The sequence below is a fragment of the Dermacentor andersoni genome, chromosome 7 (genome assembly GCF_023375885.2).
Source record: "Dermacentor andersoni chromosome 7, qqDerAnde1_hic_scaffold, whole genome shotgun sequence".
NCBI classification, from domain to species: Eukaryota; Metazoa; Arthropoda; class Arachnida; order Ixodida; family Ixodidae; genus Dermacentor; species Dermacentor andersoni.
In genome coordinates, this window is record NC_092820.1 from 151639949 (window position 1) to 151712037 (window position 72089).

General features: G+C 46.9%; 2 protein-coding genes across 3 annotated transcripts; one reads left to right on the forward strand and one right to left on the reverse strand.

Moving 5' to 3' along the window:
- Window positions 1-22841: 22841 nt before the first annotated feature.
- LOC126533576 (sulfotransferase 1E1-like) lies at window positions 22842-31435 on the reverse strand. Of its 2 annotated transcripts, none has more exons than XM_050180739.3 (4): window positions 31009-31435; window positions 27233-27539; window positions 25921-26268; window positions 22842-23719 (listed from the first exon to the last, which is right to left on the reverse strand). In XM_050180739.3, the coding sequence occupies exons 2-4, from the start codon at window positions 27530-27532 to the stop codon at window positions 23402-23404; spliced, it is 966 nt and encodes a 321-aa protein (XP_050036696.1). In that variant the 5' UTR covers window positions 27533-27539; window positions 31009-31435; the 3' UTR covers window positions 22842-23401. The 2 variants fall into 2 exon arrangements, with proteins under 2 accessions (XP_050036696.1, XP_054927931.1); XM_055071956.2 differs by having other exon boundaries at window positions 31005-31435.
- Window positions 31436-36998: 5563 nt separating this feature from the next.
- On the forward strand, window positions 36999-40409 carry LOC126533575 (sulfotransferase 1B1-like). The gene is made up of 3 exons (XM_050180738.3): window positions 36999-37098; window positions 38308-38601; window positions 39559-40409. The coding sequence occupies exons 2-3, from the start codon at window positions 38317-38319 to the stop codon at window positions 40360-40362; spliced, it is 1089 nt and encodes a 362-aa protein (XP_050036695.1). The 5' UTR covers window positions 36999-37098; window positions 38308-38316; the 3' UTR covers window positions 40363-40409.
- The last annotated feature ends 31680 nt before the right edge of the window (window positions 40410-72089 follow it).

Here is a 72089-nt window from a genome sequence, read left to right on the forward strand (position 1 = left end):
AGCGACTGGAGCTCCGGCAAGCGAGCCTCCATGATCTCGAAAAACAGCTCCGCCGCACTGTCCGGGGTCGGAGCCTCAGATAGCACGCATAGATGGCGCAGGCTACGGGCCATGCCGAGAGTCGTTGTGAGGCTTGGATCCAGTGTCGCTTTGCTGGCTAGAAGGGTCAAGGAAGTTAGCCGAGAATTGTAGTGCAGAACCCGAGCCAGTGTCTTGAAGCAATGTTTCAGCCTCTTGGCGTTCGTGCTGTCCAGGCTCAGGCGCAGTTCCTCGACCTGGCACACGGCAAGGAACTTCAGGCTCGCAACCTTGGCGGTCTCGTCGATGCCCAGTCGGCGCAGCCTGGTTCTCTTGTGGAGTAGTGCGAAGCAGTGACCGGTAAACTGCAGAGGGAGCTGGCAGGTTGCGCACGACGAGGCAGCGTCGGACCCAACGTCGAGCTCCTCGAGAAAGGGGCAGCCGCGAGCGAGCGACTTGAGCGAGCTGTGACGGTTGGCTCCGCAGGGCGAGAGCGCCAGCGAGCGTAGACTGGACAGCGTCGATGCCACCACGGAGCAGCAGTCCGATTCTGCCGCGAAGTGGTACCCGGACAAGTTTAGTTCCAGGATACGGGAGGCGCAGGCGCTGAAGAATTGCTTCATCGGGGCCACGTAGCCGCTGTGCGCGGTCGGGGACCTCGGGATGTCCACTCCCCTTGGGGCCATCAGGACGAGCGAGAGGCGTGTGGGGTCCTTCCACGACTCGGGTTTCGTGGCGGCTGCTTCGAAGAGACGGGTGGCTTTCGAGTCGGCCTCCACGATCACGACGGCTTGCTTTACACCATGAAGGAACATCTTCTTTTCCACGACGCCGGCGAAGATGACAAGGCTGGATGAGTATTGGGGTTTGTACCGGCAGTCGTTGTTGCCCCAGATTGCGCTTCCTGGGTGGAAAGTGCGGTGTTGCTCGCCCCGTTTTTCCATCCTCGCTTGCTGGTCACATGGCAGCAGAAGATGTTCGCAGCTATGCTTGAAAGTTTCCAGATGGTTATCCTGTGCGGACAGTTCTCTCACGCTGGGTTCGGCGCTCGGCACACCAAGAGGCAACTTCCGGACTTCGTGCATCTGCAGGTGGCGCAGCGTGCTGCAACGGGCCAAGAAGTGGTCCAAGAGAAGGAGGGTCGCCGTCCCGACGACCAGCTCAACATACATGGTCGATATCTTGGGCCCCTGCGACTTGGGGAAGGCGCGAATGTGCCTACCGGCTTGGCTGTACAGCGAAGTCTTGTAGTAGCAGTCCTCGTGCAGCGACCACTCGAGCTTTTCAACGCCGGGCAGCTTCAGGGTCAAGAGGTCGAAGAGTTCCGCGGGTTCCACGACGCAGTTCACGCAGTGCAGCTCTCGGAGGTTGTAGCAGTGGCTGGCACAGTCGAGAATCCGCTCGGACGACAATGCGAGGCAGTTCGTGAAGCGCAGCTGTCGAACGTGGCGCCCGCGGATTGCCCCGAAAAACTTCTCGATTGCTCGCTCGCCTGTTTGAGGTGCGATGGTGACGCTCTTGATGATCGTCGAGTAGAAGGCGAAGTCCCTCAGTTTCGGCACCGCCTCGGCGACGGCCAAAAGAGACGCGGCGTCTAGATGTCGGAATATCATGGTCCACACTTCGGGCGGGAACGGTCCCATGATGCTCGGGACTCCGCACACTGGTTGCGGGGGCTCAGTGGACGACGACATCGCTGACTGGCTTGACGTTCTGTATCCTCAGTATATGCCGATCTGAAGCTACAACCGGAGCAGCGTGCTCGAATAGTCGAGACGGGCGACGTCGTTTCGGGATGGCAAACTCGAGACGGCGTAGGTAATGCGATCGTGAGTAGGCGACCACTAGCAAGGAATTGTCTCAGTCAAGTCTGAAGGGAAATCTTTTTTCCCTCCTATATATAACTAGGAGGCATTAGGAGAGAGTGTGAGGCACGCACCTTAAAAGAGAAAAAGAAAGTCAAGGCGAAAGAAAAAGGAAGTTGTGGGATTTCTGTTCTGGAGAGAGCAAGGAAGTTGGCCCCCATCATGTATCCCTTTTCCCTCACTCTGGTTCTTGTTCGCAACACATCAGGCGTTGCGCATTCTTAGAAGGGAGGGGTCTTGGAAACCTCGCCCTAGTCGCGGTCGCGCTGCGGGGGTGTGATCCCCTGGGTTAGACACGCCAACTCTAGCAGTCTCCCGGTAGCCTTTGTGTACTAGTTAGCTGGCGTGACCCGCGGGTGCCCCCCCTGTCGAGTATGTACCGACTAGCCTAATTCGCCACGGTGTTTCCACAGATGCTGAGGCACGACAAGCATTTGGCGAGACAACCTTTCCTCCTAGATTGTACCTTTTTTTGTGAGTGCTAACTGCTATGCGTGGGGAAAAAATTTCGGTCGTTAGGAAGGCCGCGAAATAAACTTTTTACCGTATCAAGACAAATACATATATAGAAAACAAATAAGTTAATTACTGGAAGTACTTTGCGATGCGTTCGTTGTTTCTAAACCCACTGCGTTTAGGACTTCATCAATGTATGCATAATAATTTGTGAGCGATAAATAGGCCGTATAGCCCGAAATAACACGCCATGAATGAGAGAGCGCAAAAAAACGTAAGAAGACAACGACGTTTACTTTTGATCTTGCTCATTTTGACCAGTCGTTCATCAAACATCAGCGGGGTGCCTTGCGCTATTTAATTATTACGGCCGCGACGAAACACTCAGTTGAATAAAATGCAAGCTCAGACCTCACATAACATTTATACAGTTTGTATGGCTGAACTGCAGAATAGCCTAGAAAATAAGTAATATACCTCCTCAATGTGTCTATCATACGTCTGTGAAATACGTTGTGGACACCCAACCAAATGGCGTCAGAGGATGGTAAAATCGTTTTATATACCAGCTAGAAACGTTAAGATGCGTTTTATTTATCTGCAAATACCAGCCTACGAAGGATCTCAAGTTCAGCAACTCGCCACAGCGGACGGAGAAATTCACCGTGGTGCTGCTAAGAAAATCGGCGTAGCAAGCCCATTCGAAGGAATTCCGTCGTCAGTGTACTATATACCGAGGAAAGAGCAGTGCTACGCGCAAATGTCAAAAGTAAAAGACGTGAACGCGAAATAATATCACCCGGCGTGGTTGCCTAGCGGCTATAGTGTTGCACTGCTAAGCACGAGGTCGCGGGATCGAATGCGAGTCACATAGGCCGCATTTCGATGGGGGCGAAATGCGAAAACACCCGTGTGTTTAGATTTAGGTGCACGTTTAAGCACCCCAAGATGTCCAAATTTCCGTAGTCCCCCACTACGAATTGCCTGAGAATCAGATCGTGGTTTCTGCCAGTAAAACCCCATAATTTAATCTTAAATAATATTCAGCATGCTGGACCTTCCACGTGGCATCCGCCTTTGCTTTAACATTTTATCGGCTAGCTACGCGGCTTCTATGGCGTGGCAGTCGCGCGTTGATACAAGTGATATCCTGGCTACCTTAATTTATTGTTATTTTCAACATCAGAGCCCAGTGTTGCTGTGAACGTTGGACAAAAACCCCGATATTGGGTTTGAAAGCGTCCACTGGTCATCACATCTGACGATACAAAAGTCAAACGACAATTTTGGCATTGCACACAGGAATACATTAAACAGTCGAAAAAGTACGTACGCCCAAGTTGACCTACCACACGAGCACACTTTAACAAAAGGAAGAGAAAAGAAACAATATGGGAAACTTCAGTCATGACACAATAAGTGCTGAGTAGCGTCTACTAAATACGGGAATCATTCCATAAGCTAAGTACATTACAAGAATAACAAAAGAAGTGTAAAATTTATGAATTACGTAAAAACGTGAAAAAAAAACGATGTATAAAAACGACCAATATGGGCACACACGCAACATAAGTTATTTACTTTATAGTAGATTGCGTAGCTGCATGCACAATCTTTGATCACCATAGTAGGCTCTGCAACGGGCAATTCCCAAATTTCATGAAATCGAATGCCACGTGTATTTTGGCTATGTGTCAACCAGGCAAATATTCTCGAAGGAACTGTAATTTTTCCCGACTTCCATTTCATAGCGCCTAACGAATGTACGCTCGTAAAGTTTAGGAAGGGAAAGTAAATGCAAATATCTGAAAAGTGGCTCTGAATGTATTTCGGATGGTGCATTAGCTATCGTTCGATGAGTCCTTTTTATTGTACTGTGCGCAATTTTTTAATGTTCTAAACAGTTGCTATATCCCATGCTAAGTTGCAGTATTTTAAAGTTAATCTAAACAAAAAGTTATAAATAAGAAGCTTCGTGTTGTTGGGTCTGATTAACGCAGATTAGAAAGTAGACCAGCGACCCGAGACAACTTATTTGATGTAGCTTCCGCGTAAGGATTCCATGCCACGTGCTCTTCGAAAAGAACGCCTAAACACTTAAATGTAGGTACCAGTCAAACATATAGATTTCCAAACTTCAGAACAACTTCTTTATCAGTTTTACGACTAATAGGTCCCAAAGGACGATTTTTTTCTTCGTAGCATTTAACACAAGATAATTTGCAGTAGACCAGATTGATAACTTCATAAGTACTTCGTTTGCTTTACGAAGTGAATCATTTGGCTTTCTCGCTGAAATTAGCAAAATGTTGCCATGAGTTTAGATAACAAAATCTTATATTGTTTATCAATGTTAACATGGTCATTAATACACAAGAAATACAATAAAGGTCCAGTGATGCTTCCTGGTGGTGGTGTTGATGTTACAGCTCTTAACTCAGACATCTGGTTATTGACGACCACTTTCTGTTGGAGTAATGAATGTAAAATCGAAATAATTCGTAAAATATACCATGGAAGCCATTGTGGATAATCTTTTCGGTTAAAGTTACATGCAATGTTTAATGCTAATCAACGAGAATGCCTAATGCACATCTGTCGCGTTCAAAGGCGTCCAGTATCATATCCCTTTTAGTCAAAACAGCATGCTCTGGGGAGAGACCATTCTGTAAACCAAATGAGGGTGTTATTATGTCACGCTTATTAAGGAAAGAAGTCATATACGTGCATGAATTAACTTTTATGAACCGTTCGAAAATACTCGCAAAATGGATAGATATGCAAAAGGAAAGCACGTTCTTATCTCCACATTTGTGCAGAACGACCACTTAACCAATCCGCAAACTTTGGTAAAAGCTCCGCAAGCGAGGAAAGTATGAGAGAGAGAGCAAATGATAAAGGAAAGGCAGGGAGGTTAACCAGGACTGAGCCCGGTTGGCTACCCTACACTGGGGAAAGGGAAAAGGGGACGGAAAGATTAAAAGAAGAAGAGAAAGTCTACTGGGTATATCGTTCGGTCACTCAGTTCGGATCACAAACGCTGACTCAAACCAGTAGCCTTCAAATATCGCAGCAGAGCTTTTGTGGCCTTTTGTAGCTGCGATATGCGAGGCCATGGTCCCAAGATCTTCTTCAAGGTGAACGGTGTTCTATCTAGCTGATTGAGAGCTGTGCAGAGGTCATCTTTCGTTTTGAAAAGATGGGCAGTAGCACAGTAGATGTTCTATAGTTTCCTCGGCACCGCAGGCATTACAGTTGGCGCTATCAGTCATTCCAATCAAAACCGTATATGCATTGGTGAATGCGACGCCCAAGCGTAAGCGGCACAGCATTGTTTCTTCATTTCGCAGAAGCCCTGGTAACAGCCGCAGTTGCATAGAGGGGTCGAAGGAATGCAATCGTTCTTGGGTGAATTCAGGTGTGTGCCACTTCTCTAATGTCATACGGTGTGCTACCTTGCTTAGGTGTTGGGCTGCGTCGGTCCGCGATAAAGGTTCAGAAACAAGGGTTGCTCCTTCGTGTGCTTTCCTAGCAGCTTCGTCAGCGAGGTCGTTGCCGGAGATACCGCAGTGGCCAGGCAGCCACTGAAACACGACGTCGTGTCCTTTCGAAAGTATGAAAGAAAGTATGAAAGAAAGTACGAAAGTATGAAAGAAGTATTGCAGTATAGGGGCAATTATGTCAAGGATCTATTCAATGGGACGGACTTGAAATACGTCGGCGTCGCAGCAACAGTTACTGTTTCTTATTTATCTAAATGGACTGATTATTTCGTCTAAAGGCATGGGAACCAGGAAAGCACTCTACTTCTGCCTATTACTCAGGAAATTTTGGATCATGCGCTCGATTTGTGAAGGATGCGGAATAGTTATTATAAGCATTTGCCAAGTCCATCTCTGAAAGTCTATTGCCGTTTATGCAAATCTCTGTTAATGTATTTGCGTCGTTTTCGCGGCGTCTATGGAACCTATTCAGTCGCTTGCACGCTAGGTCCGACTTGTTCACTACTTTGTAGTTAAGAAGGTTGTTTAAATATTTTGGCTCCGAAGAGGGTCTCGAACTAATTTCTTTGTAGTTTAATATTTTCGGGAGATTCCGTGCTCTTTGTAGTTATGAAGAGTTCAAGTAATTTATTTTTCGTGCGCATCTCTATCATGCAGTTTTTCGTTATGAATGGTTTTTTTATTGTTGGTATTGCGCTAATGTTTTAGAGTTCTGTATAAAAGCCATTTATTATAGACAGATTTTAACATAAAAGAAAAAAAAACAAGCATAATCTAGTTCAGGATCATCGATGCAATAAACATTCAGTCAAGCAATGGTTGACAGTTTCGTGCGGAAAGCATTAAGGCTATATTTGTTAATATCCCTTACGACTGCGTCAGTACTGTCTTTATTCGCAGTTGTGCATGTATTATGATTGCGATCAGGAATACGTACAGGTGATCACTAATGTGTGCGCTTACTACACATCGCAAGAAGTATGGATGATCAAGGTTTGTGGCAAAGAGTTCAATGTTGATGAGTTATTAAAAATTATTGTGGTACCTTTGTTACGTTTGAGAAACGATTTGCTTCGAGGGTTCTGTTCAATTCCCTTTTTGGCGCAGAAACATTTATTAGGTCCATATCCGGTTAGCCTGCCAGCGCTAATTTGAAGCCAGTATCGTTAACCGGACTTGCATTATTGCCAAGGACATAAATAAAACAGGGACCATTTCTTGCTGGAGGTCGCTTAAGAACACGAAAAACAATATAATCTCTTCGTGCACTCAGCATTTCATGATCATCTGCATTATAAAGTGTAAGGTTCTGTATGACGCGGCAAGTTAGCTTATTCTTCACCATTGGCACCACACTACCTCCAAATCGCGAAGAAAGGTTTAAAAAGTTGGATCCAGTGAGAAATTCTCATAGAAAAGAACATCTTATAGCGTTTAGTACTCTTAGTGCCTCTTCACGGCTGAAGCATGCTTGAAGGCCTTCTCATTGTCAAAATCATTGGTTTAATTCTGTCTAAAATAGTGCAATGGCCACATGTCGTTTTTTATTCTTTAATCAAACGAGAACTATTTGAGACAGACGGGGATTTACAGTATGAATTCCGAAAAATAAAATTAAAACATAGGGACGCGCAGCCCTGAAAACATCGAGATTAAGTAATGACAAAGACGCCGCGGTAGAATTGTAGCTTATATCCCAAAATTTGTGTTTAAGAACGAAGCCCCGTGTCATAGCATTTTTGGACCATTTGCAAACGTCGCTGCGCGTGCTCAGAAGAATGCGCCACAGAAAATTCTTTTGTCCACTGCCTCGATAGAGAGAAAGATAAACGCAGTTGGAAAGGTAGGAAAGAGGCGAGAACTGCACCCATGAAAAAGTTTCTTCTTTGCGTTCTCTGAATTCTGCCCATTCCTTCCCCTGCTCAAGGGTTCACTGGTGTTAGACTGTATTCAGAGGCAGCAAAACGTTCTCTCTGGGCGGTCAGGTGTTGGTTGTGCAGCAAGTACGATGGCAGCTAAATTTTCGGAATTATTGGCGGAAGGCATTTTTGCTCGGCCTTCGTGCGCGTCGTTTGTTGGGGAGACCACACTCGCAGGGTCACGTGGTGTCACGTACACTTCCGTGTCAACCAAAGGTGAAGTCGACAGAAAGGACAGCAGACAGGTGTTTACGACCGCGGGTGGTTTGCGCTGAAGCGTGCATAAAGCCATGCACCACCCTAGCCCATCAATCTGTCATTGTGTACAAGTGAGGGATACGAGAGAGGTACACGTGAGTACTGAGAACGATAGGGGAACTGTTGGGCGAGCCTGGAGGGTGCGAACAGATGCGCATGCTACGCATAGCGAAGAAATACAAGACCATCCTTTTGTGTAGAAAACTATCTCGCGGACTTGCAGGTTCTTGGAAAGTAATTTTCCTTAAAGTGCTGCGCTGCCACAAGTCAGATACTGGTTTGGCCGTTCATCATTGTCCTCACTACTATAGGTGTCACCGCGAGCTGTGCAGGGTGATACGGGCTGGACAAGCTTTGAAGTGAGGGAAGCTCACCGTAAAATTATGAAGAACGAATGAGGAATGTAGAAAAATGTAAACGGGTTGGGAGAGTTTTCAGGTGTTTGTACAGTAAAAACGTCGATTCACAGTGAACGAAAAAACTAGGAAGCTGACCAGGAAGTATGCGGCCGGTATGGTGAACAACACAGTAACAAAGAACATCAATGGGAAAGAAGCTTGACTGGGCGAGTTCGTTTAACATAGTTAAGAAAAAAAAAATGAGGGACGCTACAAAGACGCGCGCTGAAAGAACAACATGTACCACGAACTGCAGGCGCTGTAGACGGAAAGCGTCTGTCCGTCGTACATGTTTTTTTTTATTCCGCGTCTTTGTAGGGCTCATTTCATTTCATCAAGCGGAAAGTCAGAGAGGCTGAGATAATCTCATGGGTGGCGGGAATTTAAAAGAAACCTGCTATTAGTAACTATATCTGAAGAGCATAAAACGAAATCAGGAAAAAAACTATTTTTCATAACTCAAAGGGAAGCTCACTACTTTTCGAAGCGAGATCAGGAGGCCTTAGAACACGTACTTATAAAGCGGGATACAAGAAGGAAGAAGAAGCATGTGCTTGCTGCGGTAACGCAACGGAAACGATGGGCCATGTGTTAGTAGAATGCGAAGATATCTGCCATGCGGTCGATTTAGGAATCACTGGCCTCCTGGAAGCGCTTGGATTCAGGGAGAGCAGGGGGAAGGTAAACATGTCGGCTAGAGGGATTAGTAAGAGGCAATTGGAAGATTGGTGGAAGAAAAGTAGGAAAACGACAAACAACGGTGGCGTACAAAACAAAGTTCACAATAGGGGTTGAGAAACTTTGAATATTGGAATTCATCGTGTGTTTTTTCTGCTTTTCTTTTTTTCTTATTTAACATAGGTACAACATTAGGCAATAAAATAAGAGTTTGGTGGCGCAACCCACAGCCCCGTTTTAAAGGGGACGCTCATAACATGCATCCATCCATCCATCCGGATTCGTTTTGGTAGCACACTCTTGAATGCAGTTGTCATCAGCATCTTCCATGGCGTTAGACTGTAACGTCAAAGCTTCTGACAACGATGCCGGAAGACCGAGCTCAGAATCCAAGAGCATTCCCACAAGCTGCTGTCTTCAGTTGTCTGTTGGGCGTCTTCCATTTCTTTTTCGAATTTCGAGCTGCCAAGTTGGGGGTGCGGTTTTTAGTCGAGTATGCACGGTAGTTGTTGGTGGACATCCGAGAGTTCATACCATTTCTAAAGAATGGATGAAAAAGGAGTCGTCCTCAATCATACAGCTGCTGTCCTTATTCCATAGACTTACCATGTACTTGTGTTGCTATCTATTTCAACAAGGCCATACATTGATTCTGTTTTTTTTAACTATGTCCCCTATAATCTATATTTGTGCAATATTTACAAACCACATTCAAATAAAGTACTCTCTCAAGAATACCTGTAAGTTTAAAGAAAAATAAATATGCGTTGTGATTTCAGAATTGCAACTTACTCTTCTTAGCTTACTCAGAGAAAACTTGGCTAAAATATATTCACTAAATATGAAAGATTGTTCTATCCTCTGAGTGCTTAAGCGTTTTGGTTTTGCGTAAAACATTTATCTCTAAAAAATAACCGGCTAGCTTTAGCGACAGAGTTGGTTTTCCGATATGTAAGCGACTGAGCTGAGAGGCTGTATATTTAAGTTGATGAAACATATTTGAAAAATTGCCGTCGCTAACTGTCGCAAAGCACGTGGTGAGCAAAGGTGAAGCCACATGGATTTTAATTGTTTAAAAAGACTCGCCGTTTTCTAGCTGAGGCTCCAGGTAAAAAGAGCAAGAACTTAAACATCGGCCTAACTCTTTCTGATCACAAAACAATTAAAAAATTAAGAAAGCGAGTATTCGCAGCATACGGAAATGATAACTGGCAGTGAGTCAGCTTATCGTTTTTTTTTTTTTTCTAAACAAAAAACTTGTGAACAGCACTGCCCGGTCGGGCATCTTTAGGACAAAGAATGTAATAGCTGCATCGAACTATTTAGCGGTTTTACCTTGCTGCTAGCATCGATGTGTGAGATATGGTTTAGCGGTTATGAACAACGAGCTTTAATTCGGTTCAACCGACATGAGGCGGTCGTCCGACACCCGCTGAAAAAAATCACGACCCCGCTCGTCTATAGGGTAAGCATTAAGGCTATATTTAGTAACATCCCTTACGATGGTGCTAGTACTGTATTTATTCGCAGTTGTGCACGTATTATCACTGTGTTCAGGAATATGGACAGGGGATCATTGATATGTGCGATTACTGCACCTCACAAGAGATCTGAATGATCAAGGTTTGTGAAAGAGAGTTCAAAGCAGATGAGTTATTAAAAGTTTTTGCGGGTACATTTGTTACCTTTGAGAAACCATTTGCTTCGAGGGTTCTGCTCAATTTCCTTTTTGGTGCAAAAACATTTAGTAGGTCGACGTTCGGGTCGCCTGCCAGGGGTAATTTGAAGTTAGTGTCATAACCGAACTTACACAATTGCTAAGAAAATAAATAAAACATGGAGCACTTGTTGCTGGGGGCCGTTAAAGAACGCGAAAAACAATAATCTTACATTGTACACTGAACAATTCATAGTCATCTGCATTACAAATTGTAAGGTTCTACGACACGGCAAGTCAGCTTATTATTCTTCACCATTAACACTAAATCATGAAGGACGCTTTAAGAAGCAGGATGTAGAACTGGCGGCCTGACGGCATGATCACTACCATGCTGTTCAGGGAGAAATTCTTATTCAAACAAACATCTTAAGGTGTTTCGTACTCTCAGTCCCTGTTCGCGGTTTAAGATTATTTTTAACGAAATGCCATTTCCCTGTATTTGAAGACCTTCTCCTTGTCAAGATGAATGGTTTAATTGTGTCAAAATACCACAAGGGAAATTTCTCTTTTTTATAATCAAAAGACAAACGTTTGAGACTGACGGGGCTTTACAGTGTGAATTCGAAAAAGACACATAAAACAAAGGGACGCGCAGCCCTGAAAACATTGAGATGCAGTAATGACAATGACGCCACGGTAGAATTGTAGCTTACAGCCCAAAAATTTATGTTTAAGAAGGATGTCCCTTGTCAGAGCATTCCTGCACAATTTGCAAAACGTTGCTGCGCGTGGGAAGAGAAGAATGTACCACAGAAAGTTCTTTTGCCTACTGCCTACACAGAGAGAAAGATAAACGCGGTGGGAAATTCGTGCTAAAGTGTATTCAGTGGCAACGATAGATGCTGTTTCCGCGGTCAGGTGATGGGTTTGTAGCAAGTACGATGGCAGGTTAATTTTCGGAATAATCGGCGGAACGCCTTTTTGCTCGGCCCACCTGCGTCGTTAGTTGGGGAGAACGCACTCCAGGAACAGATGTCACGTACACTTCATTGTAAACCTCAAGCTGTAGTGGACAGATGGGACGGTACGCAGATTTTTGACAACCGTGTGCGGTTTGCGCTGAAGCGTGCATAAAGCCACGCAAAACTCTAGCCCAGCAGCCCCTATATTGTCCTTGGTGTCAGTGTTTCTTGGCTTCTTATGCTAAGCCCAACAGTGTCATTTTGTTCAAGTAAGCGATACTAGAGAGGCACAAGTGAGTGCTGCGAACGATAAGAGAACTTTCTACTGGGCGAGCATGGCGGGTGCGAACACGCGCACATGCTATGTATAGCCAAGAAATACAGGACGCTCCTTTTGTTTTCAAACGCATCGCGCCGACTTGCAGGTTCCTGGAAAGTAAGCGATCGGCTGCTACGCGTGCGAGACCCGTCTGGCTATTCATCACAGTCCTCACTACTGTCGCTGTCACCGCTTCTCGGATTAGGTTCGGTAGCACACTCATGAAGTTGTCATCCATTGATTTCGACTGTGACATGTCAGCATGTCACGAGCTCAAAAACCAAGAGCATTCACACAATTCTGCTCTCTTCAGCTGTCTGTTCGGCGTCTTCCATTTCTTTTTGGAATGGCGAGCTGCCACATTGGGGGTGCGGTTCTTCGTCGAGTATGTATGATAGAGGAGCCTTTCTGCCGGTTCTCTATACTAGTTCGCTGGCGTTACCCATAGATTTCGCTGCACGGCAAGCAGTTGACGAGACAAACTTGCTTGCTCTTTTCCACTTGCTATTTTTCTGAGCGCCTACTATTATCTATAGAAAAAGAAAAATATACTGCATTCAAGTAGGCACAGATTGATAAGACTTATTAGCACCAACAGGGCTTGCTTAAAGAGGCATTTCGGAAATTTCGTAACGTTCCTTAATTTTTCTTGAATTGGGGGTGCTGACGATGTATGAATCCTTTCTATATAAGCTATCAGTGGAGGTTCTAATCGTATCACTCCATTATTCGTACTCCATATTAGTCCCGGAAGTCAGGGAGACCATAAAAGAATGACTCCACCGTAGCAAGACAATTACATAGGCAGCTAGTAATATGTTTATTTATTATTTCCACAAATCACCTAATATATATATATATACATATATATATATATATATATATATATATATATATATATATATATATATATATATATATATTCATTTATTTATATGTTGTGTGCTCTGACGAAGGGTAGTCCTGCGGCCGAAGCGTCAGTGAGAATATATACCATGACGTCCGTGTTTTTCTCTTTCTTGAATGGTGCACACACACACACACACACACACACGCATATATATATATATATATATATATATATATATATATATATATATATATATATAAAGGGTGTCCGAGGTATGTTTAGGTAAACTTTAAAAATATGCAAATACCTCGAACTGGACAGAACAAAGGTCATGTTGTTTGCCATCGCTTGAATATACTTAGATTCTTGAAATCCCGGACAATTAAACAAATTTTCAGATATTATAACTTGAGGAAGATAAAAAATTCCCTATAGTGCTTTCTGTTACTCAATACGCACTACATAATAATATATTTTCTCAGTGTGAAAGAAGCCCGCAAATGCACACAAAATTGACGTGCGACTGGCCGCTCGCGGCAGTAAAGCTTCGACTAGGGCTATTTGATATAGATGCCATCTTTGTGCTCGTCGCGCTATGGTGTCAAACAAATGACCAGGACATTTGGCGACGCATTGCCCACGATGCGACTGGAAGCCAATCTTCAATGAAACCAACGCTTTGCCTCGATGCAGATCTAGAAAAAAACACGTGAAATTTTGCAACCGTTTTTGATGCTCAAAGATGACTCGAAAAACCACGTCAATACACCTTCTGTGGAGCTCGGAGAATGAGCTTTTAAATTCATAGGCAGATAGTTGATCTTGCCATACTTGTCATTGTTAAATCAGATGTGCGTAGTTCGGCTTCTTTTTCGTCTTTCATTTCGTGTTATCTATTCATTTTACTGTCACCCTTCGCGTATATATTTGACGTGCGATGGCGAATAATAAACACTTGGAAATTTGCCGCACATTTGTCGCTAAGAATAAAGTCCTGTGTGATAGTAATTTTGGAGCATTTGCAGGAAACGTTGCTGTGCAAGCACTCGGCCGGTATGCGCCGAAGAAAATGCTTTTGTGCACAGCCTAGTAGAATTATGTCCAAGCAAAAGTTTCCTCCATACCATTTCAGAACTCTGCTCACCCTTCTCCAGTGAAATAGTTCAGCGGAGCTAAAGTCTACTTAAAGCTAACAGCAATGCACTTCTTCTTGGCGGCCATGTGCTGGGTGTGCAGCAAGTATGATGGCAGGAAACTTTTGGAATAATTCGCGGAACGCCTTTGTGCTCGGCATTCCTGCGTCGTTATTGCTTGGGGGTAACGCACTCCGAGGCACATGTCTGTCATGTACATTTAAGTGCAAACCACCCACATTGCAGTATATAGACAGTTGGGATCACACACAGAGCCGTTTACGTCCGTGTGTGGTTTGCACTTCAGTGTACATGATTCCATGCACTGACTTGCCCGACAATCCGTACTTTTGCACAAATGTAGTCTGTGGACGGTAGCGGAACTCGCTGCTGGGTGAGTTGTATTTTAATGGCAGCCTGTTTGGGACGAACACGTTCACATGCTATGGAGAGCGAGCTCGAAATACAGGACGATGGTTCTGAGTTGAAAACCAGCCCTTCGAGTATCGGGTTCCCGGAAAGTGATTTTTCTCGATGTGATATCCACAGTGCGAGGTGACAAACTCCTTTCGTAATTGACCATTTGCAGAAACAATCCCGCCCGTGTCAGAGAAATCTATTTTTTCAACGAGGCGTCACGTCGCTCCGACGAAAGACAGCATTCAGTACATAGATATCGGAGGCCACGTCACAACCGATCGCGCAGAGGTTGCTGAAAAATGTAACGAGTTCTTTCGCTCTGTATTCGTGCCTTCTGAAGTTAAAGCGCTGACCTCTGCGCAGAAAGTATCCAGGAGCGAGTGCGAGAGGAAAGGCGACGGGAGAAACACGTTTCCCCCCATCGCGTCGAATGTGCACAATGCCCCTCGGACCTCCCTGGCAGTCGCCACCTTAGCCGCTTGACAGCTATAATCATCCGTGACTCCCCTCAGAAGAACTGTAGAAACTGCAGCGCTTCCCTTTCTACGAACGTGCAAATACAGAGGGGACGCAGATACAACTGTAGAGAGGAGAAGAAGGAGAGGCAGGGGGAGAAGAGGCAGTTGCTATACAATAGAGGGGGGGGGGAGGTGGCGTGAGAAAACAAGGAAACGCCACTACTGTACGACAGTGGTTCTGGGGAAACAGGATAAACTTAAGTTCAAGGTACGCTACGGTACGTTTCTGCTATTTCTGAAAAATAAACGCCATGCAAATATGTCAAGCGTGCAACTTATGCAATGCGTGCAGCTGCATTAATTAATGCGCACCGCAGGGTGCAGGAGGAACTACGGAAGCGGTCAACCGTCAAATCACCTTTCCTGCGCCCGCCGTTTTATCTTAGCGGCTATGACATTGCTAGGGGTCATGGATGTGATCCCAATCGCGGCAGCCGCATTTCGTCTGGGGCGAAATAGATTTTGGGGGCACGTTAAAGAACATGAAGGTGTCAAAATTAACCCGGAGTCCGCACTACGGCTTGCCTCATAATCCGATTGTGCTTATGGCACGTGCAGCCGCATAATCAAATTGAATTTTAATACTTACGCCATGATTCGATGTGCCATGCGAGACAATGACAACGCTCGTCCCTCTCAAAGGTTATAAAATATGGCGGACAACAACGCTTTAAGTAATCACCTCTCCCTGTGTGTTCTGTGTACTTCGCAGACAAACAGCAGTGGTACACGCAAGGTAGCGTTTCACATCAGCTGACCACTCTCGTGTTAGCCTAAACGTCGAAGAAATTAACCTTTAGCCTTCAACATCACCACTAATTCGCGTCAGTCAAAGCATCCAGTACGGGAACCTCCGCTCACATCCATTCCCACAGTGCGTGGGATCTGCATATTTTTTCTCTATGCTGCATTTTCTGTACGCGTCTTTCATGCCCTGTATTTTTGTATGTGTTTACTCCGACTGGTCATGTTTTGCTTCTGTGTGTTTAACAATCTTTTCGTATAGTTTCACAGGCGCGCCACTGCTAACGCGAGAGCGCGGCAGCCCTCCGCAAAGTGCGACGAAATAATTGTGCCTCATAAAGTCTTGGCAGAGGACTCACCGGGCTTCTTGCCAGTTGCTTTGGCTGCGCATGCGTCGCAAGACTTCACGAGGCGCCGGTGTTGGGGCGCTCTGCAGAGCGATGCCGGGGCTCCCGTGTTCCCGCTAGCAGAGGCCGCAGCTGTTCTTATTTACTCATCACTCTATACTCGCGCATTACAGTACGATATGAAACAACAATAAAGATTCGTTGTGGTTTAGGACCCCAGCTTATTGGTATTTCTAGTGAGAAAGTTTGGCTAAAATGCATTTGCCAAGGAGGAATATACTGCTCTCTTCATTGAGCACTTAAGCGTTTTGATCTTGCGTAAAGAATTTATTTTTCAAAAATGACACACAATCTTGACCAACACATATGGTTTTACAAGATGCAAGGTACGGAGGTGGAATACTGCATTTTGAGGGGATGCAAACACTTGAAAGTTCCCGTTTAAGACGTGTCGAAAAGCGTTATGCGTTCTAATATCCGCCACTAACACCTGTGTCACCGCCTCGATTTTTATTTGCTTGATATGGCTCACGTTTGCATAGCTCAGCTACGACGCTGTTCCGTTCCCGTAAACCAATGTTTCCAAAGACCAACAACAGAAATTCGAGGACGTTTCTTTCTCACTGCCAAAACGCAAACAGAAAGAAAAAAAGAAACAATGAGGATAGTGTACTGCTTTTGAGGAGGCCTAATTAAGGAGCCAGTTGACGATATTGTCATGCACAGATGAAGGAAACAGACTAGCAGGGAGCATCACCGTTCACGTGGACAGCCTTCGCGAGGTTACCATCCGTGAAAGCCATCCTGTGCATTCGCCTTTTCTTTTTCAAAATGGTCGATCCAATAGGTGACCTCTTACTCGGCGGACGCGACCTTGCTTGCTTTGTTCCCGGTTGGTGTTAATTAACCGAAGCGCACTTGTTCGGGGGTGCTTTGCCAACCGTTGAAACTTTGACCAGCGGCGGAGGATTTTGAGGGGGATTGGTCATGTTTAGCAAAGGAAACATGAGACGAAATTATTTTTTTCTGTTAACCTATTGACCAGTATACTACGTATATTTAATTAGGAGTGATTACAGGTTATTTTTCTTCTCCGTTCTTGTAAAGTGGTCACGCCAAATTCGACGAAGATCCTAGATCTCGAAAATAACGCCATCTGGTGGTAAATATGAGGAAAAGGCGTTTAACACGAGAGTCTCCCTGTAGCAGTGACGTATACTCATGTACACACTGACACACTTCCCTTCGGTCTCAGCCAAGGGTACCTGCACCAAAAGATAAAATATTGTCACGTGGTAGTGACGGTGAAGAAAGAAGCAGTACGGTGGAATACAAAACTAGCTTTTATTGGGCGAACCTGTGCCCACAAAACAGGCTACACTTATAGCACAACGAAATCGGCGAACACAGTCGGCGATCGTCGAAAATCTGATCTGCGGGCCAAGCGGGTCGGCTTTTATAGAGCAGTCGTCGAATGTTCCAGACTAATCGTTCGGACCCGCGTGCCTTCCACAAAGTTCTACACCATTCGCGTCAGGTGATGAAATCAGATAACATAAGTCTCGGCGACAACAGACAGCGGATAGAAGCATCGATAACTTTCCAGAAACTTCGGATACATGCAGGCGCGTCCCATGCTGTGCGATTACATTTGTTAGGCGGCGAAACGTGGTTGCCCGATAAAGATAAGTACACGTGTCAATATTAATAACCGACCGAATAATGCCGAAATAGGGGCTGATCGAAGCAGGTCTTCCGGGTCTTCCTTGAGGAATTATTTGCGGTCCTCTACTGCTCCGTTTTGATGTTTGCGTCGTCTTTCTTGCAACGTGCTCAAGGTGCAGTCACTGATTCCTGTCGCGGCCGTTGTCTCTTCGGAAAAGCGTACAATGTCTGCGGCGGTGCAAAGCACTATGTAGACAATTCTTTCTTTTTTTTTTTGCGTAGCGGTACCGTCTTACAGTCACGCCGGCCTGCACGACAGCGCATGCGCGGAGTTCACCGGGCTCCGCTTCTGCTGCAGGGAACACACACTTTCTTGTGCACGTGTGCCGAGGTTCAAGATTTTGGAGTTATAGGTCGCTAGAAATTTCACAAATGTTTGCTTGTAAAGCTAGCTTTCCTGCGGGGTGGTTCACCCAGCTAATGACAAATGTTGACTGATCGCGGTGCGGTCATTTCCGTAAACTGTCGTTTCATAAACAATGGAAAAGAAACCTGCCATGAGTAACTATAATTAGGAAGAAAAAAAAAACGAAATCGGTAAATGAAGAGAGAGAGAGAGAGAGAGAAAATGATAAATGAGAGGTAGGGAGGTTAACCAGGACTGCGCCCGGTTGGCTACCCTACACTGGGGAAAGGGAAAATGGGATGGAAAGATTTAAGTGGGCAACATGAGGGCTCCAAGTGAGGTCCCGGTCTACAATGACGCCCAAAAACCGGTGATTTCTCTTGTAGGAGATAGGCTGACCATTGATGCATACTGGATAAGGAGTCATTGTTTTTCGCGTAAAAGCGACTAATGCACATTTTTCTGTTGAGATGGTAAGGCCTTGTGTGTGAAGGTAGTCAGATGCCTGTGTTGCTGCTTTCTGTAGCCGTGCGCGAACCTGCAGGCGAGTGACCGCTGATGTCCAGATGCAGATGTCGTCGGCGTAGATTGAAACACTCACTGTTTCCGGTAGGGATTCGGCCAGCCCGAGAAGCGCGACGTTGAAAAGAATAGGGCTTAGAACACCGCCTTGGGGAACGCCTCGGCATGTGTAGTGGTCGGTAGTCGGACCATCTTCCGTTGGTACGAACAAGGACCTTTGTGTCAAGTAGTTACTGACCCATCGATATACTCGCCCTCCTAGTTCAATTGTCAGAAGTGCATCTAGAATGGTTTGATGGAAAACGTTGTCGTAAGCGCCTTTCACGTCAAGAAAGAGCGCTACTGATAATCGCTTCCGAGATTTTTGTTGTTCCACAGATGATACTAGATCAATGACACTGTCAATCGATGAACGACCGCGTCGAAATCCCGCCATAGAGTCAGGGTAAATTTTATGGTGTTCAAAGTACCATTCGAGACGCATGAGGATCATACGTTCCATGAGCTTCCCGACACAGCTGGCAAGAGCTATAGGCCGATAGGATGTCAGTTCGAGCGGTGACTTTCCTGCTTTTAGAAGCGGTACCAGGCGGCTGCGTTTCCATTCCTGTGGGACGACACCATCTTGCCATGAAGTATTAAAAAGGCTGAGGAGTTCTCTTCGTGCTTCTCTGCCTAGGTGGCGCAAAGCAGTATATGTTATGCTATATGTTAAGCAGTATATGTTATGTTATGTTATGTTATGTTATGTTATGTATATGGTAAAAGAAGAAATTTATGATAAGTCAAGGGGAAGCTTACTTTTCGAAGCGAGATCAGGATACCTGACAACATGGACTTATAAAGCGAGATATAAGGAGGAAGCAGAAACATGTGCTTACTGCGGTAAAGCTATAGGGAAACGATGGAGCATGTTGTATCAGAATGTGAAGATATCTGCCCAGTGGTCGAATTATGAATCACTGGCCTCCTTGAAGCCCTTGGGTCCAGCGAGAGCCGAGGGGAAAGAAACGTGTCCGCAATAGAGATTAGTAAGAGGCGATTGGAATATTTGTGGAAGAGAAGTAGGGAAACTACAAACAACGGAGGCGTACAAAAACAAATTTGACAATAGGGGGTTCAGAAACTTTGGTTCTGGGAATTCATCGTGGTTTTCTCTTTCTTTTTTTAACATAGGTAGAACTTTATCCAATAAGATAACAAGAGCTTGGTGGCGCAACCCACCATCCCGTTACAAAGGGGACTCTCATAACATCCATCCATCCATCCACCTACAGCGTGTACAAGATTCTTTGGTAGTATAATTGACTCGGAAAATGTAGACTCTAAAAAAAAGTTTACACCCTTTGGGTTGTATTTTGTTCCCAAACAATAATCGTCGATCTGTCTTGCCCGCATTTCATTCCATTAACGCTGTGAGCCCGGTACTTCTTAGTCACGAACGGCTTGCGCGTTATCAGCTTGACACATCATTCTCGGCAGGAAAGTAGCGAGCGCCGAGTTTTCAAGAGAGGAAACGCAAGCAAGGGAGATGACGATTATTGTTTGGGGACAAGATATGCCCTAAAGGGTGCAAACGTTTTTTATTGCGTAGTCGTGGCTCTCGGGATGAAAAATCAAGCAAGATAAAAATATCAATGGGTGGGGCTAAGATTTCGTCTTCATTTGAACGATGACCGGTGCCACCATTAGCATCTTCCTGAACCATCGGCAACGGCAGTAGCGCTCAACTGCAGGAAGTGGACATGCTCAAACGGCACTGTGAGCGCACCATATAGTCTCATTGCCGCTTTCAGGAACATTTGGTTTCCAAACTCGTGGCGATTGTGGGCCCCGAGATCCGGCAGCGCGCACTTTTGGATCTCGAGGGCCATGTGTAGATGCGTGATGTTATTGGTTTTGGCGCTATAGTTCACTCTGAATTTTTTTACATTCGGCCAACAATAACAAAGTTCCAAGTAGCGGTTTAGAAAGTTCGACGCTGGGAATTTGCTGTTTGTTAAAAAAATAATATAAGATAATTAGGACATTAGACAAAAAAAAAAGGACGAGAGCTTGGTGGCGCAACCCACCACCCCATTTCATAGGGGATGCTCATTGTACCCATCCATCCATCCATCCATAAGAGGTACCCTAAAACAATTTTCATAGCTGTGCACTAACGCGTTAGCCACATTCACAATAATTCGACTGCAGCGTGTCGCATTCGTTAGCGCATCGTGTTGATTACCACGCGACAGCGTTGACACGTCGCGCATTACCTTTCACCCGAAAAAAAAGTTGGAAGCCGTTTCCGGTAATTACGTTCCTTCGAGTAGTGGAGGTGAGCACTTGGTAGCAGCCGTCTGTTTCCTTCGGATGCGATGCACCGGCGTTCACACCAATCGCTTTGCGACTTGGTAGCGACCTTACTACGTCCCGAAATGCATTCCCCTGTCCCATCAACGCCGTTTGAGTTCTTAGCGCATTGCTGCCGTTCCCACGAATGCGATAGGCTAGGAGTTCGCGTTGGGATGCGCCAGTTGTCTCATTCGTGTTAAGCGGCCATTTTTGCAATTTATACCGCGCATGCGCGAGCTAGGTTATTTCTAACCTTGTACCTCCAAGAACAAATAATCGTTAGCAGTTAACAACTTCGCCTATACCACTGCCCCGTCTCCCTACTCTGAAGGGTTCCCTACACTGAAAGCGATGGCAAATGCCATTGAATGACAACAATACATTCTCTAGGTGGCTACGTTTGGCAAAGGTATGACGACAATAAATGGTTGGGGGAATTCTTGGAATGCATTTGTGTTGGCCTTCCTACTCGGGCGGACTGCACTTCGCACTCAGAGGGATAAAAGTATACTGTGGTCGAAAATTAATGCCCAGGAAACAAGTTCGCATGGCAGCCGACTTTTACATAAAAACCTGCATGAGAATAAATTTGAGACGTTTGGAGTGGATTAACATAAACATCGAATTATGTTGCACAGTGTACAGGGAGAAAGCAAACATCGGCATTAGTTGTATGGAATTTATTTCATTAATTTGCTTATTTATTGTACCCTCAGGGCATACAGTGGATTAGAGATTTAACGGCAGAATGCAGCGTGGTTGGCAATGAAATAAGTGCTGAAAAGCTCTAGATTATGACATTTTTACCCAGAACGTCCTCGCAACAGTCTACCAGCGGATGTAGTAACCGAAAGCTCGTTGCAACTTGGCATATTAATGACCCGAGTCTCTTGTCAGCGCATGGCGTGTATTAGCAAACTTGAGGTGCCGTTCCAATAAGTGCTTCGCGTTGGGCGAAGTTTTTTTTTTTTTTTTTGTCGAACTCTCGCGACAGATTTGATTCTTCAGGTTTTTCTCTATTCCCGTGGTCGTTTTCTCGTTCTCCTAGCTTATTTTTTACATTTTCTTTATATTTATTGACATCAACCAAGTGTATTCCGCGTCGTTGCTTGTGAATATACACCAGCAGCAAAGCAAAACACACTTTGTTACTGCAATATTAGCGGCTGTCATCAATAAATAAGGAGCTGTTACCACGAGAGAGAGTGGCATGCGGGTTTCTTCTTCTATACCTGAAATAAAAATATACAAAGAAATTTATCAATTACCTACCCTCTAGTGAAGGCGGTAAAGCGCGGATTAGTAGTGTGAGACTAGCCTCGTAACATTCGTTTTTAGCAGCAAGTATGCGTTTCTCTTTTAAAAAAGAGACAATGGCTTTCTTAGCCAACCTCCCTCCCGTTTCTGTATGGGGTATGCATGGGCTTGGCAACAGTCTCGAATTTAACGGGACAGCTAGGTCTGACTTTTGAGTATATGTCTATATGTGTATATGTATATGAGTATATGTATAACTCAATATTGTCCCGACTTTAATAACAATCAGTCAACCAGATTTCATTTGGGAAATGCCTGACGACTCGGTTTGCTCGCTGGGGCTGTCGCGCCCAAATGCGTGATTCGTGTCGTGCACGCAAGGGGCCGCAGGACGTCGAGTAGGGTATGCATGGAGACCCTAGAGGCAGAGAGTCGCCCGGAACAAATTGCGTGGCTGCCGAGGCCTCCAATCTATACAACGAGCGCCTACGAGTCGTCGGGCGGCAAAGGAGACCGGATGGGCATCAACGCAATTGCGCGTGAAACAGGACACGATTCGGACACGAATTAGGCGATAAGTGAACGCGTAAAATAAACAGTAGAGACATAACCAACATTTAATAACCAAGTCATTTCAACACGCTACACTGTCTTTTAAAGAGTTTGAGCGTGTCTGGTATTCTCGTAAATGCAAGCGGACTGGGCGTTTTACGGATGAGCGGAGGCGCGAAGGCGCACGACCTGCACGGTGGAGCCATCTGGTGGCGCAGAGCTCCACCAGACAAACACAGAGGTAATACTGCCGTAACCATGTGTATTCTGCGTCGTTGCTTGTGAATATACACCAGCAGCAAAGCAAAACACACTTTGTTACTGCAATATTAGCGGCTGTTTGTCTGATTTAGCTCTGCACCACCAGGTGGCTGTACCATGCAGGACGTTCCGCTCATCCGGTGAAACGCCCAGTCCGCTTGCTTTTACTGCAGTACCGGACACGCCAAACGTCTGCACCTGTCTGTGATCGACGACCATCACAGGTTGACTCTAGCCTTCAAATTTATCGTATCTTATTATTTTTTTCATTTTCTCAAGCGTAGTTGCAGGGCCACGGGCTCTACTCATTTCTTTATGCTCACTGGTCTCCTAACAAGCCTCGCGCGTAATTAGCCCGTCGACTTCACGTGCTCAGTCCAGAAGTCGTGCATCTCGGTGCCGCCGAGTGCCCGGTCGTACGCTTCCCTGAACCTGCGTTCCTGGTCCCGGTTGAAGTGAGACCGCCAGTCGCCGACGACCCCCTTGCGGAAGAGGGCAGCTGTTGGGTGCTGGCGCGAGAAGTCGCCCTCGGCGAAGTTCTCCGCCCCCGTCAGGTCCCGGAGCCGCTTGAGCGACGTCTGCTCCAGGAGTCGCTCCAGAAGTACCGGTTCGGCAGACAGCCTCGCGGCAGCATCGGAGCTCAGGAAGTTGGCGAGTTTCAGTACGACCTGTTGACGTTTAGAATTGTCGAAGTGAAACGAAAGAAAAGTAATTCTTTTATCAGTAAGTAATTCGCCTCCCACGTACAAAGAAGCTCTTTCCACTGCGAGAAGAGGCTTGATAAGCTAGGGGGAACACTAACCCGAAAGACGAGTGGCGACGCAACCGTGTTGTTCCCGCAACAGCTAGACGTGACGTCATAGATGTTGAGGCTGCCTGATTGAGCGTGGTTATAGTTTCTTGTAGGTAAAGATGGACCACATCGTCTTCTAAAGGAACCACGGACTGATCTTCGCAAGCCGCGGTAACATTTGATGAACCACCAGCGGCAGAAATACGAAAATATACTTTGAAGCTCTTGACGTTACACGTACATATCTGCACTGGGGTTTCGGCACAAAATTAAAAGAATGGAACTTTGACCTTCACTTTTTCTTCACATGATAAACAGATTACCGGGGCACAATAACTGAAATATATGGTTTTGGAAGAATATATCAGTGTAAAATGATTTAGTGTTTCTCTTGAGTGCCCCTTTTGGGCCATTATGCCCGTCACGTCTTTGTTCAAGGACAGCGGTAAGCTGCATTTCTCAAGTCAGTGGCCTCCGAGATCACAGTGTGGCACCTGTGAAGTCTCGGAGGCCATGCAGCGTCGTATTGGGTTCGGAAAAGCGTTTCCTGACGGAACATAGCATATATAGTGTAGATAGGACAATGTAGGTAGAGGATAGATAGGATAGTGGAGATAGGATAGTGTTAAAATTGATGTACATGGCTTCCTTTTAAAGGGAGCATTATACAATAACTCTTGTTAGTGTTCAGAGTAAAAATGACATTTGTGCGTGCGACTGACGAATGCAGCAAGACGATCAAGGATGTGGATAACGTGCCGTTCTTGGTTACTACGACGTGAACAGGCCATGCTGTACCGTCTGTGGCTAGGCGTTGCATTTACGATTTCGTATGCTTTCCTTATTGGAATGGCCAACAACCCCACGTGCCATATTATCGGTGTCTGCCCGCCATATAGTGCCCAGAGACAAGTGCTGTGCAGAGTACTGGACCAGTTAGAGAATCGTCCACTATGGGAATCCAAAGCCTTAGGTCAGTACTCCCTCAGAACATCCACACTAAAGGCCTTACTCGCGTTATTAAGGTTCCTGCGGTCTGCGGGGCATCACGATAGACTGTAAGAACGCCGCCCCCTACCGCTCTGTAGTGCACGTGGTTTGGTCGTGCTCGTCTCTTTCCCTCTATCTCGCCTTTCCGCTCCTTCTCTTTTTATCACCCTTCCCCCCGTGCAGGGTAGCCAACCGGAACTGCCTCTGGTTAACCTCCCTGCTTTTCTATGCCTCCTTTTTTCTCTCTCTTGAGTCACAAACTGTGACTTACCAACATCAGCGGAAAAAAGAAAGAAACACTACGGAGGTCCTCTTGCTACAGCCGACCTACTGTAAATACAGCCATTTGTTTGATTACAAGGCCTCCGTGATCGGCTCATGTCGCAAATCACGTTATTCTTATTAGCGGGGACACATATCGCGCACTGTAGGCAGTATTCAAGTGACGTATTTGAGTATTCAAATATCTATGGGCACTTTGCTGAGCTGGGCCGCTATTTTGTAGCGATGCCTTACGCCTTATTCTATGCTATTCTTATCATCCACCCCACACGGCCGTCCGATCCCGTTGATAATGTGGGCAGACCGTCGCTCTGACCACTGGCCAAGCGCAAAAACGTGAAAAGGCATAGAATCGGAAAAGGCATCGCTACAAGATACCGGCCCTGAACTGCGACAGGCGAAAGCCTATCTATGACTGCCTCTGTTGCTGTTGTTTGAACTGTTCTGCAAACGGACGCCGCCGTGGCCGCGAGCATGGATGCAATCACAGCCACATGGCTGCAACGTTTCTCGTCGATGTGCGCACACCCCCACGCGCATGTCCGCGCTCTCCAACGCGCCCGCTCGCACAGCGCTACCGGCATGGCGCCTCCTCTCCTTGCTACCCTCGCCGGTGGTCACCGCTTTCCTGCGTCCACCACGGACTGCGCACGGACACTCATGAGAACCACTAAAGGCTTTTTACGCCTTAATACGAATTTATGAGTAATCACAGCAATCCCAGTATTAACTTGTACGTTGCCATTTAGGTGCTGACAGCTTACTTATCAAATAAATAAATAAATACATAAATAATTGCTCCACCTTTCTAGGGTCTTCCTTGAGGACCTCGTAGTAGAGGAGGAGGACGTTGTCGTGGACCTTGCTCCTGTCGTGCCAGGCACGCGCGTGGCCGAAGGGCTCGCCCCCGACGAGTCCTCCGCTGAGGAACTCGTCGAGGAAGTGGTCGAAGCCGTAGTCGGGCGGCAGACGCGTCAGGCCGCGCCGGCCCAGCCGCATGTGGAAGTAGGAGACGGCCACGTCGAACGGGTTGCGCAGGCACACCACGTACTTGGCGCCGCCGTCGCTCGGCCGGTGCACCCTCTCGGCGGGCAGGTGGGTCTTGATGAAGCGCGGAGGAGGCCGGTCGGCCACCGTGGACGACGTGCCCAGCTGCGGTGCGTGCGACCGGTTACGGGGCTTCGTAGTGGCTCGAACGACGCGAAAGAGAGGTACGACAGTGTAGGCATCACACACTTTTGCGCTGTTTTTGATCCCCTTCGACATGCAGTGACCAGCCCTGTTCAGGGACACACACACACACAGAGTGAGCGAGCGAGCGAGAGAGAGAGAGAGAGAGAGAGAGAGAGAAGAAAAGTTGAAGTGCGCACAGAGCTGTTCGGTTGGACTACAAGCCGCGTATACGGCTTATCCAATCGCCGCAATGGTCGATAAGAGCGAAATGCAGAAACGCGCGTGTACCGTGCATTGGGTGCGCGTTAAAGAACCCCAGATGGTCAAAATTAATCCGGAATCCCTCACTACGACGTGCCTCATAATGAAATTTGGTGGTTTTGGCACGCAAGACCCCACAATTATTTTTTTTCTCCAGTGAAGCGTGGGTTCGCGCTGCCACACTTATGTCGTCTCGCTAGATGCGCATACCCGGCGTGGTTGCTTATTGGCTTAGCTGTTGCGCTGTTATAAGCACGAGGTAGCGGGATCAAATCCCGGCCACGGCTGCTGCAATTCGATGGAGGCGAAATGCAAGAACACCCGTGTACATAGATTTAGGTGCACTCAAAGAACGTCAGGTGGTCAATATCAATCCGGAGTCCACTACTACGGCGTTCCTCATAAATCAGGTCGTGTTTTTGGCACGTAAAATCCTAAAATTATTATTTTTTTTCTCGATGCGTTGCTCCGTCGAGGGCCTGTCTAATGTGGGTGTGTATATCAGTGAGAGCCAAGTATACTGTAGAGGGCACAATTATTTAACTTCAGTTTATGCCTGCTTGCACACAGTCACACGACGTTATACTACATTTATCGCACAGTCCCATACTATATGTGATGCAAGATATATGCCGACTTCACGTAGTTGCGTCTCTGCGCTGCCTCGAGAGCCACTGCTCACCAGGTCGATGTAGGGAAAGTGCCGCGTCAGCACGTCCTGCACCGGCGGCATGGATCCCTCCTCGACGGCTCTGAGGTTGTGGATGCCCCAGATGAGGTACTGGCACCACGTGGTGCCGCTCTTTGGAAAAGTGGCCAGGATGACGTCACCCGGCCTGGGCTCGTAGCTCAGGGCCTCGCGCGCAAGCCGGGCGTCGCTGAGTGGCAGGAAGGCGACGCCGTCCACCACGACGGGGTCGGCTTCGTAGTTGACCACCCCAGGGGAGGCGTCACGGTCGCAGCGGCCGTTCCCTGTCACCATGGTGACCCTAAAAGGACGCCAGAGGGCCGCACTGGTATTCATTCGCCTTCGTAGGCATGTTTACCACCCCACTTGCCACGCCAGTGTAAGAAGAATATGCCATCCCCCCTCTCCTCCCCTCCCCCCCCCACACTTTTGAAAGCAGGCACTTTCGGCTGCACGTTGGAAATTCCGACAAAATTACAGTTGAAGCAAAATTTTCTTTCTTAATAGTGTGGACACGTAAGCAATGCTTTTCTTTAGTACGTATACCCTGCTTAGGAAGCCAGGATTGTCTTTTCTGCTTCTTCGCGACGCGCTGTAGCAGACGACGGGCGAGATTTGTCGTACACGTTCGCGCTGCGAAAGCCTAGCTCTGGGTGGCACTCTCCCTAACGAATTTCCCCTTGCGCTACTTGCATCATACCGTTTCTTGGGACAGCCTAACTATATTTCATAACAGAGAGAGAGGGAGAGGGAAGAGGAAAGGCAGGGAGGTTAACCAGATATTTGTCTCCGGTTTGCTACCCTACACCGGGGTTGGGAGATAGGGTCTCTGTGTGTGAATATTTGAAAACACAATGGGCTTGCTAAATTTAACCTGCAAAGTAGGGGCGGGGTCCGGATGAAGTGTTATAATCAGCCGCGCTTAACGATTCGTGTGCCTTACGGCATGAAATCCTTGTATTATGAAATGCTCGAACTAATGAATCTCTGTCCAGAAATAGTCTTCATATCGTTGAGGGTCTCAGTCTTTGATCAGCGTCAAAAATCTAATCAAACCTCTTACAAGTCGAACTGTGAAATTTCATTGTGTAATCACTGCTTATCGTAGATACGGTTTCGTCGAATATGCAGAGCCATGTCAGTACCAAGTGTGTCACTTCTGAATTTATCGATTGACACACACACACACACACACAGACACGTGTGTGTGTGTGTGTGTGATCCGACTGCTTTTTCATCCACTTTCAGGTCGTATATCATCATTTCATTACTTCAATTAAAAGATATGTATAATTCCTCCCATGCTGTCCTTGGCGTCATTATCTGTTGCCTCATTATTATTTCTTTAATTGCACCTAATATGATTATAAATATTAATGAATTAATCAACTTCACAAATATCATAATCACATGTGTAATCACACACACACACACGTGAGTGTGTGTCTGATCCGACTGCTTTCTACGACGACTTACGGCCAGTATATTTTTCATCGCGAAGTATTCATTAATTACATTTAATTAGTAAACTCTTTAATTACTGCTTGAATCGCAAAGGCACTACACATTCTTCTTGCAGGAGGTCGAAATTTCAAAAGAAAGGTGTACATCACATGGACACCCGCTCACACCCTCGCGGAGGACGGCAACAACGAGGCGGCACGCGACGCGGCTCGAGGGCTTACGGACCGAGCCGCAGTCGCAAGTGACGCCCCGACACCCTCCGGACGTGACGGTGCAGTAAATGAGTGGGAGTGGGAGGACAGAATGACAACATATAATGACATTACGAAACACTATAGGTCACAGAGGGGCATATTCCCACGATCTCACCCAAAATTGACAAAAAAGCAGTCTGTCGCATGGCGGCAGTTACAAACTAGGACGTATCCGAATCCTGCGCTCTTGCACATAATATATACGGATATATATCAAACGGACAAATGCAACACATGCAAATCCAGAGCCACTCTGGAGCATATATTATGGGAATGCCGAGGGATAAATAACAATAAAGAAAACGCGGCCTCTAGCAGCAGCTTTCACACGTGTTGGGAAGCCGCGGTGCTCAGGCCCGCCCTCGAGGATCAACTATGGGCCGTCCAGAGGGCCGAGGATGCCGCCAGGACCCACGAACTCCTGGCCGTCACCTAAGCGGGGCCTTTGGCCCTCCCCACCAACTCGCAGGACACGAAATAAAGTTATTTCCTCCTCCTTGAATCGCAAACATATCAATTACAAAGTTGTTGGGCACCTGAAATAACCTCCAAAACAAGAATTTGTTTAGTGCTCAGCTTTGCCTCGTTGGTTTTTCTGAAGAAAAAATAAAAGCGCGCGAAACAACCAAAATACGAAATAGATAGGCGCTCGCGGGCCGCTACTCAAGCGCTCCCAAGCGAATAGCCACGGATACACGGCTTTACTAGCGGCGGCAGCTCGATACAGGGCTTCACTCTGTGTGATGGTCGTGGCATCAAGAGAACACGCCGCTGACGCATTGATAAGCGTTGCAGAGCCTTGTACGATGCGGCGATAAGAGAAGGCAGCCGTATATCTTTCAATGGTTGCTTCTAGGAGCTTGAGTAGCGGCGTGCGAGTGCGTATCTCTTTCGTATTTCGCGGGCTTCTGTTCTTTCTTGGAAAAAAACAACCAGGACCACTTCAGCACGAAATAAATGCTTGATTCGGAGCTTATTTAAGGTGCCCTACAACTTTGTAATAGACATGTTTGCCATTCAAGCAATAATTAAATAGTGCACTAATTAAAAGTAATTAAGTAAAACTTCGTGATGAAAAAATGATGGCCCTAAGTACATACTACTACGGCTACTATGCTGTCGGCACGATTTGCCCAGATCTCTTGGGTACTGTGAAAATCTTCGTCCAAGTTAGCTGGGCCACTATATATATATATATATATATATATATACATAGAGTTTCTCACTACATTACCTAGAGGGAAATCTGGCGCTGCTGCGCTGTGGTATGCATGGGAATGCCGGTATATTGTGGATTCGGATTGGCATCCTTCTCGTAGAGACAGGACACCTTGAAGACGCGCTTGGCAAGTACCGTTCCGTCTGTCACAATGATTCATTTTCTACTAGAACAGCACGTAAAAAGCTGTTTTAGCTTTATTATTACGCGAAAACATGTTTTGTTGAACTATGAGAACTTGTTATTGTGTGTACGACTACATGTTACGTAAAAAGTATCAGCGCGCCGCTAAAGTTAGAGGACAGACGATAAAGTTCGCGCTCGCTTTGAAACAGTTGGTCGTCTGTTCTTGATTTTCTTCACATGGTCATGCATCGTGGGTGAGTAAAGATGTAATATGCGTGAATGGAAACATTTTATTAAGATTTTACTTTGAGAACGCGTTATTTGCGTAGCCATATCCACGTTTTAGACGAAGCCTCTTACAACACCAGCCAACACGAGCCTCGCAGACACATATACCGTCATTCCCATGACGGCACGGTGCCCCCTTAAGAAACTCCCATAGACGGTGGCGCCAGATTACCCTCTAGGTGTTATAGTGAGAAACTCTATGTATGTATGTATATATATATATATATATATATATATATATATATATATATATATATATATATATATATATATATATATATGCAACCCCCCTCCCCCATCACCACCAGTCGAGAAATGGTACCCACTACCTTTCTGAGCGAAACCACCCAAGGGCGCGAACCTCCATTAAGTCGATGTAATTAAAGCAGGAAAGCAAATATGCACAAATACTCACTCACTTGTTTTCACACGTTGAAAAGAGACCGCGAAGACGCGTTTCGAAGCCGTCCTGGGGGTTTCCGTAACAGATGTACAGTATGTAAACTTCTGCACGTGCTCTGCCTAATAAAAAGGGCTGCAGCTACAATTTTTTAGTCCTGCGCAAGGAACGGGCAGCACGGCTGCGTTCACGTTTCCCCGAACTGACAGCGGCGGCGCCGGCCTCCGCACCGGCTGCACACGCAGCAACTGATGACGCAACAGGACATCGACTGCGGAAAGTCCTGACGCGTCTGGACACGCCGTATGTGTAGCTGTTGGGCACTTCTGCAACACGGTTCGGTCGTACGGTCTCGCCGTCTGTCCTTTCGCTGCAGCTTGCATCGCGTCTGCGCACTCACAAATCGACACATCCTCGCCACCCCCTCCCCTCCCATGCAAAAAGAAGGAGGGTTTAAGCGAAACAACAGTCAACCGGCGTAACCTCCCCACACAACATATAGTCCCCCCCCCCCCCCCTTCTGTATGCGCGTGCCTTGACCTAGTGAAATAACAGACGACTCGATCCGTTGTATCTTGCAGGGCTCGCGGGCGTAATTGTTGGGCGTATCGTACGAGATAAGGTGACGGTAGAAGCAGCAGCAGACGGCTTTTTTACGGCGAGGCCAAGGCGGCCAAGGCCGGCGAAACTGTCGGTACGACTTACAGGGGCCGCATTCTGAAACGATCCACTTCGGCAACGCTATCGCCTCGGCGATAGTGCACGGTCAGGCGCGCGCTGATTGGCTGTTTAAGCAAAATCGGATGAGCTACGTCATCCGATTTTGCTCGACCTGCCAATCAGCGCGTGCCTGACGGTGAACTATCGCTGCGGCGATTGTGTCGTCGAAGTGGATCGTTTCAGAATACGGCCCCGGAAGCGCTTGGAAATTGTTATACGCATGTCTTCTCGTTGTCCTCGCAGAACCGAATGGTACACGAAGTTTGCAGGGAATAGGGGTCACAGCTTGGGCGATGGGCGGAAAAAGTTTTAAACCAGAGCAGATAAAGAGCTTTGGAGAGCATTACGACCAAATCGGCCCTGAACCGTTAAACGTGTGCTTTAGCGAAGCGCAGGTAATGTTTGCTTAGCTTGCCGGAAAAACTGAATATGCCACCGAGTACCACATTGCAAAGCATAACAAAGGGCATGCTATGGGAGATCCGTGCAAAAGGTTAAGTGCGTGCGCGTTAATTACGAGTTTAACGAAGGGAGCGAAATGTAGAAACGGCCATGTACCATGCTTTGGGTGCGCGTTAAAGAACCCCAGCTGGTCAAAATTAATCCGGAGTCCCTCACTACGACTGTGTGTGTGTGTGTGTGTGTGTGCGTGTGCGTGTGCGTGTGTGTGTGTGTGTGTGTGTGTGTGTGTGTGTGTGTGTGTGTATAGACATACAACCACCAGAAAGCAACAGCTTCACTGTAAATAGGGCTGTGTTTTTATACCCGCCGTGGTTGCTCAGCGGCTATGGTGTTGGGCTGCTGAGCACGAAGTCGCGGGATCGAATCTCGGCCGCGGCAGCCGCATTTCGATGGGGGCGAGATGCGAAAACACCCGTGTACTTAGATTTAGGTGCACGTTAAAGAACCGCAGGTGGTCGAAATTTCCGGAGTCCTCCACTACGGCATGCCTCATAATCAGAAAGTGGTTTTGGCACGTTAAGCCCCATAATTTATGGGCTCTGTTTTTGTGGAAATGCACAAGTATGTGTATGTATACAAGATACAGTGTCCAAACTAGCTTTAGCCAGATCGAGCTTAAAAATATGCAAATGCCACGTAGCTGGACAGAACAAAAGAATTGTCGTTTGCCGTCGCTTGTAGATACTCAAGCTGTTCTTCTTTTCATTCAGCCGAATTACATAATTGGTCTTAATTAATTTATGAACTTCTTAAATATAATAATTAGGTGAAAAGTGTCAATGAGAAAATTGTAAAGCAACATGAAAAGCTCCCGATAAGTCCTCCGAGCAGCCAGTGGCGCCGGAATTTCGCCTGCATTTGCGGGTTCTATCGCGCTCGAAAAAAAAAAAAAATTCTGTAGCACGTATTGAGCAACCGAAAGCTGTATCGGGAGTTTTTCATGTCGCTCTACTATATCCTCATTGACACTTTCCATCCAATTACAATATTTGAGAAGCCGAATAATTAATTAAGACTAATTATTTAATTCGACGGAACGAAAAAAAAATACCTTGAATATCTCGATCCAAGCGACGGCAAACAACATTACCTTGACTGTGTCCAGCTACGGAGCATTTGCATATTTTTAAAGCTCTGGCTGAAGTTAGCTGGGACGCCCTGTGTATCTTGAGAGCGTCTGCGGAGGAGTTCGGAATGCCTTTGTTACTCCATCTGTGTTCGTACTGCGGCTCTTGTAAATGTTTCCCGGCAGAGCGTACACGAAGGTGATAAAGTTTTAATGCGATTGCCAATTACATAACTGCATGGTTTAGTAGAATTGACACTCAGATGCTCACACCCGGGCGAGCTATGGAGGACTGCTTCTAGAACATTACGATCCGCGGGGTGTCGGCATATCCTTTCAGAAGGACGTTGAAAAGCCATGACGAAAGGACTCCAGAGAAACAGTAAATTTCTTTAGTTTGCCAAAGTGTTCTTTCAAAACATTCTTTGCGTTAATTTATTCAAAAGAAAAACAAACGGTTGTTTGTGTGTGTGTGTGTGTGTGTGTGTGTGTGTGTGTGTGTGTGTGAGTGAGAGAGAGAGACAGACAGACAGAGAGAGAGAGAGAGAGAGAAAGGGAGTACCTTTCGGAACCTTAACGCCGGTGCATCACAGCGGCGTCGCTGATTCTAGTCTTTTCTGACGTGAAGCGTCATTGATTTCCGTCAGCATAGGGTAGTTGCATGATCAAACCGCATATAACCTTACAGGTATGTAACGAAAACATGTACTATTCATATCTTTTAAATATTTTGCGACCGTACAATAGCCACGTGTCTTAAGCGGAAGCTTTAGCTCGGGCCCAACTCCGACACGGCCTACTCAAATACATCTAAAACGCAAAAAAACTTTTTTTGAGATAGCAGCATGACCGATTTTAATGAAATTTGTTGCATCTGAGAGATAAAGTTAAATTCTAATGACTGTTGGTAGCAGAATCTTGATTTAGGGCTTTAATTTTGTTACAAGAATTTTAAAAAATTCGAAACTTTGAAAAACATAGAAGCACGAAGTTCACAAATTAATAGCTCTGCATCAAGAACAGATATCGCGGCTCTGTAAATGGCATCCATTAGATCATTCAAAGTGGACAAATTAGATATGTCAATAATATCTTACGTGAATTTGTTACGTTTTGTACAAAGGTTCTGCAAAAGCTGTATTTCCATATTAATTTATTTTTTTGCATTCATGTGTAACATATCAATTTTGTCCGCTTCAGATGTACTATTAGGTGGAATTCACAGAATTGTGGTATCCCTTTTCATTGCTGAGTTACAGTGTTGTAAACGTGATAGTTTCGTTTTCTGCAAATTTTCGGTTTTTGCTCATTTCTAACAAAAAATTGACGACATAAATATAAGGTTCGAGCCCAACAGTCACTGCATTTTACGTTTTTATTTTCAATGTAACAAACCTCGCCAAATTTGGTGCAATGGTTGCCGAGAAAGACGCATTCTCCAAATTGAAAAAGAAAAAACAAATTCAAGAACACGTATACAGCTGTGCTCAGAGATGTCGCAGTTAGGGAGTATCGTAATCGTCAGCGACCTTTCTTCCCACTCCACACAAGCTTTGACAGCTTTCGCGGGAGACCTGCTCCCATTCTAGACCAAGAAGTCCTTGTAGTGTAAAAAATCGGAACCAGTTTGTGCAATCCCTACGTGAGGTCGTCTACCGGATTCATCTGTCCTGTGGACTTCGTTACGTGGGAGAAATAGGCGAATTTATGGGTTGATGCCTTAATGATCGGTTACTAGAACATGCGTGCAACGTGAGAAATGGCAAAGACGGTTTTTTGGCTATTCTCACAGACATGTGGCCGTTCCCCTGCCTTTGAAAACACGTATGTGCTACACGAATACCGAAATGAACGCACTCGAATTATTCTGAAAGCAACCCGAATGACGGGTCAACAGGAAGATTGTGTCAGTAAACCCTCAATAGCTCTGGTTGATAAAGAGCGCATGTTACGTGAGAACCGCATGTGTGCATTGCAATAGCGATGATTACTTTCACTTTCTTTCGTGTTTAATATTTTCTAATCATTGCTCTTTCTCCATTCGTTTTATCTGCTTCGCTCATGATAGCCAGAGCCTCACTTCCCTGCGTGTGCCATTTCAATGTTTTCGATAATGAAGTTCAGTTATAAGTTAGCGTTCATCCGTGTCTCCTTTTTTGTTGCCCCTGTTGTTACCGTTGCGCTGTACACCTTCGAATATATCAGCATTGAAGACGTACATGTGTACTCGGTTGATAGGCTAGCTGCAAATTTTACACTGCCGGTTGCACAGCCAATAAGGAGCGCCTTGGAACTTTCGAACGGTGTTTGATGGAGATGCACTCCTCAAGATTTCCGTGTGCCGTAGACTACGCTCAAAGGACGGACTTCGAACTCACGGACTGCCATAGAAAAAGCACACCGCTCTTGGGCTTTAGCATATACATGGAGAACGTAGTTGGTGAAGCCAGTCTGAACCAGGGCTGGGAAAAGAGACTTTTCAATTGTATACTGATACGATACAAGATACTCGGGCTACGTGTATGTAAGATACAGATACAAGATACTACCGCAATTATTGTATCCGATACGACACTTTCCATTTGTATCTTAAGATACTTCGATACATTAACAAATTTCTTATTATAGATGTATATAATGTAGCAGCAAACTCATATGCACAAAAAATGTTTGCTTGGAAATTTCTTAACTCCGACCAACCTTGTTTCACTTGAATGAAATGTCTGTTACTAATTCAAAATTCTTGCCTTTCTTGCTCAAAGTATATTATTTTCATTCCGAAACAATGTGTGAAACTCACTAGACGCAAGGCAACCCCATTCTTGCGCTCTTCAGGCTCCGTAACAAAGCACCACGCAAGAGATACTTCGATTAGCCACTATAGCGGCAACAGAATTTGCGCGAAAGACGCCGCAAGCATTGACGTACGCAGCACAGTAGGGTTGCTACGAGCGAAAGGCATGGTATCAACGAAACTAAGATAAAAAAAAATACAAAAGGTCGACGGCGCGCAAACGTTCGCGCGCTTACTTTTGTCCAGAAGGGGCGAGCGCGCCCACGTGACTCTGCCCCACCAATAGGGACGCGCAGACCTCATCGCCTGCCCTCGCTGGAGGTTTCTAGCCGAAAGATTAAAGAATGCCGCTGCCTTTTGCTTTATTTGAGCGGCTTAGTGGTAGCTGTAGCAGACTGAGAAGCGCAGTTCAGCCAAGTTTATAGTTTCGCATGGTGATGTTGCGATAGCAGTAGCTTGTATCCTAAGATACACGACACATTCTTTGATGTATCGTAAATACGGATACTGATACATGTCTTGCCGGACGTATCATGATACAAATACAAGATGCACAAGGAGTATCTAAGATAGAACCTCAGGTACATGTATCTTCGATACTGCCTAGCCCTGGTCTGAGCATAGTTTTACACTTTATCCCTTTCGCCGCTTCCCCGTTCCATGCGGCTGCTATATTTTCGGCCCCAAAGTAGTCATTCGAAGACTCCTTAGCAAAGTTCAGAATGGTCGTTTGTAAGCGCATCGGTGCCTCCGTTTCAAAGGGAGCACCAGACCGCAGCGCGCCAGAGCCATGTACTGCAAATGGAAGGAAAGCTTGAGAGCGAATGCAGCAAGAAACGTGAAGGTTCTAATCTTCACTTTCACTTCCTCTGTACCCATCTACGCATTGTAATTCTTATCGCTGTTCCACGTTGAGCACATTTTTCAATTCAATACAAGCAAGTAAGTAGTAAACATTCGAACGAAGCAAGGGACTCGTGGATGGTCACGACCGAAGCTGTATAAAACGGCATTTCGTTGAGTGGTGACGACGCATTCGTTGGGAGCTTCTAGTCTGGTTTGACCGGGTAAGCTAAGCACTTGTTCTCCGTTACTGTAGTGAAAGCTTCGAGTCTGAGCTTTATTTAGGCGAGTTTGTGGAGTCGTTGGCCCCAGCTGTACTTTTTGAACATGTTCGTCCCCCCCCCCTCCCCCCCCCCCCCCCCCCCCAAAAAAAGAATGTGATTAAGACAGAAGTGTCACGAGGTTTTCGTTGGAGGAACGCTTGAAAAGGCTTGCTCGGGAACATCGAAGAGCCCGTTTACTTGTGGCACTGATCAAGTTTCGATCTTACTTGATTTCGGTTCGAGGTTAGGCCAAGCTCGATTAGCTATGTGCAGGCGACTTTCGCCTTCTGACTCACTGAACCTTCTCTTGCACCCGTATCGCACGTCTAAGAACATAACAAAGCTTTAGCGCAGAAAATTGTGAGGATAATGAAGCGAGGTTTGTGAGCAGACGCTATCGACGCTGCATGCCTTCTTTAACACCACTACGTTTGCACGGTTTTTAGTCAGAATAATGATGCGCTCAAGGTTGTTAATTTTTCCGCAGAGTCGGACGAATTATGCCTGAACAACTGGAATTCCATCACTAGCAGCAATTTTCGCGAAACGAGAAAGGTAAAGACATTGTACGTTACAAACAATTATGAAAAAGGCAATTCTCGAATCTGGACAAGAATAATCGTGTCTTGAAAAATAAGCCGCTGCGACTGTATATATAATGTGGGCGCATCATTCACGTCAAACAAATCGGCACATTTTGCTGATTTGCAAAATCACCTGATCTAAGCGCAGAATATGTATAGATATGTGACCCAGGCAAGATTCCGGCCTTATTGAGTTTTGTCTATGAGTCACAACTTTAACGGGGTTTCGGACGAGATCGAAAACTTGTACAACAGTTCAGACTTTCACGCAAGGTTTTGACAACCTTCTTAGCTTGCACGTGCCCACAAATAGACGTTTCGTGCGGGTTGTGAAGTCCTGTCCGTAAGTCAGGATTTCGGGCAAGGTTATGCGAAGTTGGGAAACTATCTGGAGGCAGCGCTTCAGCGCAAGCTGTTAGTATTGTCTAAGGAAATCAGAATTTCGGCCACGCTCTCGGGCAAGTAATGCAGCCGAATCTAAGGCTTGAACCTTCTGGCAAATTCACTGAGTTTGCCTCCTCCTTCCCTGTCTGTCTGTCTGTCTGTCTGTCTGTCTGAAAGCAACTTTACATCTTTCCATGTCAAGAAATCGAGCATGTCGAAGGACTCCCAAGGAAGCGAGCCAGTGCCTCGCACCATGGTTCTCGACCTCGTCGACGGCGTGCTCGTACCTCCGAAGTCTTTCCGTCGCGACGTCCTCAGGGACGCGCTCCAGTACGAGGCACGCCCTGACGACATTTTCTTGGCGACCTACCCAAAGACCGGGGCCACTTGGACCCAGTACACCCTGTGGTGCCTTCTCAACCTGGACAGCGACAAGACGCAGACAATGCCCACGTTCACAGAAATCATGACGAAGTGTGCGCCTTTCCTGGAACTCGTAAGCTTTGTCTCCGACTTCGTCGCCATCCGCAGGGCTTGCTACGCAGCTATGGTATTCTAGTCGACTGATTGATTGATTCATTGATTGATGGATGGTGTTATTTGACGTGGCTTTTTTGTTGGGACGCAATGAAGGGATGACTGCTCTGTGGAGCTAGCGAATGTCATGCTCACGTGGAAGTAATTGAAAACGGCTGTCGCGCCTTTGTCATATATGCGCTCCGATAATTGATTGATGGTTTAATTGACTGATTGCGTGACTGACCAAAAAATTATCGATTTACTGACTGATCCACTGGTTAACTGGCTGAATGATTCATCGGGTGAATGGCCGATTCATGAGTGATCGACAGGTCAGCTGATTGGTTGGTCTGTGGATTGGAGTTGACGTTCCAAGATAACAGAGTAGATATGAAAGACGCTTTTGTTAATTAGGTGCCCAGATAAACTGCGACCACCTGGGGTTCTTCGGGGTGCATATAAATCTGCAGTAACCGTAACTGCCTCTGGTTAACCTACCTGCCTTTCTATGCATCCTTCTCTCTCTCTCTCTCTCTCTCTCTCTCTCTATCTATCTATCTATCTAAATCTGAGAAAAGAAGGGCACTTCTTTTCAATCCGGCTAAGCCAGTATGCGGCCAATGTGATATTGAATCTAACCAGCTGCATCGATCGCGTTGTAGCAGGACTACATAAGCTTCGCTAATGCATCGTAGTGGATTGCAATGGAAATTGCTTCTATTGCTTCGGAATTATTCATTGCACTTCAACAGTGGAACCTATTGGTTCCTTTCTTATTCACTTGGTCGTTTCTTCTTAGAACTCAGTGCTTGATGAAAGAATCAAGAGAAGTCTCCCATTTTGCTCGTTTCTAACAATCGCGAGGTTTGTGGTAAGTTCAATAGACAATTTGGCGAGATTATTTGACCGCGCGCCTCTGATTTCGCTTTCGCAGGTGGGTCGAGAAGTTGTCGAAGCACTCCCGGCACCGCGACTGATCAAGCACCACCTGACTTTCACGGCGTCTCCGTACCACCACGACGCGAAGTACGTGGTCATCGTGCGCAACCCGTTCGACTGCGCCGTCTCTTTTTACCACCACTGCATGGGAGACCGGGTCAACTTGAGGATGCGGGCCGACACCACTTTCGACGAGTTCTTCGAAGACTTCATGGACGGCCACGTAACGTTCGGCCACTACTTCGAGCACATCCTCTCCTGGTACGCCCACCGGAACGACCCGAACGTCTTCTTCTTCTACTACGAGCACTTCAAGAGCAACCCCAGGAAGACTGTGCTGGCGCTGGCGAAGTTCGTCGATTCTTCCATTTGGCAGAAGTTGCGCACCAACAAGGCACTGCTGAACGGCTTGTTAGAGCGCATCTCTTTCGCCAACCTTAAGTCGAGTGTCGTGATCGATGGTGACGTCCACCATGCGTTAAACGACCATAAACATTGCGCTGCAGAAGACGACGCAAAAGCAAGTGAAACTAAGGCGCCTGGTAAAACTGCAGCGCATGAAAGTGCCGGTGGTGCAGATGACACCTCGATGACCCCAGATGATCGTGCTAAAAACTTACAGACACCTGAGGAAGAAATCGTGTCCCTTGGCAACTTTTTTCGCAAGGGTCAAGTGGGTGACTGGAAAGGCTACTTCAAGCCAGAGCAGGAGAGGCGCCTGCGCGAAATGTACGAAAAACGCATGCGCGGAACGGAGATGTGGGACGTTTGGAAGGATTATCTGGATTACCATGACTGAGAGGCCACTGCCAATGTCTGTGCATTAAAGGATCACCAGAACCGAAATTTGGGATACGTTTCATCGTTTTAAAATACTGGTACGTGCGATCGCTTATCATTAATAATTAACGAAGGCTCCACCAGCGTGCAATAGCATTGTGTGACACGCTTTTAACTTCTAACACTTTTGGCTTTCCATGTTGCTGAATAAGAAATAATCTACAGCCCCTGCTGTGGACAGCACTTTCTGAGCTCCATGTCGTTGTGTCGACCGAGGCCGTGGTACTAGCATTTCGATGCAGGCGAAAGGGAAGAAGGACCGCGTACTTAGAATTAGACACATGTTAAAGAACCACAGATGGTCAAAATTAAACCGAAGTCCCAAACTACGGCGTGCCTTATAACAAGGTCGTGGCTATAGCACGTGGAACCCCATAATTATTTTTTTAACTGAGTATATTATTCGGCACTAAAGATTACAAGATTTATGCGTAAGTATAAACGGAGTACTTCGAGAAGGGCTCTATCGTACCCCTCCAATCGAACTTCAATAGACTTAGCTGCCTTACAACTCAATAAATCTGAAGTGTCATTTCTTTTTCTTTTTGACGGCATAGACTGGTTATAACTCAGCCTTGACTAAGGAAATTTGCTAAGGACGTAAAAAAACCGGGACAAACTGCAGTTCTTGAGTTCTTATAAAGAAAGGACGAAGTACTTATATCGCAGTTGACTCGATTGTTTAATATTTTAATTATAAAATAATGCCTCCTTAGCTTCGGCTATAAAAGTTCTAAATAATACACTGACGCAAAAATAACGAGGGAGAAAGCAGTGAAGGAAGAAAAGGTATCAACAACGCACCAAACACAAAAACACAAGTCACAAGTGCCCAAATAGTGTATGAGTATTAGCACCAGTGATGCATTCCAGTAGTCGCGGTGATCACTACTGCAAAAATATGCTGCTTACCGTGTTTAAAATATTGTTTTCTAAACACACCTACCTCTGCGCACATAGGCATGCTCTTCGAACGCTATGATTTCTTGCGACAGTACTACCACTGTTAACACAAATTTAAAACCACCATAAATATTTTTTTAGAGTTCGTAAAGCCGCACATACAATACACAGACGGATACAACCAGTAGTATTGTAGCACTTAATAATTGCTCGTGCAAATGCATTAAACAAGTCCATGACACAGGCATACGCTAAAAGAAACAACAATTGATGCAGTATGTACGGTAAAAAAATGGCAATTTAGCTTTTATCACTAAGAAAAAAGAAAGCACGACAGGTGCTCGTGAGCCCGATAAGAAATACTGATATAGCAGCTACTAGGCACGGAGCAAGGTCCTGGAGGATATATAACCGTGCGCACGTATCAGCTGTCCAGATGTAAATGCTGTCGACAGCAAAGCAAGATAACAATGGTTTGTGCGATTGGAACGGGCCGGCATATACGCTGCCACAAGTTGACTCGACACCTCGTTTCGAATTTCCTTTCGGCTTCTCGTAGTTAAATATCCTACACAATTATAACGAAAGTGCAGAGCGCAAGATGGGCACGAGGACAAGATAGAACGTGGTACGAGCACTCTTGTATTTTTCACTAATTTTGTGGTCACGCATCCTGTGGTGAATCTAGCACTATAGATGACTGTTAGGTTGAGCGTTTCGTATAGGTTTTGCTATCTGCTGGGTGTTATTCTGGACGAGTAAAATAAGTTCACTGTCGGGGTTTTACGCACCAAAATCCCGGTCGCATTATAAGCCGCGCCATGTTCGAAGACTACGGATTAATTTTGACCGCCTAGGCTTTATTTAAGTGCATTTAAGTTTAAGCACCCGGGCGTTTTTACTGCGAAGCTGGATATGGCTGGCCGATTCGTCCGTCTGTCAACTGTACGCCGAAAGCTCCTCCGGCGCAATTCCATGCAAATGTGCAAAAAAAAAAAAAAACGATAAAGAGAGGCGCTCGATTGGCTGCGCCAGTAGTGACCTCGTTGCTCTCCGTCGCAGCAGAGCGCACGCGAAGCAGTTTCTCCCCTGCTCCGAAATGGGTAGCCCACGCGTCATACGTACTCCTTAAGAGCAGGCAGCTTTCGATCAGCAACGCGGCGATCAGAACCGGGAACGAGCTCGTCTACGCTGTGCCGATACTGCAGCCCGGGCTCAAGAACAAGCTCGTGCAGCCGAGTGCAAGCAGCAACTGCGTACAGTGGATCCGGCAGCCTAACAAGAAGTCGTTTAAAGAACCGTCAGGATTAACCGATTGATAAACACCGGGGCCGCACGTTTCAGCTTCGCTGGTTAACCATCATTACGGTGTGCTTCGGCAGTGATATTATTTGCATTTCGCCTGCATCGAAACGTAACTGCCAGTATCGAACCAGTGACCTCTAGTTCAGCAGTGCAACTGCATAGCCCCTCGGCTGCCGCGGCGTGGTTTATTCCCAGATGTATATCTGTACAACACATGATTTCGATAATAAAATTCAGTTGCGAAGTATTTACACTTTGTGTTCCATTCGCCCACTCCTTTCATTATGAATGTAATCCCACTCGTCTTGCTGTAGTAATATATAGAACGAGTTAGTCACTATTCCGTTATATTGACCTAACAAGTGGTGCGTCAATCAAATGCTTATTTGTTCACCGTGCAGCGGAGCATTAAAATTAAGTGTCGCTGCTTACATAGCTCCCCGTAGTGTGAAAGCAAAGCTTTCTCTCCACGTACTCTGAAAGACTCCGTATAGTTAGAAAACGCGCAGTCTGAAAGGGGAGCTTTCTCTCCGCGTAGTCTGAAAGACTTCGTATAGTATGAAAACTGCGCGCAGTCTGAAAGCTGAGCTTTTTCTCTTCGTAGTCTGAAAGCGAAGCTTCTGGCTCATCCCCACTTCGTGTGGATGGCTGCCTCGACGACTGTGTAAATTGGGCCGATCCCGAAGATGGCGTAATCAAAGGTGGCGGCTCGATGGGCCAATCCTGATAACCATGATATCAGTCTTCGAAAGTTTTACTCCAAAAGGGACAAATAAGAGAAGATTGTGAGAAACAACACTATCAGGAAGAATATAACAATATCGTTGGCCTTCTTGGCAGGTCATCATGAAGGCTTTTCTGTGTAGCGCTACCAGCACATGAACGCCGAGTTCACACACACACACGTCCATCCACAGTGTAAAAGCTCGATCAGCCCTAATAGGTACATCATGCCAAACGCAAACGCATGCGTAGAAAATCTAGCTACTTCTTTGAGAAGCCAAATGACGTCTTGTTCACCCATGTTTTGCCGTATCTTTAAACGTCCATGGGAGTGTTTTCGATGATCAGGCGCGCCAATTCACATTTGTTGGTTCAAAGGATAACTACATCTTGAAGACAGTAAATACAATGACACCAGTAAAAATGAATGGCAAGAAAACCGCCCGGCAAAGATTTGTTCACTTTAGCAGTGTGTTCGAAGGGGCTGGTTGGTTCATCTTCAGAATACAAACAAGAACAGCGCAACACAGGACGAGCGAGTAAAGAACACAGGACAGTGCACTTTGTTCTCCCGCGGAGTCGCTCGTTCACGCAAATGCCACGTTGCCCTATGTAACTTGTACCACGAGATAACGTCATTCCATATAAGACACAAGTCTCGCAAACAGCACTAAACCATCCGCATCCCTAAAACAAATAACTGCTGAAAGTATTACAAACACTAACACGTACAACCGGTAAAAGAAAGTAAACGTCAACAGACGTGCGTTATTGAATAAAATAATCGATAGTATATCGAAAAAGGAAATGTGCGTATTTAAAATTTTCTTTTTCATTGCACTGGAAGGAGTACTGTCAAGCCCACAAACTCTATGTCCCGTCGTGCAAGTTGGGTCGCACTCTGTGCAACCGGCGCGATCGCGGACGAATCGCGTTGTTTTTTTCATGTAGCTTTTAAAAAAAGGCGCTTGTTCGGCAGGTAACGCAACCTGAGAGCGTCCATCAATAAAGCCTTCCTCGATCCCAAAGCTGCACAAAATGGTCATCTCCCCGTTGTGTGGCGTGGCGTGTTGCATGCAGCACCCTCTCCGGGCGGTCTACGATGTCTTGCTGCCCACCGAGTCTCGGTAAGGCGGCCTACACGACGGCGGCCGACTGCCGCGGAGAGACGACGCGCTCCTCGGGAACGACGTCTCGTGATTGTCCTCGCGCTCCACTTCCCTCTGTGACGACGGCCGGCTCAGCACCGCCAGGAACGACGACGCCATGAGAAAGAACGCCGACAGCGCGAACGACGCGTGACCGCGGGCGTTCTGCGACAGCAGCGGCGTCAAGCAGCCGAGAAGGGCGCCGACCCGGCCGCCAGCGAGCGACCAACAGAGGAAGGCACCGCGCACGGCTGTGGGGACTCCCTCCATGAGGCGGCAGGCGCCGACGACGATGGCGACGTTCGCCACGCCGCTGGAGAACGCCAGCAGGCCGCGGTCTGCCGCGGTCTCGAAGTTGCAGAAGACGCTCGCCACGCAGTGGATGCCTCCGGCGACCACCGAGGCCGCGACGAGCACCCTGTCCAGGGAGACGCAGGTGACGGCCGCGTGCACGACCGCGTTGCCGAGGACGCTGGCGGCGGAGACGAGGACCGACGGAAGCCACCAGGTGTCGCGATCGTCGCCCCGTGCCACCTGCGACGCGATGTTGACGTGGACGGCGAAGGCCAGGGAGAAGTGGACGGCGAACATGACCAGCAGTCGCCGACGAATAGAAGCGGAAGCGTCGATAGGCGAGTGTCTCCTAGGATCGCTATCAGAGGACGCCGAGCTATCGCGGTTGCCGCAGCGCCGTACGTTCTCGATCCTTTCCAGAAGGTTTGCCGCGCCTGGCCCCGGGACGAAGCCGTTCATCCTGGCCGCGCCCAGAATGACGGCCTCGGCTTCCTTGATCCTGCCCTTGGCGATCAGCCATCGAGGCGATTCCGGCCTGCCCATGAACGCGGCGGTGATGACGAGAAGGAACGTGGGCGACAGGAAGGCGGCGTGCTTCACTTCCCAGCCGACGCGCATGTTCCTGACGACGAGGAACCACAGCTCGGCCAGCGCGATGCTCGGCGTCGAGGCGAAGATCACGTGCTTCGGCTTGTGTCTGTCGATGAGGACTTCGAACGAGACGAGCAGGGTCGCGGCGGCGTTGACGGCCGCGCTGCCAGAGAGCACGCACTGCGCGATGGCGTACAACGCGCGGTAGCGGATGAAGGTGCAGCCGAGTACCGTGCACACCGTCGTAATGACGGCTGCTCCCAGGCGGACGCGGTCTCTGCCGTAGGCGTCGAGCATGAGGCCGCCCGCAAGCAGGAAGAAGAGGGAGCCCGCCTGCTGCATCGCCATCGTCCCGAAGAGCACCAGGACTCGCCGCTGGCAGACGGCGTCCCAGGCGCTAGCGACTGACGCCCCGTCGTCCCCGCTCTCGTAGTCCCACTCTCGGCACGCGACCTCTGACCTGTTCGTTCGGAAAAGACGAGGGCTCTCGGGAGGGTCCCCGTAGACGCGGCAGCGACTTCGCCGTCCATCAGCATTCACGGGTACGGTGTCTTTCTTCCAACTCTTCAAGGAGAGCGCGGAATTGTCCGGTCGCTTGCACCAGTGGTCCACGCCCTGCGAGGCGGTGATCGGCACCAGGTCGGCGTGGCAGGTTGTCAGCAAGATGGCCACAGCGCTGAGCATCAGAAAACTGCTTTGGAAGAGGCCGTTGCCGAAGGCCTCCTCGCAATCGAAGCACTCGCTCGTCTCGAAGTCGCTGGCCGCGAGCCGTTGAGGGTAGAAAAGTTCCACACCCTCCCTCATTGTCAATCGAATGATGCTTGCCTCGAGAGGGACCCGACCGTGTCGCTTCAGCTGCGGCAAGTGAAATCCTGTGTATTTGACGACGAGACGAATAGGCTCGAAGCTATCGTGACAGCTGCTCCTGGTAATCCGCCCCACGTGACACCTTTCTTTTTAAAATTTATTTGATGATGCTTTTCGGTTTCTTTCGGCAGTGACCCGTGCAGGAGCGGTACGTCCTGCGAAAATGGTTTGCAGTGTGCCCTCCTGATGTGATGTGACATAGCAAAACCGCCTCCGTTCCCGATAGGATAGCAACATGCAAGCGCGCAGATGTCAACACAAATGATCATTGAAAACGAAATGCTCGATAATCGCTGAGGGATACATACGTGTGCAACAGGCGCATGTCGCCGAACAACAAACTGAGGATAGAAAAGAAAGGACGTCACTTTCGCAAACATGAGCGGTGAAATCCCCAACACATGAAAACGCCACTTGAACAAAATGAAGTGGGCAAATAATGCTATTCGCATTAAAAAACGGAAAATGAGCCCATGGATAGCAAGTTGGCATGCTCCCGTGCTTAGTTCCAGCTTATTCTTTGCAGGAACAAATAAAAATCGATTTATGTTCGTTCCGGCGTACCGATTGTCATGGTCTCGTCCTGATTTCGTTTGGTAATTTTTTCGTTGTATGTGTCGAAACTAGTTTTTAATGATTCACCAGGCTAAAAAAGAGAGAGAAACAACCCGACGTAGTTAAAAAACTTACGGCCACTGTCGCGTTTCCGAAGGCCAAACTGGGCACAGAGATCAATTAGCGAAACGTGTCTGGCAGAACGCATTCACGTAAATGAACCAACTAAACCAATGTCGGTTCCCCTACCGTGTGCGCCTGTGCGTGACGCCGTCGGTGAAGCGGAATGGCGGGCATATAGAATGCGAGTATATTTTGGCGGACGTGCAATGGCGAAAAACGACACGCAGAAATGTTCCGAGCTGCAGTATACGCAGGTGCTTCTGCAAAATCATTAAGCAATTTAAAAAAAATTGCCTGTGGCAGATAACACAATTGTGGTCCTTGAGCTGGTCCACTCGAAGAGGCGCACATTAATTACATGCACGACAAATCGAAATGCATGACCGAGTAATGAACAGAAGCTCACTATTTATTTTACGACTAATCACCTTACGGCACAAATTACAATTCGCATACTGCAGCCAGCGAGAGTGCTACGATATTGAAATTGCATTTTGAAAAGACTTTTCTGGATCACGACATCTTCAAGATATCCGCCATCAAACTTGGGGTAAGACATGTACTGCCGTTTCACTTGCTTTTGACCGCAAGGCCGTGTGATGCATTGAAGCACAAAAGTATCTGGATTGTTATTGTATTTCATCGCAAAGTTCGGGAATTAGTATCTCGAAACAGCTGCCATCCTGAGAATTCGTTCCAAGTGGATCCGCCTTGAGAACTTCCCGGCTGCAGTTTTTAGACTACAAAATAGGCTGTGGGGTAACTTGTTAAAACTTGATTAGTCAATTTTCGTTGATTAGTCATTTATTCATTTCGATTTTCCGTGGAAATGATGTCGGCCTGTTTCGAGCAATCCAGCTCAATAACTAGAATTGTTCTATGTGGGCTGCCCACAGGTGATTAAAAAAAATCACGCAGAAACTTCTCCGAGAATTGTCTAAGCAGGCGTAAGCATGGTGCCACTTGCTCATCTCCCCGGTGTCATTATCAATGTCACGAAACTTCAACCGGCAAGTACAAACGACGTCGTTACGGCGACACGAACTGGTTCGGACGGCGGCGCAAGTAGGATTGATGACGCAAGCAAAGTAGTACGGGTGGCGTCACCAGGTGCGCTGATAACGTTCCGATCATTGCAAGCCATTATCGCCCTTTAGCGCCTTACCCATCTGCGTCGAACTATTGGAACCATGACCAAATTTTTTGAAAGCGATCTGCGGTGCCGACAAAGAGTGCCGACTGCTGATAGCTTCGCGCACTGTGTTTTCGCCGCTTACTTAGCGTTGAAGAGAGATGGGAGGGTCCGTATCTTGAAAGCAGTCTGCAAAAGCGGCATAGTGCGGCATGTGCTGAGAACCCCGTGGGCGCTCGCCGCTTCGTTGACATTGAAGCGAGAGGCAGCATGAAAGTGAATTCACTCGCTGCTGCGGGCGCACGGACGGACGGACGGAGGGGCGTACGGATGAACACTTTTCTCGTTAGGTTAGCATAGAGGTGCTTACGCATTTGAAATTGGTTAAGGCCTTTGCAGAAACACCCGGCGTATCAGCATTGAAGGCATTTATGTACGGCGGCAGGCTTGTTGCGAATTTTGCAATACGAGCTGCACGGGCATTGTGGAGCAGCTTGGAACATTTTCAATAGCGTTTGATGGAGGTGCACATGTCCAAGCTTTCCGAGTGACGTAGACTGTTCCGAAGGGAAGTTTTCGATCCGAGCCGACCGACTGCTAGAGAAAGCAGCAGGCAGCTTTTCAACTCCGGCAAGCTATTTTCAAGCACTGCATTCTTCTTTGCGTGATGGAGAGGAGGGGGAGGAAAGATGGATAGAAGGCAGCAACGTTACCGCGGTGGAGAGGAAAGCCTACTATGTGATGTATCTGCAGACCTTTTGATCGGGTGAGGAGGAAAAGGCGCGCGGCGCTGCCTGAATTGTCACTGTCGCGTGCTGCGGAATGACTTGGAGATACTTTAGCTCGTTCTACGTGAAATTTATGGGATGTCAGTCCATATAGGCTCGTCGGGGAACCCGTGTGTAGCCTTTCGGTGCAGCGGTAACTACAGTATGCAGAAATTTCTTTTCGCGGCTCAAACATGCGACGTGGATCATCAGCCGCGGATGAGCGTGTGCTGTGAACTATTTTAGCTGCATCGGTTTTCACTCGACGATGAGGACCGGCGTCTGTGAATTGCCAGCCTGAATTGGCAAATCCTCACACTATCTGATATTGCTTGGCGTGGGAAATACAACATAAATGTGCATGCTTATCTATGGCCGTCCCAACGCAACCCTGAAACATTAAATCACGAATTGCGGTGAAATATTCGCACTCAGCCACCGGTATCGTTCTCACGCATTTCAAGTCTAGTATACTTGAAATCACTATGTTGTGTCTACGCTTCAGCCTCTTGTGTGAAGCCGATGACGTTACTCAAAATAGCGATCACAGCGGTTGTTAAACCAGCGTGATACATATAAGCATTGTGTTTAGGCATTGCATTTTACCCTGTCAAGCAGTAATATACGAAGAGATCGCATAAACAGAATCCCGTGCCTTTGTGTATATAGGGACACAGTTTCGTAAAGACGGGTGAGGGCGTCGTTGAGGACGTGACAAAAGCAGAAAAATAAAGGCAATCGGTTCTGATCTTTTTTCGCGAGAAAAAAAGAAAAACAAGAGGTGCTAACGCCGTAATGGGACCTCACAGGGTTATACCACATGCTTGGACAACGTACTGTATAGAACAAACAGATCTATATTGCCCAGCATCTATTATTCTTTTGGACGCTCGTGCAGTCTGCTGACGGTCACTCGAGCACTCGACAGGTGTATATAGTGCGCACTGTGCGGTAAGCTTTTATTACTAACCAATACTATTTTATTCGTGGGTGGAAACCTCGTTCAAGGAATGAGGTAGTAACGCATTGTATCTACAGATAACAATGGGAACGCCCGTCAAGGTAAACAGCACTACTTTATTCCGTATTCTCGGCACTCTCTCTCCCGTCTCGGCAAAGCTTCGCACGTCAAGAGAAACCTAGCGAGGTTATAACAGCTCCACTGTAATGTGCAATCTTTCCGTCGGCACAATAATTTCTGGACGAATTCTGGACGGTTATCGGTCTCTTTAAACGTCTGCATGTCGACGCCAGTCCGAATACGTATATTACCAGGCTCCTTTGATACTCTATATAAAGGACTCTGATATTGCGCTTTATCGCTTTCCACGTTCCATGCGAATGGGACGTGTTCTGTCCCAAGACGGGCGCCGTAGTCATGCGAAGACTACTTAGCGAAGCTCAGAATGGTCGTTTGTAAACGCATCGGTGCCTACGTTGCAAAGGAAGCACCCGACCGCAGCGGGTCGAGCCATATACCTCAAATGAAAGGAACACTTGACGGCAAATGCGGCAAGAGAAATTGAAGGTTCTAATCTTCGCTTTCAGTTCGCGTGCGCCCTTCTCTTCATTGTGTCTCGTATATCATTGTTTCACGTTGAGCACGTCCTCCAAGTTACTACAAAGGAAGTGAGTTGTCAACATTCAGTAGAAACAAGGGACTCGCGGAGGACCGTGACAGACGCTGTATAACATGGCGTTTCGCCGAGCGGTGACCACAGATTCGCTGGGAGCTTCTAGTCTGGTTCGACCGGGTATAGCTGAGCACTTGTCCGTTACTGTAGCGAATGCCATGGCCGGAACTTCGAGTTCGAGCTTTATTTAGGCGAGCTTGTTGAGCCGTTGGCCGCAGCTAAAACGTAAGCATGTGCGTCGAAGAACGCGGTTGATCGAGACGTGTGCAGTTAATCGCATTGGAGGAATGCATCATAAGGGCTTGCTCGGCATCGCCGAGACGTTCAATGCGCGTTAACTCATGAGCGAGTTTCGAACTCACCTTGTTTTGGCTCGAGAGTCAGTGAAGCTCGTTTCATGCGTTCTAACCGACTTTCGCGCCGTTACCGCGTGTAATATTTGGTGTTTTGCGACTGGAGCAACAACAGGTGCTTATCTTCGTCGCTAACACACGCCAGGAAGCCTAGGAACGCTTCACTGCAGAAAATTTTGTGACGTTGACAAACTGTGGGTTTGTCGGTGGGCGCTATCAGCACTTCATAATTTCTTCAATGCGACTTGGTTTTGAATGGTTTTTAATGAGAATATTTCGCTCACAGCAAATGGGACGCATGTTCTTGCGAAAATTGTGTGAGTCACGCATAAGCAATTAGAACGCCATCACTAGCACCAATTTTGACGTAAACCGAAAGCTAGAAATGTTCACGTTAGAAACCATAGTAGCGAAGCAATTCCGTAAGCAGGACAGGAATAATCCTGTTCAAGATAAGGAGTTGCGCGTGCATTTTATGTGAGCTCATCATTCGCGTCCAAATGTATAAGCACTTTTTGTTGAGCCTGGCCAAATATTTGGAACTCCACGCTTCAAGGTATAGATATCTTATACATGATTTCGGCCTTTCTGTGAAGTTTTGTCTACGAGTAAAAATTATAAACAAGTTTTTGGACGCGATTTAGAACTTTGGCAACATGTCCAAATTTTATGCAAGGTGCCGAGAAAGTTGTCAGCTTGCTAGTGACCGCAAGTACGCATTTCATGCAGGCTATAAAGTTGCTTCAACAAGTCAATATCTCGGGCGAGATTACGGCGAAGTTTCGAAGCTGTCGACAGGTAGCACTTTGGCGCATTAAGCTTTTATGTCAGGAAATAGGAAGCAGGAATAGGAAATGTCAGGAAGCAGCTCTAGTTTCGCACAAGCTATGAATTCGTGTCCACAAGTCAAAATTTCGAGCAACTGGGTATCGGCGAATTTCAGAAACTATCCATCGGGGCGCAAGCTGTTAATTCTGTCAGAGCAAATCAAGATTGTGTGATAGATTTCAGGGATTAACGCCGCCTACAGCACTGCTCGGACCCGTGGCTCTTTGTTGTGGCCCGTCCGCGGCCCCCGTCTGTATTACCAGATCTAGACGCGGGCCCGACGAAGAAACCGTGAGCACGTGTAATAAACAAGACGTATCTTTTGGCGGCATAACGAAATGCGCTAAAGTGAAACTTCCCTGACAATAAGACGTTAAAGTAAGAAATTTGTTTTCATTAAGGATAGCGCTGGTACGAAAAAAGCCGGAAAAAGTAAAGCCAAGGTTAAAAATTTCTCGTAAGCTGTTTGATCTTGTGTACACTTGGTTGAAGACACTATAAGGATTACTAACAGGGATTGCCTGGATTACAATGACTGAGAGTCCACTGCCAATGTCTTCGCCTTAAAGGATAAAAAAACTGAAATTTGGGCTACGTTTTATAGTTTTATATGTGCGATCGCTTATTGTGGACAATAACAAAGGCTTGGCCAGAGCCCGTTATCGTTCCATATGAAAGGCTTTTCAACTTCTAACACGTGCGTTTATGGTTCTGAAGATGCTAGAAGGGAAATAACCGACAGCACCTTGACGTTACCATCAAGGAAATTGCAGAAGACGTGGTAAAATGACGCCATTTATTTAAGCACGTGTAACATGTGGTGAGTACTGATTCTGCATATGTGTGCGTGTGTGGCTGAATGCGCTGTTTATCTGTGTATACCATAATCACCTAGTGCCTGGAGTAGCATGTAGGGTACAGTCAGTCAGGCTAATATGTCCAGCATATCATTAAAGCTTGTATCTCTCTCTTTCTTTCTCTCTCTCTAGAGCAAGAAGGGGAGCCGCTCGTTTTCATCGTCTTCGCGTGCTGGCATTTTGACAGTGTAGCTATGCTACGCTATAGCCGACTTATGGTCATGCTGACCAGATTCGTGCTGTTCAGATGCTTAACTACGTTGTTAATTTGGTATAGCTGAAGTGCAGACCAAATGATGTAATAGTACGGGCTAACCTAACAGCAACTATTAATAGATCGGGTGACCAGGGATACCTTCGCTGTACCCCGTGCAGACCGCGGCGAACGAGACACGTGCAATAAATGTTACCAGGGATACCGTACGCTGTACCCCGTGCAGACCGTGGCGAACAAGACAGGTGCTATAAATGTTACCAGGGATACTCTACGCTCTACCCCGTGCAGACCGTGGCGAACAAGACAGGTGCTATAAATGTTACCAGGGATACTGTACGCTGTACCCCGTGCAGACCGTGGCGAACAAGACAGGTGCTATAAATGTTACCAGGGATACTGTACGCTGTACACCGTGCAGACCGTGGCGAACAAGACAGGTGCTATAAATGTTACCAGGGATACTGTACGCTGTACCCCGTGCAGACCGCGGCGAACAAGACACGTGCAATAAATGTTACCAGGGATACCGTACGCTGTACCCCGTGCAGACCGCGGCGAACAAGACAGGTGCTATAAATGTCACCAGGGATACTGTACGCTGTACCCCGTGCAGACCGTGGCGAACAAGACAGGTGCTATAAATGTTACCAGGGATACTGTACGCTGTACCCCGTGCAGACCGTGGCGAACAAGACAGGTGCTATAAATGTTACCAGGGATACTGTACGCTGTACCCCGTGCAGACCGTGGCGAACAAGACAGGTGCTATAAATGTTACCAGGGATACTGTACGCTGTACCCCGCGCAGACCGTGGCGAACAAGACAGGTGCTATAAATGTTACCAGGGATACTGTACGCTGTACCCCGTGCAGACCGTGGCGAACAAGACAGGTGCTATAAATGTTACCAGGGATACTGTACGCTGTACCCCGTGCAGACCGTGGCGAACAAGACAGGTGCTATAAATGTTACCAGGGATACTGTACGCTGTACCCCGTGCAGACCGTGGCGAACAAGACAGGTGCTATAAATGTTACCAGGGATACTGTACGCTGTACCCCGTGCAGACCGTGGCGAACAAGACAGGTGCTATAAATGTTACCAGGGATACTGTACGCTGTACCCCGTGCAGACCGTGGCGAACAAGACAGGTGCTATAAATGTTACCAGGGATACTGTACGCTGTACCCCGTGCAGACCGCGGCGAACGAGACACGTGCAATAAATGTTACCAGGGATACCGTACGCTGTACCCCGTGCAGACCGTGGCGAACAAGACAGGTGCTATAAATGTTACCAGGGATACTGTACGCTGTACCCCGTGCAGACCGTGGCGAACAAGACAGGTGCTATAAATGTTACCAGGGATACTGTACGCTGTACCCCGTGCAGACCGCGGCGAACAAGACAGGTGCTATAAATGTCACCAGGGATACTGTACGCTGTACCCCGTGCAGACCGCGGCGAACGAGACACGTGCAATAAATGTTACCAGGGATACCGTACGCTGTACCCCGTGCAGACCGTGGCGAACAAGACAGGTGCTATAAATGTTACCAGGGATACTGTACGCTGTACCCCGTGCAGACCGCGGCGAACGAGACACGTGCAATAAATGTTACCAGGGATACCGTACGCTGTACCCCGCGCGGACCGCGGCGAACGAGACAGGTGCGATAAATGTTACCAGGGATACCGTACGCTGTACCCCGCGCGGACCGCGGTGAACGAGACAGGTGCGCTTTCGCGGCTTGGTGCTTGAAACTGAGGACGCTTCCGTTTGGTTCGGTACAGTGATGGCTCTTAAAGAGTGAAACTGCACCTAACGTCGATGAAAAGGTTTGCTTCCTGATACTTCCTGATAAGGTTTAGTTACTAGGGCTTCGAGGACACTGGCACGGCCACAGTGTTGGATGACAAGGCGGACAAGCGTCCCTTGAAGTCTTTCAAAGGGTTTTGCATAACAGCTGGTCATCGTGCTGCCACAAGGTGTTTTGAACGTCTCTCGTGTTCCCGCTTATGTTTCGCGGAACGCCAGCTCTGGGGGAAAACCAAACAACGCAAAACGAGGCGAAAAGAAAAAAAAATTCTGGCTCGCGGTGAAAGCCCTTGATGGAAGTGCGGTGCGTGCGTGTTGAAATCCCCCGGCCTACCGTTCGCAATGTCAGCGCGAATCTTTCTGAAAAAAAAAAAAAAAGAAGAAAAGAATAACCTTGCCCCATACTTTGCATTCTGCTCGGTGCTCGACGTCTCGCCCTCTCATTCACCGGCATGTGTTGTTCCGTGCACTTTGCACGTATAAAACCGTGCAGCTTTGGTGAAGGCAAATGATTTGAACGTGGGCCAGAACTTGTAGTTGCGGCGTTTGTAGTAGGAGTTGTTGTTTAGTACTAAAATACTGCTCTCTGTACCGCACGTGTTTGCACGCGCCAGGGTGATCGCATGCTTTAGAAAGTAGTGAGCAGAGACAGCGGCTAAATATCGAGCACCGTGGTGAAGTTTTTCGTCCGGTATCCTTCCCAAAACGTTTATCGTAGAAATGCTGGAGAGCTTGACGTCATTAAAAAACTGGAAGCTGCCGACTGTAATGGCGTAAATCTTGTCCGATGGTAAGAGTAATGCATATGGCCGAGCTTTCGATAACCACTCGGTAGAACTTAATTACTCGGCGTACATTGAAGAACACTGTCAATGTATAGACGTTGGCTCGTTTTGCCGGTACTATGCCTGCTATAGTACTATGCCGGTACTATGCCATAGACTAGGTGGCTAGTCTATGTGGTTCATCGTTTGTAAAGCCCCTCCCATCACGTGCCACCGCCGAAAACGTGTTTTGGGGGGCTTTGATCGTCTGCTCTCTAGAGTGGGAAGCAGACGACGATGCGCGATTCTAAATGGCAGGACAAGCGTGGTATGCGTTTGCTTTCATACCAAAAAGCATGGAGATAGACATAAGAACCTGAGGTGGTGAGTTGCGCAATGTCAGAATAGCTAAAGAATACGCGGGCGTAATGCGCCGTCTACTCATTGAGTCATATCTTCTATCATGTTTTCGCGACCAACGATATGCTCGTATGCCTTTACGGACACTGCACTTTTTTGTTTGCAAAGCACGAAGCTTATACAGAAACGACCAGCGAAAATGATTAGGACTAACGACGTCGTTATTAATTCCCTCTACAGAGAAAAGAAAAGTAATGAGATAATAAAGGCCCTTCACAAATGCGGGACTCGGAGGTATGACCGATGCCAGAGTGGACGCAAAAAAGAAAAGAAAAATGCTAGAGCGTTCGTTCGTTGAAATGCGCGGGTGTGTGTGCTGCGCCGTGTGGTGGTGAGGGGGGATGGGGGGGGGGGAGTCGAAGTGCATCTACTACATAGTTGCGCATTACGCTCTATTCACGAATTATGGCGGGGGGGAGGAGGGGCATTGTGTGAATCGCGCTTTCGACGCTCCGTCAACCACGCCCGATTAAATTTGCCTTCGTTACGTGCGCGACAGGAGAACGCACTTTGCGGAATACGGCGAACGGACGACGTCGGGGAAATGCTCGGGATGATTTGCGTGCGAGAGCCATGCTTCCGCGCCCCTACAGATGTGCTGCCCCCCCCCCCCCCCGATGAAGAAAAAAAAAAAAAGGAAAGGAAAAGCGACAACAACTTTGCCCTTCATTTATCAGTCGCCGTACTCTGATAGCTCTTATATATGCCGGTATGGTCGACCGTAAAGCACCCGCCTATATTAACCACTGAAGCACACGTAAGAGCTTTATAGCCAAGGGCTTTGTATATATACCGGAAGTACACGTGTGACGAGAGGACGTGAAACGATATAAGTTACGGAGCTAACGTTGTTTTGCGTGCTTGCCGTGGATCCAATGTAGGTTTATTAGAAAGTATTTTCCTTTTTTTTTTTAAGCTGCCGAAAAGTATGATGCATGGGCAAAACGACATCACACACAACTCTTCGCAAGTACACTTGTGTTGCTCTTAAAATGCTTTCATTTTAATGCTACAGGAGGGAAGTGAGCTGTACATTATGGTCATCGTGGCCCGCTACAGAACTTAAACGATGTGACTGGTGGAGTTCATAAACTTGGAAGAGCTCTATTGTATGAGAAGAGTTCGTGGACTTAATCTATTATTTATAACGCATGTAGAAAGAAAAGAAAAGGCAGGGTAATAAATGTATCCTGCCTACAACAAAAGCGCAGAACAGCTAGTGGGGAAACCGCACACGTCGCTGAAGACCTCATACAAAACAGAATACACACACCGAAGACACGAACAAACCATGGAACACAAAACTTGAAGTTACAGTACACAAGCCTTCTCGATAGAGTGAAAAACTTTATAGAATTTGACTGTAATAGGGGAGAGAAGCTTGAATTAGAGAATACGTGCGTTGTGTGATGAAGCTTTTATTTACATCGCGTTCTTTTTTTCATAATGAACGACGCAGTTCTAACTTGGTGTCTTTCCTTCTAATGGCGTGTCAAACATGATAGCATATAAGTAGTCTACTTGTTTTTGTCGCATTTTTTTGTCTAATGGGAATGTAAGGTACCATAATGAAATGTTACTAGCGTAAAATTTTCACATTTTGCTTGACATGTGAAACTGACTGTTACGTGCAATCTAAGTTCTAAGTGTACTTTGTTTACACTGAACTTTCTTTTGAGATATGTGTGCGCTGTAAACCGCGATGTTGGGTGGTGTGTACCAATGCAAAATGACGCCTAGAGAGCAGGGCCCTTTGTAAGGCTAACTGCCTTTATAGTACCTACTTCTTCTCGAGTGAACGAAAAAGCAATAAATAAAATAAAAGAAAACTACGAGTCATGCATGGGTGCTGAGACAGAGGTGATGAGCCTGAAGCAAGCCGTCTGTCGGAAGTCCAGGGTCAGTGTGGAGAAAAGAGCACGGTCATGCAGGCAAGACACGTTGTAATAAATTGGATAGAATGGGAGGGGGGGGGGGGGGGGGCTTGAGTTTTGCGTGTCGTAACCACGATCTCAACTTGAGGCACGCCGTGAATCCAGGATTAATTTTAACCGCCGTGGGGGTTCCTTAACATGCACGTAACTCTCGAGTACACGAGAATTTTTTTTTGTTTACTTTTTGCGAATCTAGGTGGTGTTGTCCGAGGCCGCCGCGGCCGGAATTGAAGCCACGGCTTCGAACTCGGCAGCACAATGCCATAACCTGGACTACTGAGGCATGGCAAGTCACGTCGTAAACCTTCTTGTTAAGACTGTTCGCTTCGTTTTTCTTCCCGCAAAAGTTCGTCACGTGACATCTTTGTCGAAGGGTAAAGTATCACTTGTCATTACATCTGGAACAACTAATCTTCAATTTCCAAGGCATTCTTGGAAGCGAGGCCTCTTCCGGGTTAGCACTGAATCCTTTCTTTTGCAGTGACAGCAGTTAAAAATATTGAAATTCGACTTCCTCGTAGAGCTTCTTAACAAAAAGTAGTCTGGGTAATTCTGGCGCCGCGATTGTGCAGCTGCCATGGGAATGGTGGGATATGTCTGATCTTCGCGTTTGTGGGCTTCATACTTTCTCGTTGCTTTATTTGCGGCACTACGTGCGCCTTTACTCGCCCAAATTTCGAAGTAATCATATATCTTTTTTCTTATCTCGGAAGTGTAATAAGCTTCTGCGTGCATGCATATTTCTTGCTAATTGCGAGCGCTTATGAAGCAAAATCTAGACGAAAACGATAAGCTTGCGAAGCGACAAATCCGTTTGAAGACAGCAGGTCGAAGGCTGGGCAAATCCGCGTACAAATTGCCACTCCCACGCTGGCTTGCAGCTCTCACAGACACTAGCGCCACACAGTTGCGTCTGGGGACTTTTATAGGGAATTCTATGGGGTTTGCTATCTCTGTACCGTTTGTTCTTTCCGGTATGCTGTCTTCGTCATGCCATTGTCCTCCTTTCGCGAGGCCTCCTCCTCGGCCAGCGGTCACGGTGGCGTCCAGAACGTGGCGGCCATGAGTCCATGATGTACGTATTCTGTTTCCGGCTCCGCAATAACTTCCGGTGCATGCAGCCCGCAAAGACATAGCCTTCGAGATCCGTTTTTGTTAAACTGACGCAACCTCCGCTGGACCTTTGGATTTGGTCCAAAGCCATGGCTACACGACGGTACTCTATGAGTAATCGAAACGAAACTCGAAGCCGGTAATTTTGTTCGCTGCGTGTGCCGGAAGCAATTGCCGGAGCAGGAAACACGTCTTGGCCGCCATGACTTGTTTGAATACCACTTTGCGCTACTCCTCCTGTTCTAAGCTCAGGCACTGGTACAGCGACAGGTTCACACAGCTCACACAATATCACTCCCTGTGGCCTCCGAAATGCGCGCGCACATGCTACGGCTCTCGCAGGCTTCGTGGCGCTGCAGAGTTCCATACAAGGATTTGTAGAGAGAACTCTGGCGCTGTGACGGTTGAGCTGCGATTGGAATGGTGGTTATCACATGGGTATGTGTAATCTTCATTTTTGAAGCTTCAAACCTTCTTGGGAGGTCATATATTACGTTCTCCTTCAAATTTTTCGAGCACCCGTACTTTTCTAAACACCGCAATTGAACTAATCTCGGCGCACAAAGGTAATCGTTAGAAAAAGTCACATTTATAATGCAGTATGTGCCGAAAGTGGTCAATTTCAGAATTTGCAATGCCATTTGAAGGCGTACTTCAACAAAATTTAGGTAAATATATGTACTAGCCTTAATTGCCACGCTGGCTAAACTAAACTATAGTTGCAACTAATGTGGACACTTGCTCAAGATTTCCCTCGAGTAAATTTTGCAAGGAACTCATGCACAAAGCCTTCGGTCAAATTGGTAAGCCTTAAAGCCACGCGGTCTACCTCAGTGGAGAGCACCCGCGTGTTCCCGTAGGTTATATATGGGTCCAGTTCATATATGAATAAACGAACTTACCAGGATCACATATAAAAAAAACATGTTCCTATATATGACATACCCGCTGCGGTGCTATGCTGTTGCGCTGCTATAAGCACGAGGTCGCGGGATCAAATCCCGGCCGCGGCGGCCGCATTTCGATGGGGGCGAAATGCAAATAAATGTCCGTGTCCCGTGCATTGGGGTGCGCGTTGAAGATACCCTGGTGGTCAACAATATTCCGGAGACCTCCACTGCGGCGTGCGTCATAATGAAATCGTGGTTTTCTCCAGTAGAACCCCAGAATTCAATTATATAGGGTGTGTGGATTCCATATGAAAAACGCGTAATCCCTTATGCGACGTACATGGGAACACACGGCTTTTTATTTGGGGTCCCGGTATGCTTGCTTGTGAGTTTTTGTCGATAGGACCATGGCAGGATGAGGGGGGGGGGGGGGGCAATGTTATTTCTGATTCTTCGCCATATTGTTAGAGTGGAAAGCTTAAGGTGAGGACGGGCCCTGACGACGATGCAACGGGAAGCATGGAAAAACACGTGGCGCTCCGTTTCGAGTTGTTAACTGCTAGTCGCAGTTAACAACTGCTTGTGGCATGTAGCATATTTCTACTCCTTCAGATGAATTATTCTTTAAGAGGCGAATATTTATGCCCGATATATTTAAATGCATAAACGACTGATTCCCAAACTATTGCTGATTAACCTTTAGACTAATTGCTCTATGAATACTGGTGTTATTTACGAAATGTACCCCGTGCTGTCGCAAAACATTTCCACTTGGAAAGAATTATGAGGCCTCCGAGTGCAGATTTCTTCTTTTTATCGTAAGTCTTGGCATTGTAGGACTAAAAAAAAAAATTGCAAGTGTTTTGCACGTATACGGACTTGTGGCTCCCGGCAATGACTCGGAAGTAGCTGGCTCGCACCGTTAAAGAAAGTAAATGCGGGCAAGACAGGTGGCGATTATTGTTGTTGGACAAGATAATTGCCTCAAAGGGTGCAAGCGTTTCGCTATTGATGCGTTAAATTGTTAAAGTCAGTCACCGTCTAGTGAACATTAGCGGGGAACAGTTCCCAATCGAGGGACATCCGCTTCGACGGAGTCGCATCCACACTTGTTCCACCTTGCTCGCTAACTTGCTCGCTAACTCGTACCGCTCGAGCGCATTGCGTGCAGATTAGCTACCACATGCTATGTTGGCAGGGCGATAAAATAAGCGGCAGCCCCATGCTAAAGCTCTATGAAAGACGTACTGAGCGAAGTACTAAAGCAAAAAAAATACAAAAGGGAAAAGCTGGTTTCACTTTGATGAAGTCAGAGCGTGAGTCCATACGTCGAGGGGTAGAGCCCACAGCAATGGACACAGAACCCCTTGGTCTCACCCGTACGTGACCAGCGTTTATGAGGTCGTTGTGCGTTTTCGAATCGCGAAGCATCTTTCGTAGCCCGTCGTCACATTGCTTTTGGCCAGCGAAAAAAAAAAGTAACAGGAACTAGAAGTGTTTTCAGGGATGAGATAGGGATCGAACGTAATCTTACAAATAAAGCATGCATTTCATTTTCTTTTTTAGTTGGTCGATTACGTGTCGTGCTTTAATTGGGGGAGCGACATTTTGGAGAAGCAGCCGCGATAGAAATTTGTGCTGCTGAGAACGAGCTTAGGGTTACGTTCTATAAGGCTTCGAATGTGGTTAGTTGGTGCGATATCAATTACTTTACTGCGCTGGTTACCGCAAGAACAACACCGAGAAGGCAAAGGATAAACAACTGCGATAACTGTCGACTGTTTATTGTTTGCAAGCGCACGTAATATTTATGACAAGGAAGCGTCACAATGAAGAAAACATAATTTTTTAAAAATATGCCGAGCAAGAATAAAAGGGAGTCATATCAGCACTTGTGCCTCAGCTCGAAGGAAAACGCGGAAAATTTGGGAAGTCCGTATGCTAAAGAATAAATCAGGGAACCATGTGAGAACACCTTCGTTGCAGCTGGGAGAAGCAGCAGAAGCAGCTTTAAAATTCACTGACGAAAACTAGGTAAGGTCATCGTTGTATAATTGCATCTGCAATGACAAGGATACTCATGTGACAAACGTTATAGATGAGACAATGCTGGTGCAGCTCTCTTTTCTTCTTGTCATGCTGTTTTTTTTTTATTTCTCAGCGCGACCCTTTCTCGAAATACGTGTTTGATTTGCGCACTTGGGAACAATAAACGCTTGACAGTTGCGCAGTTTGTCATTCTTGTTGTCTTTCGTGCGGGACCTAGCGCAGCGTAAACCGTACGAGGCGGGTTCAATTACCAGTATACCGCCGGCCGCTATCCGATAGGAGCGGCATTCAATGACGCTGGTGCGCCCAGTGGCATGGGGCCGCCCAACTACGCCGTCTGTGGTTATAGCCGGTGAGTTGATCTGGTAACTTATTCCCCTGATTTATGTTTTCTTTTTAATTCCGGAGAGATTATAAATCTGGGCCCATCCTTTGTGCAGCGGTGGGGAGAAGTGCGTGGTAATGCGAGACATGGCAACGTAAAGGTACATGCCACAAGAGAGCTTTAACTATCAAATAAATCAAAGATATACTATACCCTTTTCGCGGAGCAGTTTGTTCTAGAGAAACAAGATGGCGCTTACGGCGGCGCGCCGCACGTCGCCTCAGCGACAGCGCATGAATACGAAACCACTACCGCTTCGCCACCTTGCTTCTGTGCGATAAACTGTCGGAAATTCCACTGAGTTTTACCTATTGCACTGTGCTCCAATAAATGCCGGATTGAATCATGTGGATTGAAGACGTGTGCAGTAGTTGGCTGCAAAAATAGTGAGTGGCATATTAAGGAAGGGAATGGATCGGTGTTGTCAAGTTCGCGGACTGCTGCGGGAAATAACTGTCCGTACGTGTTAGCGGCACTTCGAGATGTACGGCTTTCTTTCAGGTTACAGAAATTTGCTCATTCGCCACCGTTGTATCGCTAACCTTCGAAGAAAGTGGTTCAGCCCCGGAACGTCGACAAGAGTGAGTACCGCTCATTAAGCAATGAAAAGAGGAGTAGCGCTGCTTCCTGTCATTGTACGTTTCGCGCACAGTATCTGCACTCATCTACCCCAAGTGCCATACACTCAAACACATGCTATGGGAATGTAACTCCCAACCCAACAACGGGTTGAACTCCGAGACCCTATCGCTGAGGTGAGCCGCCGCTCTGCGCAGCTCCGACCTCACCGACCAACTCTGGACCTGAGAGAAGATTGCGGCGCTGAGACAATATTTCGACGGCTCGTCGCGGGAGACCTGAGCTCAGGTCGCCAGAAACGTGCAAGACAATTCAATAAAGTTATTACCAACCAACCCCAACTGGCACGGAATCTTACGCCTACTCGATCGCCAACGTGTCGATAAGTGAATCGGGCACACTAAATAAATCGGACACAAGGTGATTCACACGTACGCCGTGGTGTCTCAGCTGCATAGCGCGAGGTCGCGGATTCGATTCCCCGACCCCAATGACCGCGTTTCGACCAGAGCGGAATGTAAAAAACAAGCTCTTGCAATTAAGTGGTCGAAATTAATACGGATCCAGCCGCTATTGCACCCTTCATAACCAACCGCGCAGTTTTGGTGCGTTAACCTCCATAATTTATTTTTTTACATTGCGCCCCGAGTTGTCGACTAATTCGGCCTCTTGCTGACATTTGCTAAGCTACTGGTTAGGCGCGAATGATTATAGAGTAACCTCTCCAGAAATACGTTGGTCCTGCGTTCAATCCCCGGGCGACGGCGACTTTTCCCGCTACAAATTTTTTCTTCTATAAAACATGCAGTATTTTCTTTCTACCTTTGTATTGTGTTTTCACGTGGGATTACAATATTCTTCCTGATGGTGTAGCTGATGATGATAATGAAGACGACGACGACAATTGCCAAAGGCATCCTATTCAATCGTGGTGGCGACGTATAGCCACTTAGCATATGCGAGCTTCTATCGTGTTGCCATGTGGTGTAATCAAGTATTCCGCTCATGTCTGATTTATCTCGTACACCAGTTAAACCACGCCTGTGACGATCCCGCCCCATCTCTTCCCTGCTTTTTGCTTCACGAACAGATAGCTTGCACTTAACGTCACTGACGCAGCTCCTCACCGTGTTAAGTACCCCAACGTGGCGCCTACGATGACGTTCGTACTCCTTACCATCACGCGTTCATTGTCTCATTTTTTTTTTCTTTTGATGGGGACCGGTTTTCACCGGGTTATCACTGCTATCAATTTGTCACTCGGTGCAGGACACGACTGTAGCGCTGTGACGTTTCTCGACTTGGCTAGTACCCTAAGATGGCGGCCTGAATGACGTCAGTGCAAGCCGTCTGCACTCTAATCGTCTTTTGCTTATCTTCGTTAAATTAGCGCTCCCATCATCTTTGAAGAACGGCGCTTCGGTACGTTTCTGGCTGGATGAATATTTTCGCATCCATTACAATAGGTTCCGCCGTCTCAGGATTTCTTTCTCTCTATATATCTTTTTTTTTTCTGCGTATGCAGTTAACACCCAATATTTGCTCCCGTATATATTTTTCTCCGGGAGACAGCTCGGGTGTCAAAAAGCGAAGCAAGGCCTTTTGTGTTATTGTACAAAATTTGTTTCCCGATTTCATGTCTGCCGTCCTTGTAAAACATTAGCGAAAGTTACTCCACCTAGCTAGAAAAAAGCAATCCGAGAGAGAAAGACCACAGCCTCGGAGATCGGGCGCACGCGTGTGCGATCTCGGAACCCATGGGAAGACATGCAGTTAAGCCACTGCAAAACCGGCTGGCCTCCCTGTACAGGACAAAGGGACATGGGCAATCACGGTAGAAGACAACTTGGTATATGCGGACTTTGGGAAAGACGGTCACAAAGATTGAGTGGTCCAAGGATGCATCAGATTCTGCACGTAATTTATCCTCCTTTCTTTTCTTTTTTCGCAAATTCTCCCCCTGACGAATTCCCGTTGAACTTGATTCGCTCCGAGTTTTAACCGAGCCAGTCAAACTCCCGGGCTGCTTTCTCACTGGACACGCTATGCTACGTGCTGCAGTCACTACATGCCCATACTGCCCTGTATACATACGATGAATCCGGGATCGGGACAGACCCCGCGGTACTGCGTGCGTAAAGGAGGGCGAGAGAGAGGGGCAGTCGGAGGGGAAGGGTAGGGACGCCAACGCAGCGCCTGCGTCTTTCTCCTTTCCCTACCATGGTTGCCGTGACGACGCAGGAGCCGCGGACGTGCCTCCGATACTGTGGCCAATGAGCGAGCAGTTGACCTCGATTCGCGCCGCGGATTCCCCCCTTTCCCTCTCCACCTTACTTCCCCAGAGCTTGATGTTCTGTACCTCAGTAGTGTCGTCTTTGTTTTTCCGTTTCACTCTTTTCCCCTTCTTTTTCTTTCACCCGCTGGCCGTAAAGCACCAAGTGGGCTGGTGAAACGGTTTGGCTGAAAGAAAAAGAGAAAAAGACTGAAGAAATAAAGATAGAACAAAAATGGCAGAAAGAGACCGGCAAAACAAACGCGGGCGAAAGCCCCCCCCCACTCGTGGCCAGCTGACCGCACCTGGTACAGTTCAGCGACATCCGACGCGAGCTCAGTAGCTTCCGCTCGCTAGGCCTAACCCTGGCTGTGACGTTCGCGAAGTGGCAGCAGCTACACGCGCTCGCACGCTGCGCGTTGACGCGCGGTTCGTTCTGGAACGCGCATTGGCGCGCGGGGGGACTGGCTTCGAAGATGCCGCTGGACGCCTTCTCGGACGAATGCTGACTTTGGAAAGGAAGGGCGCCGCTTCCCGTTCATCGTGTTTTTCGCCGTCAAGTTGAGCGCGTGCCCAGAACGTGTGCGATTTTATACCCTACGGTTCGCGCGTGGTATATACTGCGACGTTCCGAGTCCCAGGATGACACGACTGTTGTGAAGGCACGCCGCTTGACAGGTGTGTGTGTGTGTGTGTGCTTAGATCGGGGGATACGATTTGTAGGAGTCGGACGGGAACGTGCCAAAAGGTAAAAGAAAAAGTAATAATAATTCTTGTGTGTCGCCGATGGCCTCACGCTGCATTGGAGAGTTCAGTGACCTGCGCCCGCTATTACACATTTGCTTGTTTGCACGCGCCGACGTAGCTCGTTCTTTGGCGTGGCCCATCCTCAAGCGTGCATGATAATGAGCGTAATTAAGCGCTGCCGACGGTGACGTCACAAACATGGACTTTCGGTGCAGGCACGCGGTGAACGACGCGCGGCCTATATGAACCTGAAACATGAGGTGCCCGTGTATACGGTACTGAAGGATGTTAGCGCGGTTCAGTTTTTCAGTTTTCGGTTTCAATTATTCCTTCATAACTGAAAAGTGTACAGTCACGAGCGAAAGTCCAGAGACCGTTGTATGCCACGAAAATACATATGTATATTTTTTCTTTGCATCCAAGCATGTGCAGACTGAAATCAAACGCCTGTATATACAGCATATGTGCGCCTATAGTCGATCAACGTAATGCATTGAGATTATTTCTAGTTTCACGACTGTGTTTCTAAGTTGTCTTTTTTTTTTTTTTCTGACGGCGTGGTCGCTAGATTTTTTTTCTCTTGACTGTATGTGATGTTTTATGCAGAAAAATAAGAATAAACTATGGGGTTCACTGCAAGTCAGCGCTGAAATGTTGGTAATATCGATGCGGTTCTTTACATAAGCCGGTAAGCTGTTCCATGTATTTTCGCCGTAGCAAAACCGAGAGTGTTTGCTGCCGTTGCAGTGCACTTTTCGGAGCAAGAGATGTTTCTCTAACTAGAATTGAGTTTCGTATAGTGTCGCGGTTATTGAGGTTAGTTCAGCCTTATTGTGACCATATGGATACCTAATTAGGCGATCTACAACGACGTCACGGTTATGCCTTATAATTTGTTGAGTGGTATAGGAGGTCTAGATTAGACTTGACGAGGGTGGGGAGGGGAAAGGAGCACGAGCGTCGTAAAGAGCGGTCATAGTAATCTGAAAATTGTTAATTTGAATTAAGTACTGTCGCTAGTGTAGCCATATGGCAGCGGTGTGTGAGATCCCACGTGCGAATAAAATAATTTCGATGCCTTTATAGGAAGCAATAAAAGATATGTGCTTGCAGGTAGCGTTCGAAAATTTTAATTTTGCAAGAGAAGAAAACGAACTAAACAAAGATTATGCAGATCTAGCGGACATTGTGAAAGCAATGTTAAGCGGAGCTTTCGGGAAGCTGTTAAATTGAAGTGCTATAAGTTTGCCCATTTAATTCCATGCATCTTTGTCGTAATGGAGAATGCATGCGCAAGCGCACTTGCTCTTACGCTCCCATGCTACTCAATGTGACAACTCTTAAAAATGGCCTGTATTTCGCAATTCTTTCTCATTCAACTTTAAATGTACCAGCCGCTTCTTGGCCCAGTATGTGGGTATATGCCATAGTATGGAAATCGAAATCATTATCAACGTCACGTCATTATCACGTCAAAGAGGCAGTATGGGAGCTATAGTTGGCTTTGGCACGATATGTATATACCCCCCGCTGCTTGGCCAATCACCAGTTGTTTGTGCGTTCCACAGTATGGAAATAATCAGCATCTTCATAATCAGCCAGCTGCAATTAGCTGAAAGAGCCAGTCATCGTTGGCACAGCAAAAGTATGCATGCGATTTTGGCTTTAATGGCTAGAGAAAAAAAAATGGTAGCCCAGAAGTAAGAGCCTATATATAGGGCTGCCATGCTGATGAACCCAGGTTCCAGTACTATCGCCGGATGCGTTTTCTTTTCTCTCTCTCTCTCTCTCTCTCTTATTTTTTATTAGGAAGGAGAACGAATGTGGTCGGCGAGAATCCGACCAACGGCCGGCCAATTAACTCAGTTGAAACCACGGGATGGTTAACAAAGAACGCTTCGATTGAAAATTAAATTCTGCAGATTTCCGTGCCAGATCCACGATCTGATTATCAGGCCCACCTTAGTGGAGGGCTCTGGATTAATGTTGATTACCTCGGCTTCCTTAACGTGGAACACAATGCACGGTACATGAGAGCCTTCGGATTTTGCTGCCGCAACTGTGATCGAACCCGCGACCTCGTTTTCATTCAGCAGCGCAGTGAAACAGGCGGTGAGCTACCGATAGACAGATAAGACAGATAAGATAGATAGATAGATAGATAGATAGATAGATAGATAGATAGATAGATAGATAGATAGATAGATAGATAGATAGATAGATAGATAGATAGATAGATAGATAGATAGATAGATAGATAGATAGATAGATAGTAGCTCACAATAACACCTTTGTTATGACAGATGACGGTGATGAGAGGATGCGGGTTAACTTCTACTGCGCGACTTTATTTAAAGGGACACTAAAGGGAAACAATAAATCAGTTTGGACTAATGAAGCATTGTTTCAGAACCGTGCAGGCAGTCATTTCAAAAAAATAGTTTGATTATTAGATGAGAAAATAAAGGTCCAAGTATCAGTATTTGAATTTCGCGCCAAATCCCCAGCGCCGGTACGTCAGCGTGACGTCAGGGATTCCAAAGTATGTTTTCGCATTTCGGCCGCGTTGGCTGAGTAAAGGTTCCCGAAACTTGCCATGTTTAATATTTGCTTCCTTTAGAAGACAATGTAGTCAATCTGTACCGCTATATATAGTTAGTAGGCCCTAGAAGATGCCATAAAGATCCATGACGTCACAGCCACCAGGTGCGGGAACGTAAGTAGGCGTCGCCACCCGTATTTCGTTATTGCGCTTTTTCTGGCTTACCAAACGTCTTATCGTTGTAAGAGTGGTGCTTTTGGTGTTGTTGAAAGGTAATTTACTGATGCAGAAGAAATCATTTTTCACTTTAGTGTCCCTTTAACTTGTGTCCCCATCCAAGTACGCTGCAGCATTTTCATTTGCTGCCGCCATCGGAATGCGACTCCGTCCAACCCTTCCCATCAATACAGCCTGTCCGACCTCACAGACGATTGACATCTTGTGACATTTCCTTGCAGTCTACGTATGCTATAGTATACATATACACCGCCTGGAGGATGCATGTTCGGTGCATTGTAGTTTCAGAAAAATCGCAAAATAGTATGGACCTTTTTTTTATGCTTACAGACAGCGTTCCCGTAACACTTCTGGTTAAGCCCTCTGGAATAACACAAGTTGTAGAGAGAGAGAGAGAGAGAGAGAGAGAATTTGAGGAGAGGAATGGCAGAGAGGTCAACCAGACGAGCGTCCGGTTCGGTAGCCTACACCGGCGGTAATGGAAAGGGGGGCAAGTAGAAAGAGAGAGAGAGAGAGTGAGCACCCACTGCATGTGGGAGGATACACAGAGACACTATAAGTGATCTCTTCAGGTGCTGTGCTAGCGCACGAATCGTTTTTTGTGCCTGTGACGGATGTGGCCACGCTCCGAGTATCTTTGACTCGGAGGACGGTCTAGAGTCCACTCGGTTTAAAGTTGTCCGGAGAGAGAGAGAGAGGCGTTGTACGTCGCAGAAAGGACAGACACACAGCAGGTGCTGGATGGTCTCCTCGCATCTACAGGAGTCGCACATCGGGCTCTCGGCCATTGCCATGCGATTGGAGTAGGCGTTCGTGAACACCACTGCCAGCCACAAGCGGCACAACAAGGTTGTTTCGCCGCGGGAAAGGCTAGATGGCAGTTATAGCCGAAGCAACGGGTCCAGCTTATGCAATCGGCAGTTGAAGGCCCTTGAACTTCAGAAAGCTTGTGACTTTTTTTTTCGTGCAAGCAGCGTCCGTCCTCGCCAGTTTGAGGAGTTTAATGGCAGCGTCCGTCCTCGCCAAAGGTATTGGACGCATCTAGGTGTCTTCGTCGGCGGACCCAGCAACCCTGTCAGCAGAGTCGTTGCCGACGACGCCACAGTGAGCAGGAATCCACTGAAAGATTATGTTCCGCCCTAGCTGCTTCCAGAGCATGGGGATGTATTTCCCTAACGTCGGATAGCATCTGCTCGTACGTTCTGTGATGCAAGGCAGACTTGATAGTGTGGAGAGCTGCCTTAGAGGCACAAGAATATGACTGTTAAAATAGCCTATAAAGATAGTATAGATCTCTCCAGATGGCACCACTTTTCCTGTACAGTCAGAATGGTTGGCACATGAATTCTATAGCTAAGACAAGAAAGCTACACAGATGAGCTCGATGCGTGTGGCACGTTCCGTATACCACGTTCCTTAAGGATGTAAGGAACGTGGACACACTCGGGAACGGGACACACTCGTGAACACACCGCTGCCTCAGCGCGGGTGAAAGGGTCTGTGTAGTATTCCGGAAGCATTTTCTTTCATGCGTGGTGGTTTTCGAATTTCTCCAAACATCTAAGACAAAAAGGAAAAAAAAAAGGATATGTGACAGAAATCCCTACTTAGACGCTTTCTCTGCCAACGTTCCCTAACTCGACCTGCTGAGCACCTTGTCGATGACGTACCGCTTTCTCAGTAGGCGATGTTCGATCTGCGCTTTTACATACCTCGCCGTGCTCACGGTCGCTGGCGAAATCGCGGCGCCTGCCAATCACGAGGGCGCAATCAAACCTCCGGAAATCTGAGATGCTTGCGCAATCTCACCCCTCGCATACAGGGAAGTCACTGTCTGCGGCACCAGTGTCCTTTTCGTTTTTTTTTTTACTTTTTTGATGTGCATACCAAGACCTTTGGCGAATATTGTAAAGGGCAGTTGAAGCGTTATGGCTACTTTTGGATGATCGAATCTGTCAATCGACGTACTATTGGTTGGCCTCTAAACACGAACGCTAAAAGAGACGGGATAAACTATAACGAATTGACCCACAGAGCCGTCAGTACTGCCCCTACACATTTACCGGTAACTGGCTTAATTGGCTGTCTACAAAAGTGCGCAATCAAACAGCGAATTATACTTAAATATTCTCATTGCAACAGGTATATGCGCATTATGGAATGTATATTAGTGCGACGAGGGAACTAGGACTTGAGATGGAGAGGAATGGACAGAATGGGCACCAAACTTCAACTGTTTATTCGGAGAGCAAAGTCGAAGGAATACACCAGATTCCCACCCATGCAGCGGTCGCATCGAGAAATTTACAGCAGCGTACGTGTAAACAGGTGGAAATCTTAGACCGCACCCCCCCCCCCTCCTTCAAAAAAAAAATATTAAAGAAAAAGAAAGGTTGGAATGTTATTGATGCAGTTCGTGCCTCTTTTCGTAATGGGAAAAGCCCCCAACAGCTTTCGTGTCAACGTGACACCACTGCCATTTAACTCGTGAAATATAGTGGCCCACTCTTGCAGTCAATGCAATGCGCAAGTTAATGCGCATCCCCTTTGTTCTTTAAATGACAGTTCGTGGTGCCGTGCTCTGTCAATGACCAAGCGTCTTATTTGTAAGCCTAGTTTTCAGGCCGTCCAGACCTTACGTGACCTTTTCTTTCTCTCCTTTCTTTTTGTACGGGTCTGGACTCTGTAGGCTTTACATAGACCCGCCTGTTGTGTGTTTTTGCTTCTTCCTTCTCTTGTCATCGTAATCCGTCATGCCCCTGTTTTTTTCTCTTTCCCAAACGCAGTGTATACAGTTGTGTATAGATGAATGTATGCCTCAGGGCAACCTATCTGCTTTTCACATCAATCAACTCTTCTCTCTCTCTCTCTCTCTCTCCAGTTAGACTTGCATAGGTTTTCCTACACGTTAGCGGTATTTCATACACATTAGTCGCGCATGACAGGTATGGTCTCTGGCACTTCTGGCATCCGAGCTCCTCGTCAACGCGGCTGATCGCGGACAAGCATTGGTAATAAAACCGATTAGCAGAAAGACAAGTTGTCTTAATTAAAAAGAATCAAAATAAGAAGAAGAAGAGAAATACAGACTATATATTTATACAATGTGGAAAATACAGAACATTTTTTTTTTTTTCTTTCAACAGACAGAAAGAAACAAATCACGGACTAGAATGTAAAGCAATAAAATACATACAGTAGAGCCTCGTTATAACGAACTTGAAGAGGGTGCCAGAATTTCTTCGTTATGCCCATTACACTGTTACATATCCCGCTTCGTTATAACGAGGGTTGGTTAGTATACTCACGAGAAAAGAACAAGTAAATAATGTCTCCAGAATCAGCCTAGTTTACCGGTTCAGACAGCCGTTCATGGCAAAATGGGTGGTGGAAGAGTCATGGAAAGCTTCGCTTTGGACACGTAATGATTGGGATGGCTGAGCGGCTCGTCGGTTCTGGTATTAAGCACGAGCTAGGAAGACGCAGGTCCGGCTCCCCGCGGCCGTTCACTGAAACTTTGGTGCTCGTCGACGAATCGTAACACAGTCAAGAACAATCTGGTATTTTCTCAAATACGGAAAGATCCTATAACCTTTTCGTAGGTTTGGAAGCACGTGTTGAGGGGCGCCGCGTAGTT

Coding starts and splice junctions, on each gene's coding strand:
- LOC126533576 (XM_050180739.3), bottom strand. CDS start 27,532: ATGGTGACAGGGAACGGCCGCTGCGACCGTGACGCCTCCCCTGGGGTG. Junction 26,269..27,232: donor ACTTTCCCTACATCGACCTG/GTGAGCAGTGGC, acceptor CACGCACCGCAG/CTGGGCACGTCGTCCACGGT. Junction 23,720..25,920: donor TCAAGGAAGACCCTAGAAAG/GTGGAGCAATTA, acceptor AAACGTCAACAG/GTCGTACTGAAACTCGCCAA.
- LOC126533575 (XM_050180738.3), top strand. CDS start 38,317: ATGTCGAAGGACTCCCAAGGAAGCGAGCCAGTGCCTCGCACCATGGTT. Junction 38,602..39,558: donor GTGCGCCTTTCCTGGAACTC/GTAAGCTTTGTC, acceptor TCGCTTTCGCAG/GTGGGTCGAGAAGTTGTCGA.